This window comes from Trichosurus vulpecula, chromosome 6 (assembly GCF_011100635.1).
Source record: "Trichosurus vulpecula isolate mTriVul1 chromosome 6, mTriVul1.pri, whole genome shotgun sequence".
In the NCBI taxonomy this organism is placed as follows: Eukaryota; Metazoa; Chordata; class Mammalia; order Diprotodontia; family Phalangeridae; genus Trichosurus; species Trichosurus vulpecula.
Genome location: NC_050578.1, coordinates 123,755,359 through 123,827,447, shown reverse-complemented (window position 1 = coordinate 123,827,447; position 72,089 = coordinate 123,755,359). Strand labels below are relative to the sequence as shown.

At 37.3% G+C, this 72,089-nt stretch overlaps 1 protein-coding gene across 1 annotated transcript; it reads left to right on the top strand.

Moving 5' to 3' along the window:
- Nucleotides 1-15,373: 15,373 nt before the first annotated feature.
- LOC118854737 (protocadherin-10-like) lies at nt 15,374-70,884 on the top strand. Its single transcript, XM_036765011.1, is given in 8 exon segments — nt 15,374-15,553; nt 19,029-19,830; nt 19,833-19,901; nt 19,904-21,810; nt 23,492-23,550; nt 24,147-24,253; nt 33,324-33,629; nt 70,261-70,884. Coding segments are annotated over 8 exon segments (3,450 nt in total). The 3' UTR covers nt 70,281-70,884.
- The last annotated feature ends 1,205 nt before the right edge of the window (nt 70,885-72,089 follow it).

Genomic DNA, 72,089 nt, shown 5'->3' with positions numbered 1-72,089 from the left:
GGAAAATATAATGGCCTGCGAGTCAGGAGACTTGGGTTCTACTTCTGATTCTGTCACTAACTTTGATGTGTGACTTTGGGCAAGCCATGTCACTTCTTTGGGTCTTGGTTTCTTTACCACTTGAATAAAATGTTGGACTATATGACCATTCATTTATTCATAATTTTCTGCATATTCCAGGAGAATGTAAACGCTTCAAGGGCAGAAACTTCCTTTTTTTTTTCTTTGTATCTCCATTGGACAGTATTTGGTACCCAATTGCTTAAATCTTTGTTGAATAAGATTGAATAATTCCCCTCACTTATTTTTAGAAGTTAAATATATCCAAAGTGTCTGGGGGGGAAGGCATGAGGAGAGTTACTTGGGTAGATATGTTAATACATATGCATAGATATGATCACACACATTGTATGACCTCCCATATTATAATTTTTCTGTATAATGGATTTTCATAGAACCCTGACTGGGACTGGAATTTTAAAGCTATGTGGATGCTTTTGTAACATTTCTAGATTCCATGATTCAATAAATGTTTGTTGAATTGTGCCTATATAGTGCCTTTATAGTTCCACTATAGGGCTGAACCTCCTTTCATTTCAAGGCCCCAAACTAGTCTTCATTCACAGACTTTCGTTTGTCCTGAGTTTTCTTTCTTTTGCATTTCCTTGCATTATCCTGAAGGCACCAAAGGGGCCTGGCACATGGGACTTACTTAGCAGCCTGGAGTATAATAGTAAACTTTTTAACAACCAGGATCTCTGTGAGGAGAAAGGTTAGATGAGCCCAGGACAAACTTTTATGTTTAATACACACTATTAACAATTTTGCCATCACTTTAATCTAAATAATCAACAAAATAATAAATCATTTTTAGCATTTGCTTATTTCTGAGGTGTAAATAATCACAGTGAAAATTTAACAATTGCCTCTCCAAGCCAGTTCAGACTTATTCCATAACATCACTGTGTATAGCCCTTGGGGATTAACATTGGTCGAGACCTCAAAAAGATGAAGTTATAAAAACAAAGGCAAACAACTTCCTTACTGAGAACCCTAAAACAGAATGTGAAAACACTTGAAAAGCATACCTGGGCTGCAACATGAGCAGGGAGGGTGCAGTGTCCTATGAATGATCATGGAGTGAAAGTTTCAGTGAAAGTACAGGAGTGATGTCTGAGCAGTTACTGAGGTCTCCTAGCGACCATCAGACTCAACATGTTGCCACGTGATTTTCCATGAAGCAAAAACTGACTCTACCAGGAACAGGATGATAAACTAACATGATGAGATTTCTGTTTCCCCCCTCTGTGACTTTGGTACCTGAAGGATGCCTGCCTGTTAGCTGTCTTCTTTAAATGGCCTCTGGCTGTTGCTGCTGGATGGAAGAGAAAAATAGACAGGAATAGGGTCTAAGACATTTTGTTAAATTAATTAAATGTTTTAATACTCTTTGTATTTTCAACCCTAGACTAAATTAAATGACATGATTGGGTGCTATGTGTAATCCAAGCTGATCTGTGCCCACTGTCATAGCCAATACTTGATTTAGACGCCTTGGTGTTTAGAGCACCACTAGGTGGCTTATGCAGAAATTGCACACCAAGTAACTTTTAGCTCCAACAACCTTCTTTTTCACCTCTAGCGCCCATTCAAAGTAGCTGCTCCTGTGTAAGGAAGGATGCCCACAGGGAATTCCTGAACCTCACATTACATTTGTGGAAGTTTGTTAAGAAGAATTCAAAAACTGAAATGGTCCTAATTCCTTAGGCTAGTTAAGTGCTGTGAAAATGAGTTGTTTTGTGAATGTTTTACATGTTATGTCAATGAACTCATGGTCTCATCAATGTGGGGATTCTCAATATCAATGACGATCATAGCTCTTTCATGGTTTCTTATTCTGAAAGACTCTTGTCCATATCTTCTAAAAAGTTCTGCATAGAGGATTACTTAAGACATGGAGAGTCTTCTTCTGGTTTGCATATTCCTGCACAACATTAACGTTAGCCATCTTTTTAATCCCCTTGTTCCTAATATATGAATAATCCCCACTTTATCATGCATGCCCTTGTTTATACCTTTTCCTTATTTTTCTTGTGGACAAATAAGCATCAGAAATAAGTTCTGGCCTACTTGAAATCTACTATGCCTCTTTCCATTACACAAGTCAAAAGCTATTAAATAAGGGGGATTTCTATTTTAACTCAACCATTTACATTTGGGGTTTTATTCCAAGATAACTTTCGAAGGTGCTGGTTAATTCTGATGAAGCTTGTTACATTTTAAAATTATAACAAAGCACACATTATGATTGATATGTGCCAACTAGAAACAAAATGGCAACTGATAGTTTTTCAAGTGTGCCCTTTTTCTGTAACTGAGGTAACTCAGCAAAACAAGAGAGCGATTTATTCATTCAATTGACATTTTTCAAATGCTTATAATTTGCAAAGCTTTGTGCTAGAAACCGGGGTGGGAGTGGAATGAAGAAGTTTAAATCAGGAGCTAACCCATATGTGTCTTCAGTCTAGTTGCATATATGTTGTGATAAAACAATACATTATATAGGCTATCGTATAAAATGCTAGGCTTAGCATCAAGAAGACTTAGGTTCAAATCTGCCACCAATGTTTATGAGTAGGTCAGCCTAGGTTATTCACTTAACCTTTATATGCTTCAGGTACCTCCCAGGGATATATCAACTAATTCATAGACAATTTACAGAGATATAATTTACAGTGGCAGAGGGAATTGGAAGTTACCCCACATTGATGAGGGAGATCTTCCATGTATTTTCATTATCTTAAGTGGCACTGGAAAAACAACTGATTTTTATCGAAAGCCTGACCCCAGAACGGTTGAGAAATTTAGCAACATGTAAAAATGTACCTTTCTAGGCAGAGCTATGATTATAGGGTTCAGTTCAAGGAGGAATCAGATAGCTATGAAACCATTGACAACAACCCATTTTCCCTCTTTTCCTGTAACTTCCCAGTAAGTTTTCAGAGTTAATACTGAGAGTAAAGTTAAGGCACATCACAGAGGGAAACTTACCTTTTGTAAATGATAATAAATATGATGCCATGCTCTGGCCATGGCTAGAGGGACCTTAAAGGTCATCTAGGAAAATTCTAGTTAACCAACTTCTGATGTTCTATCTGACTGACTCAAATGTGTCTATATGTCTATGTGTATGTATGTGTATGTGTGTGTGAATGTATGTATGCATAGAATTTAACAACTGATTACTCTGTTACCATTTGAAACATTTCAGCATAGGGTGTCTATTTCTGATTTGAGCTCTTTAATCTGGCCTACCTTTAAGGTTTCATTTCCATATAAGCAAGAGCCCATCAATCAGAGAATATAATAATGAACATTTCTGGATTATTCTCAGTTGCAACTAGAAGTTTCATGAGATCCCCAAAATACAGATTAGTTTCTGAATGACTATAACATGGCTGGAATTCCAATTGGTTTAAGCTAGAGCTTTGGGATCTAAGTGATTTGAGAATCTGATGTCTATATACCCTAAAATTCTTATTTTAAAATAAAAGAAGGTAAAGTCCTAACTTTACTAAAGACTGCTCATATATAGAGATAGGGAAGCACAGAGCTGGAAGACATACTGGGCCAAATACCACTTGCCCTAATTTTTCCTATTGATTTTTTTGTCTACGGGATCCTCAGATATCCCTTTGCTGATCCTTTGAATATGTTCTCCCAAATTCTGAGATGCAGCAGCCAATTCTCCCAAAGGTTCTTATCATTTCTGTTTCAGCAATCAGTACCTCCTTCTCGGTGAGAATCAGGTCTTGGAGAGCAGTTCTCTTTGCTTCCTCCATCCTTCAAAGGATTAAAACTACCACAAGGCAAGCCAAGAAGTGATTAGCTGTTCTGCTTTTGGCAGAGACAGAGCTTCAGCAGATGTCCAGATAATTGAGGTCCCCCATGACTACTATATCCTGCCTCAGTATTAAGCCTAGGAGCTGTTTTCTGAACTCTTTATCTAGTTCCTCTTTTGGTCTAGGTGAATTTTCAAGTTTTCTGGGTGTCAATCTAACCCTTCTCAAGCTAGCATGCCTCTCCTCAAATGAGAACATTTCTACACAGGGATAAAGACCTGGATTCTAGAAGGTGAAAATGCACTACAAATTAGGTAATTTCTGTTTGCTTACCTAATGTATGCTGTACTATAAGAGCCACCTTTTCTTAACCTTTTCTTGCTTCTTCAGGTATGTGTGTATGCCATGCTTTGCTGATTTATGTTATCCATTAACCTTCTAGAACATTTCTGATGCCACCCAAGGGCTCTGGTAACCCTGAAAAATCCAATTAGAAAGTATGCCATGTTGTTTCTTTTTATAAATTTTTGGTTCCTATAAAGTGTGCTTATATGCATAAGAATATGACTTTCTCTTCCTTATATATAATCTTTAGGCATTAATACCTTCAACGTAATGCTTTCAAATTGGGTATAATGGCGTTAGAGAATTGTGATGCTACTTGTATATTTCTCAGGAAATTAAAATGACATATCATCTTTGATTTAAAATCAGAAATTCCCCATTTTGTACTATTTAGAAATCATGGAATATCTGAAAGAAGATTAATGCTTAAAATGAGAGGAACAAGCATATGAAGGAGAAACTTGCATGAATCCAGGCCATCTTTGAGATTTACAGTGTCTCTACACTATTTTGCATCAGCCATAACCTACCTAAATTAACAGTTCACGAGGGTTTACTAAATATAAACACTAAACAAATCCAATTCCTTAATTCTACTTTACCAAATCTTTTCCTGTCATAAATTCATCCATCCATCCATCCATTCATTCATTTAATGCCCTTCTTTTAAGGGGGAGATCTATTTTAAAATCCTTAATAAAAATGAAAAGGTTAAAAAGGGAATAGAAGTAGTGATGACAGAGAATAAAGTTCTTAAACTAGGTAGCAAACTACCTCCTTCCATCTGCTAATGTATACCACAGCTATAGTTTCAGCCCCCAACTTGTTAAAATATATGGATTCACACACACATTTGTCACAAATGCATGTATGCAAATACATACAAACAGCACATATACCAGACATATATAAGGATCAATTTCACAAATGCCAGCTTAACAAAATAAAATTCCACTGAGGAAATAGTAAGATATGCTGTTCAACACTACTGGTATCAGATTGTTTTGTTAGTCTTTATGTTCTATATTCTTTAGTTATTGTATCTAAGGCTAAGACACCATAGGTAACTGTTACTTTGTCCTCTATGCCAAAGGGCATCAGGGCTAGTTCCAAAATACTGGAGTTAAGAGTTAAGAAAAATTGGGTCCATATCCTTCCTTTCACTCTGACTAGTTGTATGACCATGGACAAGTAATTTAACCTCTCTTGGGTCTCAATTTCCTTTTATGTAAAATGGGGATAATTAATAAAAATATTAAAATTTAACAATAACAACTAACAAAGGTGGTGGTAATGGTGATTATTTTTTTTGTCAGACTCAAATGGGATAATACCTGAAAATCATTTTTTCTACCCTTACAAGCATACTACAAGTCAGTGGTAATTTATACTATATTACACTGGGGGAGAAAGGAGAAAAGATAGAACCAGATAAAAGCATTAACTACTAGGGGATCAGGAAAAAGCTTCTTGTGGGAGGTGGCATATGAGCTTAGTTTTGAATTACAATAGGGATTCCATGAGTCACAGGGAGACGGGAGTGCCTTCTAAGTATGGAATGGCCAAGGTATGCAGGAGGAAAATTATTTATATTTCCATATATCTACAGGCTACATTCATGGATTTGTTTTCACAAGTCACTTTGCTTTTCAAATCAGTTTAGTGAATAACTACCTTAAGCAAAAAATGCTTTAGCTTTGTATTCCTATAACCTAACACAGTACCTAGGATATGGTTGGTGTTTAATAAGTGTTTGTCAATGGATTAATTAAAATAAAGTTTAAAAGGCAGGTTGAATCTGATTGTAGATGTCCTTGAAAATAAAGCTAATAGCCATGTAAAGGTTTCTGAGCAAGCAAATACTATAACAGATCAGTGCTGTAGGAAGATGATTTGGCAGGCATGTGAAGGATGGATTGGAAAAGAGAGAGACTGGAAACAGGGAAATGATGTAGGATGCTGTTATGAAGAAAGAAATGTATGAAAAAAAGGGCAGGAGAGACACTCTGAAAGTATAATCCACAGGTCTTGGGAACTGAGTAGTTAGAGGTTTAAGGAAAAGTCAACAATGACTGAGAAATAGCTTGGATGAGTAGGAGAATGGTTTCGCTATAATAATTCTAATAGATACATAACACTTTGAAGTTTGTGGAATGTCTTATATACTTATATGTCATTTGAACCTTACGTGATTTCCATTTTACGGATGTGACCACACAGAAATTCTAAGAAGTCTAAGGTCAAATAGGTAACTAGTAAGCTTCAGAGAGGGATCTGTACTGAGGCTTTCCTAAATCCAGCTCCTCTACCTACTATGCTATGTTGCCTCTCCAATGGAGATGGGGAAGCCGGGAGGAGAGTGAAGCTTTGGCCACAGCTACAGATTACACTGCTATCCTTAGCTAGTAGGTTGGAAGAGTATCAGCCCCAAGAGGACATATTAAAAGGATTATCAGACTTATGGACTCTCCAGAGACATTGCTAGCCTAGGACAAACATGCGCACTATCCACAGTGACTGAAATAGTGAATTAGAATTCTTAACAATAATCCTAACAAAGGAGGCATGTTATTTTAGAAAGCAGAATAGGTACCTGTATTCCTCTGGGCCAGCTGGCCCTTCCTTAACACAATCATTTCACTTCCCAACTCAGAAAGTAGACCTCTGGTTATTCCTTTTGTTGCTCGTCTGCCTCACAGAATAATGTTCATGAGAAGTTATCTAGAATCCTCACAACTATTCTATCCTGTAACACTCCAGAAGAGAAAAGGAAGGTAGGGTGGAGATAGAGAGACTAAGACAGACAGAAAATTCAGCTCTTCTATAGGAATGCAAGAGCTGACTGAGGGAGCAAATATTTAGAAAACCTACTTTTTTAAAGCTCTGCCTATTATTTTGAATCAAATTATATAGTCTGCACTTAAATATGTTTCTTTTTAGCATCTAGGTTTGCCCAGTTTTTTTCTTCATGAGGACTAGAGGAACACATTACTCTCTAAATTCCAAACTCTACCATCTCTGAGCATCAGTGGAGGTGGCATCTCTTTTCAGAGACGGAATACATTCTAAGTCAAGGGAATCCTGCCTTATCCATAAACAGACAACTGTCCCCTCATCTTACCAACCTGAAACATGGGGAGTTACTCTTTACTGAAACTGAACAGCAGTTCATTCAAAGGGAGAGAAGGAAGGTGGACATAGAGATGTTAAATAAGTATGTCACTCATTTCAAGAATCAAAAGGCAACTGGGTATCAAATGATTATACATGATATCAAGGAATGCTGAACAGGCAAGCTCCCAACACAGGACACTGAGGAATTTGTAGTAATGAGCACATACTTGAAAGGAAGATATTCCTAAACTTCTTGAAATTTGTCTTATTGTTTATTTTAAAATATAGTTAAGCAATATCTAGATATTTTACAAAGATTTAAAATCATGTAAATTACTTTTATGAGAAAATATTTCAAAACTAACTTCTGATCATGAAAAAAACCTTCAAAAACAGGATCCTATCTTCTATATAGATTGATTTACTTAAACTTCAGCAAGCCAAGTTTACAAAGAAATATCCAAATAAACAGGAATGTTGGGTTTATTTAATTCCAATTTAACATTGGCCTTTAGTCCAAACAAAGATAAATGCTCCCAGTTTTCATTCATAAAAACTGAACACAAATCCCAGAAAGAAATGCTCCAATCCTAGGGGGGCAAAGTCCTTTGGGTTAATCATAAAAATGGTAGCCTGTCTGATACCAGGAATTTCAGGAACTAGGTATAAAGAATGCCATCCTTGCTTCTCCCTCCTGGCTTATTTCACGTCTCAGCTAAAATCCCATATTCTGTAAGTAATCTTTCCCAATTCCCCCTTAAAGATACTGCCTTTCCTCTGAGATTATCTCCAATTTATCTTGTATATATCTTGTTTGTACATTGTTTTTGGCCTGGTGTCTATTTCACTAGGTTGTGAGCTTTTTTTTTCTCTGTATACCCAGTGCTTAGCATGGTTCCAGGTACATAGAAAGCACTCAACAAAGGCTTATTGACTTGATTTGACTTGCACTCAAATAAAATTCACTTTTTCCTTTAGTCTTGACAGCAAGTGGCTTACTGCTCTGTGTATGTAATGCTCCATATTTTCCTCTTCTCTATCAATCCATGTGCTTTAAAAAAAATAGAACTAACCAAAAGGAAGATGAACTACCTCCCACACCAAAGTAGTAAGTAGGAGAATAGTCCAGTCCACTCACTGGCCTGGATGAATTGTTGGGTATGATATAAAGAATATTCTTGGACAGGAATGGGTTTCCTCTTACGTCCCTTCCAACTCTTGAGATTCATTGATTCTTTCATTCTCCTTCGAAACTTTTTAATGAAACTTATCTTTTCTAGAATGTTGAGTGTTTTATTTCAGTTTTTGTGGTAGATTGTCTTTAATGTCTTTCATATGTATTTGTTCTGCATTTTCAACTACAGTTAAAGGTTCTTGATGGAAAGATTATTTCTACCTCTTTGGCATCCCCCAGTCATTTCTAGGGCAGGACTTATGCCATAACAATCTCACTGTGGCTGTCCAGACATTGTGTCACTATTTATTTAGGACTCATTGGAAGTCATAATTAGGAGGAGCAGATGCCAGGGAGCTGAGATGCAGAGAGAGAGAGAAAAAGTTGGTTACCTAGAAGAAGGAAAAGTCTCAGGGGCTAGTTGATAAATACCAATTGTTATGTTAACATTTCTACTTTTCCTTGAAAAAAAAATTTGCAGGCTTTTGCATAACTTTGAGAATTTTAAGAAACTTTTCAATCCTTACTGAACCTAGGGTAAATGTTAAAACTAAAAAAAAATCTAATTTTATAGTTGTATGAAATGTAGAGATCAATTAGTTCAAGTCTGAGCTATAGAGAAAAAAGACAATGTGGTAAAATGAGAAAAGTCCTGTACAGAAGCCAAAAGATTTCATATTCAAATCAGCTTTGATACTGACTTACCTGTGCAACCGTAGACAATTCACTTTCCATTTCTGGGCCTGACTTTTGTCACCTGTAAAATGAAGAGATTTAGTTAGGTGATCTTTAAGTTCCCATGCATCTTTAACCTCTGTAAGAATGAGCTCTACCTTGGTTCCATCTTTCCATATTTCTCAATAATTAGGAATTTGTTAATAAAATCATACAAAGCATAGCCTTTTTTAATCATTAAGAAAGATTTATAGATATGGTTCATCCAACTAGCAGAAAGAAACATCACCTGAAAGAAAAACAAAGAATATTTTGATAAATTTATTATCACAACCAGAAACCTGATCTTCTAAAAGGCCCTGGTTAGCTTTTGCAGAATGGAAAGTAGACTAGAGTTAGTTGGGTTAGTATTGTATAATAATTATTATAGATATGTCTTGCTTTCCCAACTAGATTGCATGTTTTGTTTTGTTTGCTTTTTTTCATGCAAAAGATTCTAAAAGATTACAAACTAATCTTTGGGGGGAACATACACATTGGTGAGATTCCATAACCAGTGGAGTATTAAAGTGCTCCATGCTTAATAAATGCTGTTGGTGAATATAGATTGTTCCAACAAAGGAAAGCAAATAACAGGGGAAAAGAATGTCTCAAGGAACTTAGAAAATTTGTTTTTCTGGGCAACCTTTGAAAAGGAATGTTAAACCAGGAAGGAATGAGAAATTCTTACCCGTAAGCTGGAAGTTGGAGGCCAAGGGTCATGTAATTCATACACTGACAGAATGATCAGTATATTGCTTGTTTTATTTAAAACAATATATTGCTATGCTTTTCTTTGCTACAAAGAAGATTTAATTCTGTGGCTGAGGTGGAAGAGTTAATATTCAGAAATGAAGGTCCAGAAAGGAAAAGTATTAATAAAATATATATTTTCAAGCAATGTTAACATTCTCTTGACTGTAAAATGTAAAGAATCATACTCACACTGAACTACCACAAAGCCACAATCAGCTTTCCATGTCCAATCTTTGGTTATTTCTCAATTTTCTCCTGACTTGTGTTTGCCCTTTTTTTCTGCTGACATGAGTGTCATGCAAATTTAATCATTCACTTTTTTGTAAGAATACAAGCCACCAAAAAACACTCAATCTCTCAATCGCAGGCTAAATGGAAGTGAAAACAATAAAAGCCATTATATGAAGAATGATAAAGTGCTACTGTTTCCATTTTAAACGAAGGCTCAATTCAGAAACTTACATGAATAGGGAAAAAAGTATATCTTATTTTTAAAAGTTGTAAGATCGGTTTACTTATTATTTTTTTAAATCCTTTTAACCACTGTTAAATTAATTGGCTAGTTTCAGTAAACCCATTGTTATGATGTCTACCCATCATCAAAGAAGCAGAGATAATTTCCCTTGGGTTCTGTTCTCTCTATTCATTGCCATTTCCACTCATCAAAATCCATTTAGGATAAGTTCCTGCAAGAGGAGAAAACATCCATATATAATTTCACTTGTGCAAAGAACTTGAAATATTTAGTGAAAACCCTCACCAAATTCCCCATGCCCCTGTGATCAACCAATCAATTGTCACTAGGGTAAACTAGTGCTGCCCACTTGTTAGCATAGTATAAAATTAGCCTATAAAGAAAAAGCCTAATTCTCTAATCCTTAATTACATCTGGTTAATCCACCAAATTAAATCCAAGAAGTTCTTAAATAAAACGAGACAAGGATAAATCATTTTAGAAAATACCACTTTTAAAGTCAACATGCTAAGAAAACACATTGAAAAAGAAATGATTCGCTCTATGGAGAGTTAAGCCAACCAGGCAATACAATAGAAAGATCTAAATTCCTTATGAGGCAGCTGGGAAAAGCTGCCTTTGAATTCTTTAATGATGGGGAGTGGAGGGCCCTCCATCAAGCTGTTTTCAAACTATGAGTGATCATGTTTCCTAAAACTAAATGCTGCTGTTTATATTGTCAAAGCACTTTGCATACATTTTCTCATTTTTGTCTCATATGCCTGTGAAATAGATTTTATCTCCATTTTACAGGTGAGGTTAAGAAAAGGTTAAGAAAGGTTAAGTCAAGAAAAGACTTATCATAGCCAATTCAATTCAAAAGACCTATTATCAAGCACCTACTGTATACATGACAGAGAGGCAGCTGAGCATTGTAGAGAGATGGCTGACCTAAATACGGACATCATTGGTTCAAATTCAACCTTCGATACATACTGGCTGTGTGACCCTGGACAAGAAAGGCATATTAACCACTCAGTGTACCAAGCGTATCTCTAAGACTGTCTAGACAAAAAAAAAATTGTTATCCACTGTGCATACAAAAATAGAAGGAAACACACACACACACACACACAGAGTGTTGAAATGTCTACTTAAGGAGCTAGTTAGTGTTGGAGGTAGAATTATGAAACCAGGTCTGCATGACTACAAGTCTAGCATTCTATCCACTACACCAGAAACCTCCAGAGTCTTACCAAGATTACAAATGCCACCATTACTGGCTGACAATATTATTTGGAGACCCTTCTGAGTACATCTCTCTAACTTCTGCTCCGAGCCAGGACTTGCTAACTCTCCTGCTGTATTAGTCAAATCAAGGGGCAGCCCCTTAGAGAAACAAGCAATTTATGCTTTCCAACTCGACTAAACAGGAGGGCTGCCCTCATTTTCTATCACTGGCAAATAAGAAGAAAACCCTTGGGGAAGGAGCAAAGAGACCTATCCGAGAAGCTTCCCTGGCACACAAATAAACTTCATCAGGCCTTGCAATTAATTTCAGAGATTGTTTTATATCGACCTGGATGTTTGAAGCTGGATTTTCCGCCTCAGGGCTCCATCGGTAAAACCCACACATCTACCAGTTAGTAAAGGAGTGGGCTTTCTCCTTTGTAAATGGTGATGTCTTAGACTTCTTCTTTACAATCCTAATCACATCATTGATTTCAGTAATCTTTCAGTAACAATGCTTTTTAATGCTGCCAAAAGCTGGATTGAGAGTTCGTTCTTATGTATATGAGAATGTATGTTGTAAACCCAGATAATTAAAAGTAAGCCAAGTAATGTGACTCTGGAGATCTCAGGATAAGAAGCTTCTAGATTAAGGTTTTCTTTAAATAGTGAAACTGTTAACTCTATTTAAAATGATAAGGACCAAGAAATAACCCTTTAAGCAAGCCTCCGGAAAGGGAAACTAAGGGGACCTATTTCACAGAATTCTGTATGACAAAGCATAGTAGCTTAATCCTCTTACATCAAAGGACCATAGATTTAGAGCGGTTAGAGACCTTAGAAACCATATAGTTAGGTCCCCCTCACACACACACACACACACACACACACACACACACACACACAATTTAACAAATGAGGAAAGTGAGGCCAAGGAAAAGATTAAGTGCTCAAGGTCACACAAGTAGTAAATATCAGAGGCTAGATTTGAACTCAGGTCTCTTGCTCCAGGGCCAATACTTGTTCCAATGTACCTGAAAACCCAAGAATGACATTAAACTTTTTCTGTGATTGATACTTCCACCAACCATTTTCAGAAACTGTGAAAGATCATTCATCATGTGAACCAGTAAGGTTCTGAATGTCTCACTATCTAAGGTGTGGGGATTTGCAACACTTTTAGGAATGTATGTGAGGGAAATAACAAGAATGTTTCTTAAAATAATAAAAGAACAAAGCATTAGATGCTTCTGAGGTCTCTCCCAGTTCTATGTTATGACAGCACCATTAAAAGACAACAGGCAATTTTAGAGAAGTCCGGATTTCTAATTACAGTCAGCATTAGCATGGCCAGCTAGGTAGGATGATGTGCTTTGTTGGTGGGTGAGGGAAGTCCTGATAGATGGAGGTGGGTGGGGGAGAAATAACACATTCTGAATTTAGGCATTTGCATTTCTGAAAGACAGTCTGGAGTAAATGCATATGTTCCTAAAGATTAGTTCTGTTTTATAAAGTAACTGCTACCTCATGATAATCTGTGTGGACAAGGGACCATTTTCACAAGTAGCCTAGTAGGAATACGGAAAAAAGGAAGAGGTAGAGAAAAGAAAGGTAGTGGATAAAAAAACCAAATCCATATCTGAGGCCAGCACCACAAATTAACAAACAAGTGAAAAAAACAGACAAATAAATAAATACTCAATTTAGATAGTCATGGACTTCTATTAATCAATACCTCCTATTGAAGAGTACAGTATACAGCAACCCAGCTGAAACAGTATTATTAGAAAATGATATAGTGAGCATTAGGATGTATAATTCATGGTGCCTTCATTTGCTCAGACCATCGTGAAAAATCTATAAATCATTTTCTTGTGCATGTATCGCCTAAGTGCAATTTGTCATTTTGCATTAGAGGGCCGCTCCAAGTCGTCAGTGCTTTTAATTCACTGTTTAGAGTTTAACAAAATGCTGGCCCTGTCTGATGACTGAAAGGGCAGAAAGATGGGAAGCTGTATCCCTGGCACACAGTTCCCACAAATGGAGATGTGGATTCCTCCTTGCTGCGTTTAGATAATGTAGTTAAACCCTCCTAAAGCAACATCACATATCCTACTAAGAATACCAACTAAACAGTTCTCAAGTGATTTTAATGGGACACAAAACAGCAAAATAGCCATTTGAACCCAGTGAAATTACTCTGCTTTACCTCAGTTCCAGAAACTCCTCTGAAATTTGATGGTACATCTCCGATGCACAAGATCCATATGCATTATTTGTGACAGTGGCCCAGCAGGACAGTGCTATCCCTTAGTTATATTCACTCCTAAAAATAAGCATATTTCATGCTTCCTCACAAGAGATGCCTTAGGTATCCTGTCCTGATGAAATGCAGTTTAAATATCTTCGGGTTGGCTCTTCTCTCTGTGCCTGCCTTTCAAGCCAAATGCCAGGGATAGCCTTTCCCCGTGGCTGGGTGAATTGACGTTTGAAGGACTGTTAATAGTCACATTCAGATTTAATAATCAATTCAGACGATATAAATGCGTACATTCGTATGTGTATGTATATATGTATGTGTATATACATATATATATATATATATACACATATACAAATACACTCACACAAACACACACATACATGAATGCCTTCGATTACAATACCTCCTCAAAGCTCTGGACACAACGCAATAACAAAGGGATTTAGGAGCAAATTGCTTTCAAAGTCGCGTTAAATTACAGCAAATACTATTCATCCGCCCTCTAGCAGGTTAACTAGCTGCTCCCTTCTTCCCCCTCCAGCTCAGAGGGCTGGGAGCACAGAAATCCCACCGTCTGGTAGAGAAGTTGAAACAATATATCTCAAATAAACATTTGTTGCATTCCGGTTGTTCCCCCACCTTTTTTACAGCAATTAGAAAGTCCATGAAAAGTCCAATGCCCTCCCTCAGATCCACAAGGGCTTCCTGGATGAAAAAAAATATTTCGATAAATACTGTATCCTTGCAATGATTAAAAAAAAAAAAAAAACTCGCTGCCCCAGCTCCAAGATTCCTGGTACCCTCAGACTCAGGCGGGGGCATTTTCACCGTTAGAGTCGGATGATCGCTGGGAGCAACACACTCTAGACCCGAGCTCCCCCTTCCCTCCCCAGCTCCTACAGCCCCTCTCCAGCGTATTAGAGCTCCCCAGGAAAGCATGGCTAGGCGAGTTCTTCAGCCACTTCAAAGCGCGCCTCAGCCAATCCCTTAGTGTAGTATCTTACTTCAATCCCTGGAGGTGTTGTGTGGTAGAGTTCGAGGCTGGGGGCGGGAAGGGAATGCAAACAGCTCAGCTGGGAGCCAATAAATCATTTACATTTTGCTAGGCACTGAAAAAATGCACCCCAAAATGCAAAAGCGCCAGGTGTGGTTAGGGAGAAAGGATTTAGGAGTTAGGGCAAGAAGGCAAGAGCAGGTTGCATCAGCAGCACAGCCTTCACATCTGGACAATGGGTCAGTATCAAGGTCGCCAGCCAAAGTAGAAAAGCTGGAGGTTGCCCCGGGAAGACAGGGTTGGAGGAAAGGGTGGCGGGGAGGAAGGGGATTTAGGGACCCTTAAGTAAGCACTGCCGCCTCTTCCTAAAACACCCACCGTGCAGTGGTTCGGCTCCGGCCGAGAAACCCGCGGTGGAGACTTGGAGTCACCAAGAGCGTAGCTTCTTCCGGAAGCGTATCTTCAATTTTCTTTCGCAAACGGCTAGATGATCCTCTTCAGGGATCTTGAAAATCAGGAGAAGAAGCAGAGGCCGGAAAGAAGCGTCGTATCTTTCCCCAGCCAGGACTCCTGCGAGCAGCAACCTGCATGCACTGATTTCCTACGGCCGCTAGGAGACGCTTGCAACCCATGTTTGCAAAGCGGGCTTCCCATTCAGCTACATCTGGTTAAGGCGGGAGTGGGGGGAGGGGGGGAGAGAGCAGAGGAAGGCAGCTTAAGTGGATGCAGTGATTATTTACTGCCAGATCTGCCTATTTCGCCTCGAATTCATCTCCTTTGTATGTTTTGGGGGAGGACTCAGTCCACGGGAACTTCGTTTGCATTTTGGGATAAGAAAACCCTTTTCCCGTCAACCTGCATTGCCATTCAGACGCATCTCTCTGTCTGTCTGTCTCTCTTTCACACACACACACACACACACACACACACGCACACACGCACACATGCGCGCGCGCAACACAGACATAGCCACACAAAACGTAGACACGTTCTCCTCTACGTGGATGTACACACTTTAGGAAAGGACTGTCAGAAGGCGAAAAATACTACCGGATCTGATGATTCAGCTATAGGTTCTAAAAAAAATTTTTTTTTTAAATCGTGTGTGTGTGTGTGTGTGTGTGTGTGTGTGTGTGTGTGTGTGTGTTGGGGAGTGAGAGGGGCGATTGGATAACTATTAATATTCAGATACACCATAATCGCCTTTCATCGATCCACAGGTCCTTTTATAAACTGTAGCTCCTTTCTCAGCCCCAGACGTGACTCTGAAACATTTCAGCTGCTGCGGTTGCTGCTGGGTCCTGGTCCCCTCTTAAATTTACTGCAGCTGGAAAAGGATTAGCATTTTCCCCTCGGCATCCCATCCTTTGTAACTGCTTAAAGGACGAGATCTATTCCCATGAAAGGAGGTAGGAATGACTAGAGGAAATGCAGGAAATGTATACTTCATAAGGGAGTGCAAGTGCATAATCTTTTAAAAAGAAAGTGAGGGAGACATGCAGTGTCCTTATCCCCTAATAGGAAATGCTCTTTAAATGTCTGTCCACAGACGCTTTGCTTTTCTCGGCAAGAGACATGCCCCCTGGACTACACACACACACACACACACACACACACACACACACACACACACACACACACATTTCCGAGATCTTGTTCTATTCTTGAAATCTTGAGAATTTTTTCTTATCTTTTGGAAATGAAGAGGTGCAGGATTTTTAAGTGCATATGGGAACCAAATAATAGTTACAAATGACACCTTTCCTGTGAAGAGCTCCGACAATCCCTTTTCTCTGAACAGTCTTTTCAAGTGTTTCTTTGAGGAATGAAGAGTTCAGGGACTTAGGCGCACTATTTTAACTTTACATCACTCAGGTACAGATTACTATAGTGGTACAGAATGGACTACAGGCGTGTGTACTGGGCTGTCCAGAGGCACTTTAAAGTGTCCCCACTTTCCAAACCCTCTAGATTGACCGAATATTTTACACACACACACACACACACGCACGCACACACACTCCGTTTACCAATATTGCATACAAATATATATGTATATGTGTGTGTATATGTGTATATATATGTATATATGTATGTATATATATACAAACTATGTGGATGGTGTGTATGTTTCTATAACCAGACCTCCCAGCTCATGCCGCATTGGCTGTAGTCTTTTGCTAGTGCAAAGTGGGATTTTCAATGCATGGTTTACTGCACGGTGCTAAAAGCCTCCGCGTCCCAGTTCAGCTCACCTTGGTTGCGGGGGTAGGGTGGGAGCATGTGTGTGTGTGTGGGGGGGGCTCTCTCCCTTCTAAAGCAGGGGGGGAAATAGCTAGCCTTCTCCTCTCTGCTCTTCTCTGCTCTTTCCTTTCCCTCCGCCTTTCGAGTTGCTGTACTACGCCGCGTGCGGCGTAGGGATATCTTAGGTGATTCTCTGAGCCTTGATGTACTAGGCACAGGAAGCTAAAAAAGAGCATTTCAGCAAAGGATGGAGAGGTGTAGAGATACGGTGGTGAAACTACTCAGTGATTTATCAGAGGGCTCACTTTCATAAACCAGGTGCGGAAGAAGGTTAATCCATTCTGGCAGCATCATTGTATGCAAGTAGCGATTATCTTTAAAAGAGCGGAGAGATAAGAGGCTGTCAGCCCAAATGGTTTGGCGGGAGCCTTCCCCAATACCTTGCTCCCCAACCCTTCGGTCTTGACCACTGCTCCCCGTTCGACCTCTTGCGCAACCCACCTGCTTCATCTGAGAGCAGGAGCACCCCTGGCAGCAAAATTATTTGCATTTTTATTATTTCCCCTGGTTGTCCTCAATCACGAGACTATTCACTGAATTCACTGAAAACTTTTTTTTCTTCTTTTGCCCTGAGCTGAAAACAACTATTTCTATGTCACGGAAGAAGATACAAAATAGGGAGGGGGGAGGCGCGGTTAGCATCCTAGGAAACACCTCTCCAAGGAAGAACACTGCTGTTTTTGTTATGATGCGTTAGTGTTGCTGATGCAAATAGGGGAACCTCTATTCCTATCCACCCTCTGCAGCAAGGGAATATTAAGTTTCCGAAGCAGAGATTCCCCTAGCAAGCGCTTCGGGATCTGCAGGGTTATTCTCGCTCTCACACTCACACACACATTCCCAGACCTGCTCTGGAACCGAGCTCTCCTCCTCCTCCCCGCCTGTTTGCCTTGTGACGCGCCGTGCTTGACGTCCGGTCTATCCAATCAGTTCCCTCCCCAGTGGGTGTTGCTGCTCAGCAATTGGTTGGCAGATGGAGGGCGCTGCGCAAAAACAGAGAAGCCGAGCGCTCGGAGCCCAGAAACTGCCAGCAGAGATCCCAGAAGCTGCATCTAAGGCTGAAGGAGGGAAGCAGAGAGGAGAGAGATAGGTTCGAGGGACAGAGAGAGAGAGAGAGAAAGAGAAGAGAGGGAGAGGGAAAGAGATTAGGAAAAAACGGCAGGCAAGAAACTGCTCACTACATTTTTAAAGAGCAAGGTTGAAGACAGTGAGAGCAGAAGAGATTGGAAATGCCCCTAAATGAAAACAAGGGGAGAGAAATATCTAAGAAGAGAGATTCAACCAGAAAACCGAAGGGAATGAAAGTTTGATGCTGCAAAGCATTGGTGCTTTTTTCTACATAAATCTCGCTGGTTACAAACATTTTTTTTGGCTTGTGCTTTTTACCAGTGGTTTATTATTATTATTATTATTTTTAATTAAGAGGCATGTTCAACGGCTCCAGCGGCATCTCTCCCTTCTCCTGCTCCTTCTCTTCTTCCTCCTCGTTCTGCTTTTCCTCCTCCTCCTCCTCCTCCTTCTCTTCTTATTCCTCCTCCTCCTCCTTCTCCTCCTCCTCCTCCTCCCATCAGCAGGAAGACAAACCGAGGACAGTCTTGAAATATCGAAATTTCCTCCTTGGGATTTGCCTGCACTGCCCTGCGCCAAGACTATCGGAATAAATAAAAGAAGCTGAAATACTGTATTATCATTATCTTATTAATTGGCCAGTGGTAAGATTACAGATGAGGAGCGGGGACGTCTGCCTTCCTTCGTGTGCCAAGCGCGAAAAAGGAGAGGCTGTATGGTGGGGGGTAGAACCCTAAAATGAAGCAAAAGGAATACTAAATCTTTACAAGACACCCCAGCCCCGGCAGTCCTGCCACGTAGTGCACTTTATTCGTATTTTCTGGAGGATTTTGCTGGGGGGTGGGGTGCTTGGGGGGCTGTTGGCTGCAGAGGAACCTTTCTTTCTTTCCCACCCCCCCGTTGGAGATGATTGTGCTATTATCTTTGCCTTGCTCTGGATGGTGGAGGGAGTCCTTGGCCAGCTGCACTACACGGTGCAGGAAGAGCAGGAGCATGGCACGTTCGTGGGCAATATCGCCGAAGATCTGGGCTTGGACATTACAAAACTTTCGGCTCGCCGTTTTCAGACGGTCCCCAATTCGAGGACCCCTTATTTGGACCTTAACCTGGAGACTGGGGTGCTGTACGTGAACGAGAAGATCGACCGCGAACAGATCTGTAAACAGAGCCCTTCATGCGTCCTGCACCTGGAGGTCTTCCTGGAGAACCCGCTGGAGCTGTTCCGGGTGGAGATCGAGGTGTTGGACATAAATGACAACCCACCAGCCTTCCCAGAGCCCGACCTGACAGTGGAGATCTCAGAGAGCGCCACACCAGGCACCCGCTTCCCACTGGAAAGCGCCTTCGACCCAGACGTGGGCACTAACTCGCTGCGTGACTACGAGATCACCCCCAACAGCTACTTTTCTCTTGACGTCCAGACCCAGGGAGATGGCAACCGCTTCGCCGAGCTAGTACTGGAGAAACCGCTGGACCGGGAGCAGCAGGCGGTGCACCGCTACGTGCTGACCGCGGTGGACGGGGGAGGTGGAGGAGAAGGAGGAGGGGCAGGAGGCGCCGGAGGAGGGGGCTCACCCCTCAGCAACAGCGCACGGGCACGGCCCTGCTCACTATCCGAGTACTGGACTCCAACGACAACGTGCCTCCTTTGACCAACCCGTTTACACTGTGTCCCTGCCTGAAAACTCACCCCCAGGTACTCTGGTCATTCAGCTGAACGCCACGGACCCAGATGAGGGCCCGAACGGTGAGGTGGTGTACTCATTTAGCAGTCACATCTCACCGAGGGCGCGGGAGCTCTTTGGTCTGTCCCCGCGTACTGGCCGCTTGGAGGTGAGCGGGGAGCTGGACTATGAGGAGAGTCCAGTCTATCAGGTGTATGTGCAAGCTAAGGACTTGGGGCCCAACGCCGTGCCGGCACATTGCAAGGTACTTGTGCGGGTGCTGGACGCCAATGACAACGCACCCGAAATAAGCTTCAGCACAGTCAAGGAGGCTGTGAGTGAGGGCGCGGCGCCGGGCACTGTGGTCGCCCTGTTTAGTGTGACTGACCGCGACTCCGAGGAGAACGGGCAGGTGCAGTGTGAGCTGCTCGGTGACGTGCCGTTCCGTCTCAAGTCCTCTTTCAAGAACTACTACACTATTGTGACCGAGACCCCACTGGACCGGGAGGCAGGAGACTCGTACACTCTGACAGTGGTGGCCCGGGATCGCGGCGAGCCCGCACTGGCCACCAGCAAGTCCATACAGGTGCAGGTGTCGGACGTGAACGATAACGCTCCGCGCTTCAGCCAACCTGTCTACGACGTGTATGTGACCGAGAATAACGTGCCAGGCGCCTACATCTACGCCGTGAGCGCCACCGACCGAGACGAGGGAGCCAACGCCCAGCTTGCCTATTCCATCCTGGACTGTCAGATCCAGGGCATGAGCGTCTTCACTTACGTGTCCATCAACTCAGAGAATGGTTACTTGTACGCGCTGCGCTCCTTCGATTACGAGCAGCTCAAAGACTTCAGCTTCCAAGTGGAAGCCCGGGACGCAGGCAGCCCTCTAGCCCTGGCCGGCAACGCTACCGTCAATATTCTCATTGTAGACCAGAACGACAACGCTCCCGCCATCGTGGCGCCCCTACCCGGGCGCAACGGAACTCCAGCGCGCGAGGTGCTGCCTCGCTCAGCAGAACCTGGCTACCTTCTCACGCGGGTGGCGGCAGTGGACGCAGACGACGGAGAGAATGCCCGCCTCACTTACAGCATCGTGCGGGGCAATGAGATGAGTCTATTCCGCATGGACTGGCGCACGGGGGAGCTCCGCACCGCACGCAGGGTGCCGGCCAAGCGCGACCCCCAGCGGCCTTACGAGCTGGTGATAGAGGTGAGGGACCACGGGCAGCCTCCGCTGTCGTCCACCGCAACGCTGCAGGTGCAGCTGGTCGACGGGGCAGTGGAACCCTTGGGCGGCGGTGGTGGGGGCGGAGCAGGAGGAGGTCCTGGTGGAGAACACCAGCGTCCCAGCCGCTCTGGCAGCGGGGAGACCTCACTGGACCTCACCCTCATTCTTATCATTGCCCTGGGCTCAGTGTCTTTTATCTTCCTACTGGCCATGATAGTACTGGCAGTACGCTGCCAGAAGGAGAAAAAGCTTAACATATACACGTGCCTGGCCAGTGACTGCTGTCTTTGCTGTTGCTGCTGCTGTGGGGGTGCAGGCGGCGGGGGCTCCTCCTGCTGCAGCCGCCAAGCTCGGGCGCGCAAGAAGAAGCTCAGCAAGTCGGACATTATGTTGGTTCAGAGCTCCAATGTACCCAGCAATCCGGCGCAGGTACCAGTGGAGGAGTCCGGAGGGTTCGGCTCCCATCACCACAACCAGAACTACTGCTATCAGGTCTGTCTGACTCCGGAGTCTGCCAAGACCGACCTGATGTTCCTCAAACCCTGCAGCCCTTCCCGGAGTACTGACACTGAGCACAACCCCTGCGGGGCCATCGTCACTGGCTACACTGACCAGCAGCCCGATATCATCTCCAACGGCAGCATACTGTCCAACGAGGTAAGGCTCAAGCGAAAGGACCACCATCTATCATCTCCTCCATCAGAAAGCCTCCTCTAGCCCGGCACATCCATCACTGGTGCACCGTACTCTCTCTCGCCTCGGCTGCCCTGTGTATTTATTTATTATTTAATTTATTTATTTTTAGGATCTTAACTTCCTTGTAATGTTGGGGAAGGAGGCTGGCACTCTCCTTCCTCCTTGTATAATCAGATATTCCCAATCCTCTGTGCACTCTCCTCTCCACAATTATTTTAATTCCCCCCTCCCCTGTACCTTTTTCTCCACTTCTGCTTCCCCCACCTCCCTTCCCTCTATCTTCTTTCCAACTCCCTTTCTATCTACTAAGTTTCCACAAAGCCGGTCTGGGGAGGAGGAAAAGGGAGGGATGGAGGAGGGGGAGTGAGCTCCAACACATATTCAAACATCTTTCTTGCTCTCTGCGTCTGTCTGTCCCAGTGTTTAATAAAGTGGATTCTCATTTGCTTTGTTTATCAATGCTTTCAATCGCCTGTAAACAGAAGCTAAAGTGTGTTTTAACTCTACACAGTTCTCCAAACCCGAGTGTACCTTTGATCGAATGAGTTATCAGCTCCCTTTCTCCTGAACTCCCATTGCAAAAAGAGCCAGCCAGCAGTTCTCTACTCTGGACAGCAACACAGACACTGTTGCAGCCACATGCCCACACCGGCTGAATTTGAATGAAGCTGGCCTGGCACTGCCCGTTGCTAGATTAGACTAAAGGAATGGTTTCACAATCATCAGTCCAGCTATATTTCTCTTAGTTAATGACCACCCTCTTGCTTTTCTTGCCACTGTTCCTTGATCTTTCAGTGCTGTTTGCATTCTTCTTAAAAGCATTCGGCCAAGCAATCCAGAAACAGTAAAAAAAAAAAAAAAAAGATGGAGAAAGGGCAAAGAGCAAAAATGGGGGAGGGTTGGAGTGGGGCAGAGAGTGGCCAGTAAGTTGGTTTATGTACAAGAATGTGTGTGCCCCTGGAAGAGTGTATGCTGTGTGGGAAAGAGTGCCGTGGTTGATTGAAAGGCAAAAGGACCTCTGGGGTTTTATGAACTCTTCTCTTGGCAGGTGCTTTACTCACTTTGAGAATTAGAGCTTATTAATTGACTTTTCATGACTATTTGTATTGCTCATTTGTATGGAAGCACATTTTGAAAATAAAGTGACAAAAAAAAGATTTCCTTGAAAATATTCAAACTTTTTTCTTATTAAAAGTGTGCTGTTTATTTTTATTGCATTAAAAGATGCACTCCAACACATATATTGGGCCAATGAAGAGAGATTATACATTTTTTAAAGGGTTACCATTAGCAGCTATGGGTAGGGTGGTATATGCCTCATTTAAAATTAAAATCACCTTAAATTTGAGGTCATTTAAAAATAGCTTTTTTTCCTTGCTGAGTCTAGCTTTGGTCCCTTTTCATCTGCTAGGCTCCTCACTTTGAACAGAACCAAAAAATAAACCAGTTTATAACGTCTGCATGTTTGCAAATTTTGTACCTCCCTTTCACCTTTCCCCCAGGCATTAGTTTGAGGTCTCAAGACAGCCTCACTAAGTGTTCAGATATGTAACAATGGGTACATGTCTGCTTGTGAGGCTATTGTTTTCTTTCTTTTTTTTTAACATTTGGAGTTCAAATGCTTTTGATTTATTTTTTCTAGACTAAACATCAGCGAGCAGAGCTCAGTTATCTAGTTGACAGACCTCGTCGGGTAAACAGGTATGGAATCTTTGCTCCTAGAAGGGTGTGTGGAGACTTTGTGACCTTCTTTGTAACAATACAAAGTAGGAAGGGCAAAAAAAAAAAAAAAAGAATTTTAAAAGCATAGACTTAAGCCAAGATGGAATCACAAATACACTGATGATTAGGAATCCATATAATAACACAAATTGTATGTCTTTGCTTCAGTTACACATAGATGAATACATTGGTTTAGTTTTGTATAAATCCACACACTGGCACCTTCTAATATTAAATACTAGCTGATCTGGGTGTAATTGTATGTAAGGGACAAGAGCAAATAATTTTAAAATATAGGTATTATGGATGGCAATAAGAATAGAAGTGTGGTTCAATGAGATCAGCAAATGGACTATTAGTCATTACTGTTATTCATTATTATTATTATGATTATTAGTGCTGATTGCTTTTCAAGCTTAATTAAGAGTAAGAAAATCAGCATCCTGCAAAACTGCATGCTACCAAAAGATCTGTGTACATGCAGCACCATCAGTGGCCATGTGATGGCAGAAGAATATTTTCCGAGTTTCCTCTTTATGATGTTTATTCTAATACTAACATTTTTGCACTTCTAGTTCTGCATTCCAGGAAGCTGACATAGTAAGCTCTAAGGACAGTGGACATGGAGACAGTGAACAAGGAGACAGCGACCATGACGCCACCAACCGGGGTCAGTCTTCTGGTGAGTGTGACCTTAGGTGACTCAAAATATTTGTATTTTAGAAAAAGACCCAGAGAGTATGATCTTTTAGGTAATTCCATGAATGTTACTGATACATGTATATATATACACATATATGTGTATATACATTCACATATATATGTGTTATCATGTAAAAAGGGATATGTCAAGAAATAACATGGTGCTCATTTGACAATCTTTGCATAAGATTTGTAGATCTTGACATACTTTCTTTGTAAAGCTTTGTGGCTTTTGTTGAAGAAGATTTGATTTAAATATAATTTGGGTGGGGGTAGTCCAGACTGGATTGACTGACCTGGAAGGGAACTGAAGCAGTCATCTTTTTTCCAAGGCAAAAAGGCATTAATTTTTCATTTTGTAGATCAAGCTACTAAAGCTTAGAGATGCTAAAGCCAAGAGACTTATCCAAGGTCACACAATCTATAAATGGTGGACGAGGGGTAGAATCTACTTCTCTTTCTTTGTGAAGCAATGAAATTGCCACTTTATCAAGTACTGGATAGGATGTAAGGGAAAAAAAATTGTAGCTAAGAACTGAATGCATATTTGGAACATTTCTGGTGTTAATAGATTTTGGTCATCAGTTTTGGGAAATGTGATGTAATAATGTGTTTATGTTTATATTTTCTACCACACGTTGTATTAATGTTGTTTATCTCATAGGTTTCTAATCAGTGTTTTTTCTAGAGGTATAGATAGAGATATTTCTACTTTAATGTGTTAGGGGAATCACTGAAAGGCCTGGATTTCTTTCCAGCTCTATCATTATTTTAGATTTGTAACTTTTGAGGGGTATACTTTTGTATTTTCATAGAAAGAGAAAAAAGGGAGACAACACCATTCTTGTGACTACTAAAAATATATGCCACTTGGTCACCCATATTCAACAAACTTCGAGATGACTTCTTTGACCTGTTTCATTTGGGACCATAGAATTGTGGAGCAGTCCTAGTTGCTGTGTAAACTGTCATACAGACCCTCCCCCTCCCCATTCCCTGATACCAAGCCGTGTTCAGAATCACTAAGCAGTACTGGGACAGTGTAGCAAAGGGTATTATACTCCCCCAGTTCTCTTGGCCGTGGTAGTTGCCACAGGCCTCCTACTTGGCTAATATGTAGTGTGTCTGCTGCTGCCCTTTGCCTTGGGAAACCCAGGCTGGAGGAAGGAAAAAAAAAAAAAGGAGGGGCTGCTCAAGGGTCCTTTATGTTGCTGCAAGTCATTAATATGCAGACCTAATGAGACTTGAGAAGTGCCAAGAGTCCCTGGAGGTCCCTGCCCCTTGCAAGCCTTCACGCTAAGTGAACAGAGCATCTATTTAGTGTCTGGGAACCTGACAACAAACCAGATCTTGCCAGAAGTTTATATCTGAGGACAAAGTCCCTTTCATTTTTGCCCTATGTATGGGATATGATTTATTGTTTTCTTTTAAAAAGCTATGTATTTCAATTCTTTCTATTCCTTTATCAAATTTGGGTTTCTGATGCAGCAGTCAGCACCGTGGTTCTTTTTTATTATTTTTTTAAAAATTAAAAGCAGTGTCATCTGCAAGTCTATTTAGATATATTTCATTTTTTTGTCACAATTTACCACAGAACTCCCGTGTCAATGAACATTCCTAACAGTTTAGTCCATCAGACATAATGAGCCATAATAACTTAACAGGAAAGGAAGGAATAAATAGCTACAAAAGGGCTGAATTTGAAAGATGGATGGGAATATAAACTGATTGTTGTATCTTCCCAGTAGCTATTTTATTTTAGAGGCACCAAGGATTGCCACTATGGTTATGTTTCTAACAAATTCTCCCTGAGGCCTCAAAGCATTTGAAAAAAAGACTAAAATGCTCCAATATGGACTTCTGAGACATATGACAAACTGAAGCTATTTATTCACTCTTTCTTTTTTTTCTCTTTTCCTTCTTTTTTATCAAAATAAAAACTTTTCTATTTTAAAATGATTCAAGACTCAAAATTACTATTCTAAGAGTATGTTTATTCATTTTGTGGAAATTCCTTGAATATCCACAAAACACCTGATGCTATATTAAAAATTGTTCAACAGAAGCAAAAACTTATAAGTATCTTAAGATATAATCCATCCAGTGATAGTTTTTAACTTTAAAAACAAACAAACAGCTGCTTCTATATATTGAGAGGCATTGAGATTAGTAGAAAGAAAGCTAGGACCACCTGGATTCAGGTCCCACTTCTGATGCATAGTGGTGGTGTCACTCCTGGCAAGTCACTTAACTTTTCAGTGCTCAAGGAAATTTTTCAGTACTATTAGTATAATAGGAGATTTAGGCTGTGGCTTCATATGTTGAGAAAGTTTTGTCAACAAATTTTCCAATACGAATGAAATCACACACCAACTCTACCTCCTCCATATAGAATATTACAATTATTTTCTTTTAAAAGCTTATGCTAAGCTATAATCATAGAACATATATATTGCAAACTACCATGGTTGCTAAACTGTCTCCCAAAAATAAGACAAAAGTGTATTGATGATTTCTTTAAAAAATTCTGTTCCTTCCTTTTAATTTAAGGATAAATGCTGATGATAATTCAGAGGTTATAACATTAGGAAATACATGTTCTCTAGGCAATCTACACATTTTCAGAGTAAGAAAAGCAAGCATTTAATGAAATTTAGTCGTTTTCCTTAATCCACATTTGATGCAGTTAACAGTCAGATTATCAGGCGAAGAAATATTGGATGAATATATTTGTACTTTAGTACTCACATACATAATTTCTTATATACCCACCATTACCTGACTTTTATGTGGTGTCCTTGACTTCTTTGCTTTTGAGTTTCCCCATTTCTATATTGATATTGGTATGGCTATATATGAGGAAACTCACATAAAGCATTAATCGCTATCTATCTATGTATCTATCTGTCTATCTATCTATCTATGTTCTTCATTGAGTGTTTGCTCTGTTTCCTTCTCTTCTCCTGAGGGAGGCCCCTCATAGCCACAGATTATCACCAATCTTTTGCACAGAGGAGCTTCACACATTCTGGCAGCTGCAGAGAGAATCACATGAGCTTTGTCAGTTTCCCTCTGCACCTGGCCCCATGTGGGGAAACTCTTCTGCCTGATCCCTGCTCTGTGGCACTTTCTGTCTATAGCCTTGTCAAGGTGCTTCCCGAGGTTTTCAGTGTGCTATTGATGTATCGCTTAGATATGGCAGGGAGCCAGGGAAACGTGGTAGGTTCATGCATAAGCAGCACTGGGGAAAATCCGAATTAACTGTCCTTAAAATCACTAAGCTATTCAATGCATTAAAAAAAAATACTCTGAAATGATTTGCCATTTGAGAAAATGTGCCAAATGACTTGAAGAAAGGAGTCTTTTGTTGATTTACAAAGCTAATAAAGCATCCTGGGGTAGTGAGGCCCCAATATTGTTGGTTTATCTGAGATGTATCTAATATCAATCACGTGTTACACCAGCTGTATATAGCAGTGGGCTAAGTGATGAATGACATTGTATTTCTTAATACCTTGTGGGAAAGGTTGAAATGGCAATCCCAAGTAAGGAAGTATATTGGCATAAGTAGTTTTCAGTGTCATCATGTAGGTACTGAAGCATGAGCCACTGGGCTCAGACCAACTTATTTTATGTGGGATCCTAGCAAGTGATCAGTTATCAAAAGGCTTGCTTCACTCATTAACTTCAGAGCCTGTCTTTCAGAAAACTGGGAGAATATTGATAGATATCCCTGGAAGTATGTCTGTTACATGAAATAATGAGGGTTTTTTTGACTTTTGGTATTACTCAACAATAGTAAAATGAACATGCCCTTCGCATTGAAATCGGTCAATTTAAATGAAAGTAATTACTAAGAAAGTTTAGTTTTTTGTCTTGACATCTAATGTTGTTTCAAATAAAACATTTAATTTTAAAATCTCCCTCTCCTGAATTGCAAATAAAGCATGCTTTATTTCAATTTGAATATTGGTAATATAAGATTTAAAAACAAAAACAACAATAAGGGTTCAGATTAAGATCCAGAGACATCTTCCCTTTTCCTACTCCCTTCAAAATCAGGATTCAGGCAAATCATCTTCCTTGTTATGGGGAAAAGACATGTTGCATCTTGTCCACTATATGGAAAGGCTGCATTCTGGTTTCTGGTGAAGTGTTATGCTACAGATTAGTAGGAGGAAGAGATTTGTAAATGAAAAAAAAAATGATGTTTTGTGAGAGAAGTCAGGGGAAAAAATTCTCCTTCTAGATTGTGTAATTTATGATAAATCTAGAGAGAGGACAAGTCCATTTTCCTTAAAGACTTTTAAATATTTTCATGTTGATGTCTATAAAAGTAGTGCGGAAGAGATTTTTCACCTTCAACTTGATTTTTTTTTTTTGCTTTCCAATTATTATCTGGCTTAAAAAGTTAAAACGCCTAAATGTAGAACTGGAGATGGCCAAGAAAAGTGAAAAATGTCAATATTCTTGATACTTATTTGAACAATTCAAAGGCTATATATTATATGTATGTGTGAAAGCTCTTTGAATGATAAAAATGATATGCATAATTTTGTGAAATTAGATTCAATAGAAAAGAGCATAAATTTCAGGGAAATCATCACATTTTATAAATTATAATTTGTTTTCAGTTGTGATTTTCTATTTTCCCTAATCATAAGAGTTACTCTGTAGTTGAAAAATAGGTATTTTAAAATTTGACTTAATATGTCTTTGCATAACAGGCAGCATCAGCTGTTATGCATCTTGGTAGAAATTATTTCTGAATGGTGAAAAAATAAATATCTAGGAAAACAGATTTAAGGGAAGAGATATATTCTGAGATCTTTTTCAAAGTGACCAAAATTTTAAAAGATCAATATATTTCTGATATGTCACCTCACCTGGTTTTGACATACTGAAGATATGGATAAGAACTAAGTAACAAATATCAAATTAAGTTTTCTTTTCCTCCTGGGTTTTTTATTTGGGCTCAAATTTAAGAAAAAAAATAGATTCTTGAGTGTCAGGGTATTTATTATCTGTTTGTAGAGCACTCTATACTAGTACCTAGTAAACCTGTGAGTAATTAATGTGTATTCAGAATACACAGGCAGAAAATAACATGATACTATGTGTTTGTTAATTAAGATAGTTAATGTCAGCATATCTGTAGATTGGTAATTTTTGGTGGACTGTTTAGATTTTTATACTTTGATTTTTTTTTTGTATCTGAAATGCTTACAATGTGTTTAGATAGTTTTCTCTTAAAAATCAGGGCCTTTGCTTACACAGTCATTCTAATTGTTTGCTTTCCCTTGCTGTGCTCTAAAGACAGTTACTTCCCCGAAGAAAAATAAACAGAGGGTTTTTCTCTGCTTATTGAAATATCTAATGTAGTCTATTTATAGTTACTTGAACTACTCTTATAGCAGAATTTCAGAGTTTCCAAAAGAAAGGTTATTTTAGAAGGTCAAAGGAAATTTGTATCCATACACTAGAGTGGTTATATGAACATATTGAAGAATACTACAAAATCTAAAAAAGAAAGAAAAAGAAAGGGCCAAGGAGTTTTGTAGACATTACTTTCTCTGACCAAATACTCTCTTTATCACAGAAGGAAAGGATTTTGACTATATATGGTAGAATCACAGATTCATTCCATGATATTATGAACATTCACTTTTTATAACAAATGTGAATTCTTGCATAGATTCACTTTGAAATGTAATTGGGAAATCCATCCAGAAAGAAATAGCTGTTTTTAACAACAAGAAAATAGTTGTGGTAGTAATAGATAATACTCATATTACTACATATTACATATGCAAAGCTTTGCATATTTTTTTCTCATTTGATCTTCACAATACCCTTTTAAGAAGGTTCTTATATTATCATTTTACAGATAAAGAAACTGAGGCAGAGCTTAAGTAATTTTCCTAGGTTCACATGGCTATTGCCTGAGGCGGCATTCAAGCCATCCTGTCTCCAAGTCCGCCTCCATCCACAAATAAACAAATCCACACATAACACATTTTCTATTCCTTTATATTTTTAAGTGCATAGATAACATTTTCTTCAACTAATACTGACTGATAATTAACTAATTTTGTTAATCTAGACCTACATACTAGGAGATTTTCAGTTGCATATGAAGGGCAAAGGATGAAAAATGGCATAACCTCAAAAGAAAATATTAAATACAAGAATACAGATGTGTAGAAAATAATGGGCAGGCAAAACTAGTACACAGAGAAAGAAAAGTTGTTAATTAAAAACCTATACAGCTACCATAGCAAATAATACTTCATTTTATTATTAGAATTATTATTTAATGTGGTGGAGGCTACATTCATTTTCCTTGAAAAAGGAAATTCAACAAAGATTTAAAAGCATCTCAGGAAAAAAAAGCAGAGATTAGCAGTTAATATCAAATATTAAAATATTTTAAAATATTAATTGTCATTGAGAAAAAATCATTAAGATTAAAAGCCTATTGATTTCAAGTATTTTAAAAATTATTTTGCTTTGAGGAAAAAACATCGAAAGTCTTGAGGTGTGTGTGTTGTGTTGTATTGTGTTTCCACATGCAAAACTTCAATAATTCTGCAACCTGAAGAACAAAAGAGATGCCTGGGCCATTGCAAGGGTAAGTGCCTAGCCCATGGTAACCCAGGTAATACAAATCAGAGGATGAATTTAAATGTTGGTCTTTCAGACTCTGTGACTGGCCCTCTTTCCGTTATGTCACATGGCTAAATATTAGGAATATCCTCAGCTTGACATGAAGTTGGTCACATATAAGGTATCTTTTTCTTAGAGATCAACTTAATTACAATAATTTCCTTAGTACAGATTAAAAATACAATTTATGTGACCTTGTGAATGGAAACTACCAGTTTTATCTAATGCTTTCCTTTTACTTTTGATCCTTATGGATCATATATTAAAATAGCTGTTTCTTGCCCTGCCCAGATGGCTAGAAGTTATATTAGGAGGACTGGTATTTTCATGAGTACTATGTATACAAAAAGTGACACGATCTTATTAGGTTCCATAGGAATTTCAGTCAAAGACTGTAAAGGTACACCAAGGAGATTCAATTCCTCTTAATTTTCTTAATTAAAATTATTTCTTCCTTCCCCCCCCCTTTGTTTTCCTTTCCTCCTGGTAGAAATAGTATAAAAGACTTAGTTTGTCAAGGGTCTTCTATAACATTTTGAGTTTCTTTATGCTATTTCTAGTTTGCTTCTATAATCCAAGCTTCAGTTCACATTTGCATTCCTCAACAGCTGACTGCTCACTAATTTATTTCCAGACTTCTGCATACCAATTATCAATGGAATGTTAGAATCGGAGGCAGACTTGGTATCGTACATAGCTTAATTTAAAATAAAAAAGCCATTATAAAGTGAGATTAATATGTGATAAGAACCCTGGATTTTCTTCCTTTTGAAAAACCATTTACCTAAATAACTGCTCTTATCTCCTGAGTACTTGTGGATAATACAGAAGAATTTTATATTTCTGGGAGGAGAAAAAAAGTGTTTTTCTATAGTACAAGATAATACCTATTTCCTGTGTAAAACAATTTATAATGCAAGATAGGCTAGAATTTTAAATAATAATAATAATAATGGCTCAAGAGCTTAGGTTAGTCAGGACCTGATTAATTAAAAACAATCATGTGGTCATTTAAACTAAACCTTTATTTTGCTTTCTTATAGTTTTCTTGTTGTTTTCACTAAAAACAGGGTATATTCCACTATTCCCTGTGTGGGAATTATGATATTCTAATAACTAAGATTGAGTTCTGAAACATATTTTATGAATACTTGTCCACACTTAACAGAAACATAAAATGGATTTTTCTTTGTCATTCCAAATTAGGAGTTAAATGATAAACAACATCCTGTACTGTCAGAGACACAGATAGGAATTTTTCCTGGTGAGGCAAATACCATAAACCATACCTGGACACAGAACATGAAACTGTGTTCAGGGGGAAGTGGGGATAGGTAGTTCAAGACTGGAGAGGAGCTTACCACAACTGGTCTGGGAGATGGCCTGTTTTATCCCTGTTGATGTACCCTGGGCAAAATCTTCATTCCCCCCAACCCCCAACTTACACCTCCCATTAATTAATCTCATGTGTTTACTTCCCCCTCAAATAGAATTTCATTTGAAACCTTAATAGAGTTAAAGTATTTGTAAATAAATAGCATTGTGTTGGCTAGAACAAATGGTTGCTGGTATAGAACAAGTGATAAGCTATTTGTCAATAGGATCTACAACTAGGTCACTCTGTGCTTTGACTACTGAGGGTCACTAATTACAATAATTTGCTATAGGATTCTTTCCAGGTAGTGAATTGTAATTAGTTGGTGATAATGTGGACTACTACAGTGTCATCAAGAGCAACCTCTTAAAGAGTTATTAAGTAGATGTAAAAATGGATTTTTCCCCTGTTAAGAAAATTAATTTCATGTAGGCATTTCAGTTGAGCAAGGTATGTTAATTTTCTGATCTATCTATGGGATTCTCATTTTGTTCCATGTCAGTATTTCAGAATATACTTTAAAAAACCCATAGATCTCCCTTTTAAACTCCTCTCCCCATCCATTAAAAATACCGTAGAAAATAATGTTCAGTAATCATCATTTAAAAGTTAGAAAGGTCTTTTACCTGAGTTACTTCAGTGTGACATTTCACAGAGGATTGTGGGTGTTCTATTCCTCACCTCACCTCCCAAAGCTTGTTCTGAATAGTGTCAATCCCATTACTCTTCTCAAGGACCATAAGGAAATGACCCCTGCTTTCTCAGTGGTCTGCCTACCAGAAGTTGTGTTAATATGCTTCCTTTTCCCCTTTGTGTATAGATTTCTGTGTAGACTTTAGTGATGATCACCTAATTCTGTGATTCAAGCAGTGTTACATTCATCTCATTCGAGAGTTCATGATGACTCTCTACCAGTCCCTCTCTATACTTCTTTTGTTCTAGCGCCTCTCAGGGCTATTGGGGACACTGAAACTCCTCTCTACAGTTTGTGTCTTTTTCGTACTTGTAGGCATGGATCTCTTCTCCAATTGTACTGAGGAGTGTAAAGCTTTGGGCCACTCGGATCGATGCTGGATGCCTTCCTTTGTCCCCTCAGATGGACGCCAGGCAGCAGATTACCGCAGCAATCTGCATGTTCCTGGGATGGACTCTGTGCCAGACACTGAAGTGTTTGAAACACCAGAAGCCCAGCCTGGGGCAGAGAGGTCTTTCTCCACCTTTGGTAAAGAGAAGGCCCTTCACAGCACTCTGGAGAGGAAGGAGCTGGATGGACTGCTGTCTAATACACGAGCGCCTTACAAACCACCATATTTGAGTAAGTACTAAGCCAAAGGCCATGTGAAAGTGTTCGCTTTGCAGAAATAAAGCTTGATTTTCCTTTCCCTTCAGTAAATTAGTCTAGATTTTTCAGCGACTGGAGAAAAGTGACTCATATTCAGGTACCAGTGAAGAGGAAAATCATCAGAAAAAAGGGTTTCAGATATTAGGGTACAATAGAAGCATACTTGTTAGAAGCATACTTTGTAGTTTTGTCAAAGAAGAGGTTTCCAAATGCCTTTCACACTCTTTTTGGAAATTACTTTCATGCTTGTTTATGCACATGCTTTTGAAGGAATAAATTAAAGTAGAGGAATGTTTTTTGTTAACATTTTAATTCCTTGGTGGCTCTTATTTCCCTTCTTAAAATTGAGCTATTTTCATCCTTTCATAATGATATTAGTCACCTTGGGTCATTTTGGGTAGGTGGAGGAAGAATAATTCATCCTCTAGGTCCTAGCATTTTTGGCTATTCCAAAGATATATTTTTATTTCTTCTGTCTAAGTAACTCCTTAGCATTGGTGTGAAGTCAAGCCTCTGATTATAGTCAGTACTTAGACAGTAATGTGATTGGGAGTGAGTGGGTATAGGCTATCATCCATGTATTCCTTAGGGTTCTCCTGTCTTTGAAATGTTTTGAAAATCATATTCAGTCCTGTGATTCTAAGGACCATTCTCTAGGTGTAGTATTTTGTAGTTGGACCATGAAAAGTAAAAATGCCCTGTGCTTAAATGTCAGCTTTCATCTGAGGATTTCAAATCACTTTGCCATAGAATCCATTTGGTCTCAAAAGCATCCATTGTCAGGGAAGGAAGAAAACAGGTTATATCATTACTTCCTTTTAGCTAATGGATAAATGTCAGAGGAAAGTCAAGTGTCTTGGTCAAGTGTACATGAAATACTATTTGAGGAAGATAAAACATTTAACTTCTTGATGAAAAGGTGATGACGTTTTTTTCCATATAGAGCAAATACTTTCCATGAAAATTTTCTTACTTGGAAGAATCACTGACTATCTTCCATTAGAAGGAGGTCCCAGAATCAGAAACCAGAAATATAAGGGCTGACTTCTTAAAGAAAGAAACTCTTTTAAGAAATCTCAAATGAGATGAAAGAAGAAAAAAAAAAATCTTAGAATTTGGGGAAAGGAAAAGAAAACCATGTCCTCCTAACCTATTATGAAATTAGACAACAAAGAGTTATTAGATTTCATGCTTCAAGTCTGCCACCACCTAGAATAAACAAATGTCAAGGGGGTGTCTCTTGTTGCTTTTTTATTCAAAGTCACTGACGCCAGTCTTTATCAGGTAGTCAACTATTAGAATCACATGTTTGGAAAGTTTAACAAAATCCATGGCATATTTGGACCAAATGACCACTGCTAATTCAAGCCAGGTTTAACCTTTATGTCATCTCTTAATACGTAGTAATATAGTAACTATTTATTTGTAAAATGAAATTTGAGTAATAGTTAAGTTGATGCAATCCAGTTCTCTACCCTACATAAATTTCTGTTACTCATTTCCTGGGCTCCAGCAGAACGTTTGAAATTTCAACAATTAGAAGCAGCTTAGCATGATGGATAGATGGCCGCAATAGAGTCTGAATGATCTCTGACACCTATTGGCTAGATGACCCTTCTCAAATCACTTAACCTTGTTTAATTTATAAGTTTCCTTATAATTAGTTCCATACACCAATAAAATTACAAGTCGAGTTCAAAATAAAAGCAAATTTCAACCAATGTTATTTTGTACCTTTTGAATTTTTAGTAGCTTATATGTTGGCTTAGTAATGAAATGTATCATTTGACCAGCAAGATAATGATTCATTTTGGCGATGATTTGCATATAAAACCGATTTATAGGAAGGATGATGATGACATTAATAAATAGTTATTTGAGACACAAAGAAACTCAAGACATTGAGTCAAGTGGTTTTTTATTTCTAATTTCATATTAGATTAAAAAGACAGTCTTTCTTTTTGCTGATTATTTATCTTTTTTATTATTGGATATTAAGATATCTTCAATTTAAACATAGACTTTCTTATTTTTTATTATGAGGAGTAGTATAATATAAGCATATAATTTCCTGTTATTTAATCTTTCAGTAAACTACAATAAGTACAGATGTGGGGTTCTTAACATTGGTTTTGTGTCATGGACCCCTTTAAACATCTGCTGAATTTTATGAATCTCTTCTCAGAATTAACATTTTTAAACAAAATAAGTACATAGAATTATAAAGAAAGCCAATTATATGGAAATACAGTTAACAAAATATTAAAAACAAACAAACAATATTATGTATTCCAGATTAAGAACTCCTGATAAAGCCATGGCAGTTCAAACAATACAAAAGGGAAATGCTATAATATTAATTCAATCACAGGATGTAGCTTGTGGTGGACAAAATGAAATCTGGTCTTTGTACATTATTTGACATAAAAAAACCCTAAACCTCTACATGGTGTAAAATTGTATTTCCTTTATGTTCCAGTGCTTACACTAAAGGTATGAATTAAAGAATTTGATTAGAATTTTTTTAGAGTTTTTGGAGGGGAACTCACATGACATATGATGGAAAATTATAAAACATCTTTCCAAATAAGTACACATAGCTTTTGACCATCCTTTGAAATATTTTTGACTAGCAAATTGTCCTTGCCAAGCGTTTCAAAGGTAATCACAGAGGCAAAAAGACTTTCTAGCCCTGGTTGAGTTGGAATTTAAAATTCATAGTGCAAATGATACCAGTTATTTTTTCTTAATCTTATGACTAAATTCCATGTGTGCTTTTTAGATGATGAAGGAGACCTTAAAATTTTAGAAATTCTTTAAGTCATTATCTGACTTAGTGCTGGTTTCTCTTTAATTAATAAGCATTTGAAGCATGGAAGGCAATTTTGTCTTTGAAGCCTTAATTTTAGTAATTGTGAAAGGTGCTAAGGGTTTTGGAAGCCAAAATACATCCATCACTTTGCTAGGGAGAAGTAAATTAAATATAACGACAGTTTCTTTTTGTTCACCACAAAAGAACATCAGGTCCATCTCTTAGCTAGACTCTGGCACCTCAGATTGTCTGGGCTTCACAATATAGGTTGAAATGAGGATGCAGCAGACAACGAGAGAGCCCTACCATCCATCTTTCTCTTTTCCCACCTCACATGATCCACCCTTAGTCTTGGTTACCCATTTACCCACAGTTCTTTCTGTTCTACTGTCCAGTACCATCTAAGAACTCAAATGCACCTCTTAAGTGGTGCTGCTACTCAGATTTAATATGAAGAGTGAATATGAAAAATAATTTGACCTTTATCTAAAATAATTCTTGAGCACAATTATCATTGGGGCTATGTTTTAAATACATAGTTTTATTCCCTCTGACACCTACATGCTGTGTGACTGTGGGAAGGCTCTTTAACCTCTAAATACCCTCGAGCAACCCTCTAAGACAATAAATTGCTGAAAAGGTTCCAATCTATATTGATAGAGTGATATTCCCCAACTGCAGAAATGAAATGCCAGGTTCAGAATTTTTAAAAAAAAAGTGCATAGTCTTAAAACAAGCAAGTGAAACATTATAATTAAAGCTATTATTCAATTCATTTTCATCAAAAATTTCTTAAGTACTCACCAGCCTTGTGTTAGGAGTTAACACACTAATAAATATCTCTATTTCTATATCTCTTATCTTTATCTGTATTTCACAACAGCCCCTGGTCTGGAGAAGGTGTGTGTGTGCGTGTGTGTGTGCGCGCGCACGCGCATACGTGCTTAAGCACTCACAATAGGGCAGATGAGGAAAAACCTTAGGTAAAAGATAACACTTGAGCTGTCTTTAAGGAAGTAAAGGATTCCAGAAGGTTGGTGTGAGGAGAGGGAAAAGTCACAGAGGTAGACGATGGAAACCTATTTATAGGAAACTGCGAGATTCTCAGGAACATACTGTGTGATACAGACCAATGTGAAATAAGTCCAGGCTTCAAACAGGTTGGAGCCAACTTATGAATAGGCTTTAAATACATGACAGAGGAGTTTACTACACAAGAAGACTTTTTTTCCCTTATTTAAAAAATAACTTGAAAACGGACACTCATGACGTGTAATTAATTTGAATGATAAAGTTTTGAGTATGGTAGTAAGAATTTTTCTTGGGTTAGAAAATTAGTTTCTAAAGTAGGAGATAACTAACATGTTGAGAATTTAGTCCTTTTTATGAAGCGCTACCCAAAACTTACACTGAGGTCTCTCTATGGACCTGTTTCCTCATCTATAAAACAAAAGGGCAAGCCTAGATCATATCTGACACCACCTCTAAATGTGATCCAGATCACAGATCATTTCTGAGATACTAACAGGGAATCATCATATGAATTCTGCTCAGTCATAGGAACAGGATCATTGACTACAGGGAACTGATCTTTCTTTGTACAGCACTAAAATGTAAATCCAAATTATCATTTAAATTTGCTTGGATACAGAGCTCACTTCTATATAAAAAAAGCTAGATATTTAGGCACATGATTTTCTTTGTAAGAAAGTGATATTTTAAAATTTTGTCAGGTACTTTAAAGCCATTGGGAAACATATATATGAGGTACATGACAAAAGATTTAGAATGCATACTCTATGGTGTGATGTTTTGTCTTCTGGTGACCAGTTAGTGGGTGTTTTTGAATTCATTAATCATCATTTTCCAGCTACTCATAGAAACTCATGAAAAGGTTTTTGGTCCCAAATTCAATATAGTTTTCCAATTGTCATAAAATAAGGACACAGAGATTAATATCTAGGTACAGTGAAAATTGATTCCCCAAATAGAAAAGGAAGCAAAAAGTATTCAGATGGTAGGTTTATAATCAAATGACCATTGGTTACATTCACTGTAAAAGTATAGTAAATTTGAATTATATTTTTCCCATGGACTATTTTTTTCAGGAAAAAAGAAAAATAAATCTTTACCTTTGTTCTTTTAAAAATAAATATTTAATTTCAATGTAAAAACATAGAATATAAAATATGACTCTAAATATACCATATGGCAAACCTGAATCAAGGAGCAGGATAAGAAAAATCTGATTTAAAAATGACTTTGATTTCACCCAGAGAATTTGAAAGATATAGATTATGTATAGACAGTATGCAGATTAAAATGTTTTACTACTCAAAATGATGTGGTGGTGGCTTGGGAGTTGAAATGTTTTCACAATATCCCACTATTAATTTAAGTACAGGGATGAAATTATCAAAAGATGTAATTTGGAAAGAATACTTTGGATAAAATACCCTTCATTAATGAGATTTCCTGTAATCCTATAGAATCGAAATTTTTCTTTTGTAACTACATAGCCTTTAAAGTGCAATTTTTCTTTTTAAGAAGCAAGCAATCAGGCATGATAGGGTTTAGTGCTGGAGGGGACAGCAGATATGATTTGGTCCAACTTATAGATGAGGAAACTTTTATAGATGAGGACCAGAAGGACGAAGTAGCTTACCCAAAATTGTACCAATACCAAGTAGCAGAGTTGGGATTTAAACCTGAAGTCTTTGATTCCAAAGCCACTGTTCTTTCCACTACACCACAGGGGTCGATTCAACTCCTATAGAGCCTGGACATGAAAGAACTGAAGAAAGCGAAGAAATTATTTGGAACAGGGTTAATTGTATGTAAACCTCTCACTGAAGATGAGGAGAGTGAGATGTCAAAGATTTAGGAAATGACTGTAAAGAATATTTTATTTGAGGCAGTACTAAAGAGAATCTGGAAAGGGAAGTAGACTAGGAACCAGAAGACTTGAAATTAGACCTGATTCTGCCATTAAATTGTCTTGGCTTGTTTTTTTGTTTGTTTGTTAGTTGTTTGCTTTTTGAAGGAGGGTTGGATGGAGAATAGTTGAATGTGGAAAATAGAGGGATCAAAATTACATCTAAATTCTAAAAGATTATAATTATGGTAAATATAATAACAATTATGATGAGGATGATAATAATAACTGAGAGGCTTGCAATAAGCCTATAGAAAATGAGCTCACATTCTAATGCTCTCATCTGACTACAAAAGCAGTCATTCCCACCACCATCACCACCACCACCACAAGTTCCATAGTCTACAGAACATTAAATATAAAATAATAGCAACTTCTCCCTGCACTGTTTCTATCTGAAGTCCATTGAAAAGATGAGAATTTTTAATGATGACAACAACAGCAGCAATGCTAGATGATCACAGTGGGGATATTGTAGAGGAGATTTTGGTCTAATTGTGGGTGGGACTCCATATCCTCAGAGGCGCTCAAATTTCAGATCCTGTAAAAAGATACTCTTTAGTAGGGATTTGTATTAAGTTCTGAATTTTGGTTTAAAAAAATCAGTTGTAGAATTACAGGATGAAGAAGATCCAGTTTTGTAATGTGAAAAAGGTCTGAGGGTTTTTAGCAGATCACAGACTTGTTATATGTTAACAGTGAGATCATGCTACCCAAAACAAACAAGCAAACAAACAGATAGATAAAACAATGTTGATGACAAAATCTAATACAGTCTAGGTTCAGTTACCATGTCCAAAGCTCAAGAAACAAGAATCACCCTACTTTATATTTTTGTCAGAGCATGTCTCTGAAATGAAGGGTATTGAACTAGATGATCTCTAATGTTTCCTTTAGCTTTAAACATTCCATAGGTCTTTGAGCGGCACGAATTTATACAACTCACTTTATTTCTCTAAATTTTGTGGAATTTATACGTAAAATAAGTGAGTTGAATTAAATGTAATTCTTGGCCCCGTTCTCTCCAAAATTTCGCAACTTGAAATAGCTGAATTTTGCAGATTTTAACATTTGAAAATTTCCTAGGCAAAACCATAAATTCTCCTAAGCTATATGTCTTATAAGTTAGAAGTTGGGATGAGAATAACTGTGAAAGTGTATGTGTGTGTATATGTGTTTGTGTGTGTGTGTGTGTGTGTGTGTGTGTGTGTGTGTGTGTGAAAGAGAGAGATTCTAAGTCTATTGCTTTTTTCATGAACTCATAAGACTAGAAGGGACAATCTAGGGGGAACCTGCTGCCACTCTTAATGTTTATCAAAAGCTTGAGAAAACTTTAAGTTCATGTGCACGTAATGAGCAGAGTTAGAATAGAGAGAAATCTACACACCATGTCCCCTCTCCCTGTCGCTGTTCCCTTACTCAAGTACACAGCTTACTGGAAGCAAACATATTAGACCCTTGAAAAAGTTGATAATTATTATAGTTAGTTTAATGAATCTTATTTTCCAAGTTTCTAGTCAAGTTCTGTGTGTCTCTTCTGAGTACCTTCTTTCGCGTTCTTAGTTCTTAGAACATAGTAAGATAAGAGTCTGATATTAATAGTGTACCCAATATAATAGGAAATTACATCGTCTAATACCATTTATTCATCATGCTATGATTTTGTTTTATGATGGTCATCCTCTTATCATATCCAAAATAGAATACTGTTCTTCGTGCTCATATATCCTTTTATCATACGTTTCACTTAAAAAAAAAAAACTCCTTAATTTCATTGGGTTTTTGGATATTTCAATTCAACTAAATTTATAAGATGCTTATTTATTAAGAGCCTATTATGTGCTAGGCACTGTTTCTTGTTTTCTGGATATGTGTTATGTTTCATTAAATGAGTGTCTGTTTCCTGTGTGTTTTTTTTTTTTTAGGCAATTGCTCCAGTTTTTTTAAAATTTTTTTTGGTTCAATTCTCTCTCTTTTTTTCTCATAGTTTCTCCATGTTTCTAAATTTTTAGTTCTGTTTCTATTCTTTGTGAGAATGTATCCTAATTTATAATAATAGCAATCTTCCTCCTTGACAAAGTTTATCAGAACCAAATTATATTTGACCTTAACAGTATAATTGCCGTGCTGTCTACAGTCAATTCCCTTAACCCAAAATTTAAACCACAAAAAGTCAGATAATAAAAATTATTCATGCATTCTACTTTTATAGAAGACAAATACCAATAGAAGAATTAGTATAATTTCCAGTCAATCTCCTCTACCTTCTCTTATCTTTAGAATTATGTAATGATTATTAATGCTGCTAATAGCAATCTTAGGGAAGGAAGGTTGTCAGAGAAAGGTGAAGTTATATTAACTAGTGGGTTTTTTTTTCCTGTTTTAACCAATGCAAAATTACCTCTCCTTATTTCTGTAGATAATATTTTGAAGTTAGCTAAATAATACAATTAATCCCCTTCTCTTTGATGGAAAAAAGTATCAATTTTTCTTTTCACCAGCATTTTCTACTTTTATAGTTTCCTAAACTATTTCAAGCACTATTTAAGATGACAGAATGATATTAACTTCCCTTTTATTTGTCAACCTATTTGGCCTAATTTAGAGGAGAGATCCTAAACATTTTTTTAAGTTATTAGTATGGATACTTTCGGAAATCTGGTGATTCACTACAGATCCCTTCTCAGAATAATGTTTTTAAATGCATAGTGTTGCAAAGGAAACTCATTATATTACAATAGTTAGCAACATATTAAATGTACACACATACATACACACTCATGCTAGTAACTTCTTTTTTTACATTTTGTTTTTATTCTGAAATTAATACCCAATAAAATGGGCATTGTCGTGTGTGTGTGTGTGTGTGTGTGTGTGTGTGTGTGTGTGTGTGTGTGGAGGAGGAGGAGGAGGAGGAGGAGTGCTAGTAGTAGTAGAGAGAACAAAAGGATTGTGCATGAAAAAACAGATCTCTGTTATATACAGCTGGCTTTTCAAATACACATATTTAACCTATAGTTATCTTGCTTAACCATGCTTCTTTCTTGCCTTTATTCTATTATCCTTTCTTCATTAAAAAAGGTACCTCAATTATCCCCTTCCTTCCTTCTTTCCTTCCCTCCTTCCCTACCCCATCCTTTTCCTCTGCATCTTCTCACCCCTAGCCCATTTATTAAAAAAAAAAATAACTAAGCTGTTGTAAAAAATATGTGTATTCATACAAAACAAATTCCCACATTGGCTGTGTCCAAAATATGTTGTATTTTGCATTTTGAATTCATCACCTCTCTGTCAAAGGGTGAGTAACTTCCTTCATTCTTTATCTTCTCAAATCATAGTCGGTCATCACATTGATCAGTGTTTACTAGTCACTCAAACTTGTCTTCACAGTGTTGCTGTTGTTGTATAAATTGTTCTCCTGGTTCTCCTCAATTCTTTTTAGATCAATTAACACATCTTTCTAAGTTTCTCTGAAACCATCCATTGCAGCATTTTGTACAGCACAAATTCCAGTAATTTAATTGTGAACATTTTCTCACACATTATGCAACTATCAGCTCCCATTTCTCCTCGTTTATTTTGGATTCCTAAAAGGAGACTCATCACTCAACCCATATTATATGCTGATGGAGTGGTACATTCATTTCTGAGGCTTTACTTTCCCTCTCATTATATACAATCCCTGACTGGTAGAAATTTCCTTTTTTTAGTTTTTATTTATGTCTGTTTCTGAATTCATTTTCTCATATCAAGATTTTGCATAACAGAAATAGAAAATGGTGAAAGTATTTTCTTCAAATATATTTAAAATAAGTTTTAACCATAGTGCTTTAGATTATTCTGTTGACTTTGTTAGGACTTGGGTATTATTTTCCTTACTATTTAATAAAATTCAACTCAATAAACATACATTTTCTTTGGGGAACCTATTTGACATTCTACAAAAAAATTGATTTACTTTTTTTTGTTCTCTATTCTTCAACTCTTTCAAAGTTTTTATGTCATATTCCATTCTTTTTTACCTCGTTGTACTATAAATCTGTTGTTATGTAGGTTGTTTTATGGAGCAGAGGACATGAATTCTAATATTGGCTTTGATAGTTACAAGTTCTGTCACCCTATCACCCTGGGCAAGCAACTTGACCTCTGTGTGCCTCAAGGCACTCCCTAGGACGGAACTTCTGAGTCATAGAAAAGTAATCTCATAGACAGGTAATCTAATAGACACCTAATTTAATAGACAGCATCTGTCTTAGTTGATGGAATTTCCACACCAAAAGTTCCTCACGCTGATGAAATCACAGAAATCAAAGATCTTTCACATTCCCTAGTTTTCGTTGTTCTTTCTCATTTCCTTTGTTTGTTTGTTTGTTTTCAGATCGCTCTTTCTAAATAAGAGATTTCTATAGTTTTGTCTTGTGTATTCATTAGCTTTCTTTTTCTATTCCAAAGAGTTAATGTGAGCAGCCATTTCATTTCACATTTTTACTCATACTCATACCATAAAGGATTGGTACAAACTCATGATGAGCATGGTGTCGCATGGTCACAGACTAAAGAGAGAAGATTTAACTGATGAACATTGTTTGTATATCTGATCATTTTTCTGTTTCCACCTCCTTCTTTTATAGGCATCTCTAGATTCAATATCCTGGGTATTATTTCTCATACCCTGCATTTTAATATACTAGACGTTATCACACAATAATATTTGTATATTCCTCATTTTATGTTGCAGATCATTTCCATCCTCTTTCTTGTTTTGTATATTGGAAATAAACACACATTGACATTCTGACCCTCAAATGACTCTTACCAAAGAAGATTCTCAATTAAAGTGGGAATAAAAGGATAATTCAAAGAAAACAGTAACACCAGGTGATTATGTCCTTGATGCATCTTACAGAAGAATTCTGGGTCCACAAATGAACTAATTCAAGGAGATATTGTATAGCAGGCTGGAGCAAAACTTTTGGGTCTCATGACAATATTATTAAATATGACAATTCTTTTTTGTGCAAGACTATTTTTGGATGGATGAAGTGTATGTATGGAAGGATGTTTCCAGATTTGTAATGGGATTTGTGTGGCATCATCTTAGGTAATATATACTGGTAAGAAGAGGCAGCATGGCATTGTGAGTAGGGTGGATTTAAAGTCAGGAAGACCTAGGTTCAAATCCTATCCTGAGTATTTCATAGCTTTGTGATTCTAGGCAAGTCATTTCAACTCCCTGAGTCTCAGACTCTGAGACTTCTTCATTAAGTTAAAGACAGGTTGGGATCTGCTTTAGTGAAGGAGTTCTCACTGCCAAAGAATCATAGGTCCTTCACATATTGACATCTCTGTTATATAAATCTTGTGTGAGAGGTGCATGGGCCAAGAAAAAAAAAAGCTTTTTGGGTTGAAGGACAGTGAATGAATTGGATGATGAATGGAATGGAAGGAAAAAACAGAAAACAGTGTGGCAGATGAATTAACTTTTCCCGAAGTTTGTTTATTTGTTTTTCAGTCATTCATACATTTTGGGGTTTTCTGGGCATACTGGAGTGGTTTGCCATTTCCTTCTCCAGTTCATTTTTACAGATGAGGAAACTGAGGTGAACAGGCTTAAATGACTTACCCAGGATTACAAAGCTAGTAAATGTCTGAGACTGGATTTGACCTTGGGAAAAAGAGTCTTCCTGACTCAAAGTCCAACTCTCTCTATCCACCACACAACTTTGTTGCCGCAGAGCACAATTCCTATTTGAGCCCTCTGTAGTTTATGTAGGAGGGTTACTAAAGGGCTCCTTCTGACAACCAAAGTTGCCTTTCTGAAGTCTAGTGACAAGTTATAAGCATTAAAGACAACAGAGTAGCATATACATACCTGTAAAGGTGATGCTTATCATTTAGTTAGATATCCGAGGTGGCAAGGTAGAAAAAAATTTGAGAACAACCAGTTTTTTCTGTTGCTCTGTTGGAAGATTTTGTCACATGGGTTTTATTTGTTTTCACTCACCAACTTTTGCTGTTTCCCAGGACTCTTTTGGCTTCCAAAGATGTGTAAATTAAAAATCTATGTGTGGTGTTTAGATTATAAAAGACATGCATATTAAAGAGAGAAAATTTATATAATTCTTTAAAAATTTATACAGAAATTTATGTCAGGGTATGTAATTTGAATGAATATTCACTATTTTCAAAGCTTTGGCTTCAATAAGGGACTAAAACATGATTTTGTTATTTAATTAGTGATATATATGTATATACATATATACATTCCTGATATCTGTGTATTTTTAAAGTATATATTTACATATATATCAACACATATGTTTATCTAGCTACATATATCTAGCTAGATCCACATTATATATATGTGTGTGTATGTGTATGTGTATGTATATATGTGTGTGTATCAAAAGCAGCCAATATCTTGAATTAGCTAACATCAATGAAAAAAATGTAGACTATGTTTGTATTGACACATATTCTTAACATAATGGTTTCTTAATTTATAGCTGCTTTATAAAAAGGAACTGATAACACATCAAAATGATATGTGGTAAGCTTAGCCAAATCGTGCATTAAGCTTCTGTTTAGTCATTTATTCCTAAGGTTAATTATCATTGTTTTACTTGTCATTTTTAAATCATGATACCCCATGCTTAGGTAATGACATTAATAGGTAGGTTCCCATTTCCCAAGAAAATAGGAGTTTGACCTCAGTGTTTGGTTGTACATCTGAGATTCCAACACTGGCACTGATTGCAGAGGTATAACGACAGCAATTTATTAATTGCCTACTATGTCATCATTTTTGTTTCATTCTTTACTTTGATATAACACAAGTTGGAATCTTCCAGCTGGATCCAGTTTTGTATAGTATTTGTCTTTCATAATTCATAGAGAATAAGCATAGGAACCGGACCTGTGATTTCAGAGGTATAGGAAACTAAGTGCAAATTGGCGACTTGTCTACACCTTATATTCTTAGAGAGTTGTCTAAAGCACTAAGTGGTTAAGCTATTCGCTCAGAATCACATTTCAGATGTGGGACTTGAATCCAAGTTTTCCTGTCTGGCTTTCTGTCCACTACTCTTCACTCCCATCCATTATGTTATATATGGTGACACTCATATGAAATTGGGATTTTCTTTATCATTAGATATTTTTAAGTGTAATATTATATTGGATACAAAAAGCTCAGACAATATTATTGCTTATAAATTTTTGGCAAAGACTTATGATTTCATCAGTACAGAAACTTCCTTGACCCATACAGATCAGAATCTCCTGGAAAACTTTTGTTCTTAAAAAATTTCTTGGGATGTTGAGAAGATAAATGATTTGCTGAGGGCCCCTGAGCCAAGACGCATCAGGGGTGGCAACTGGACCCAAGTCGTCCTGACTCAGTGGCCAGGCTGCTACTCATTATACAGTGTTATCTCTGGAATATTATATCAAACTATTAAATAAAACCTCTGCAGTATTTTCTCAACCATTTCCTTATGTTAGTATAGTAAATTGAATGTCACCTTTATTCATCTACCCTTTAGTCTGGGGCATACAAGCTGTAAATAAATCAAATCCTCCTTCTCTTCTTCCCTGATATTAGTCATAAATCATCCTAAAATATAGTGTAACATTTTTATAAAGTGGATGTCAAAACCAAAATCCACATTACTGACAGATATTATCAGGGCTTTAATGTAAATAAGTAAGTAATGATTGATTCCTTAGCATATAGTTTTGGAGAACACAGGTTGAATGCAAACGTTTGGAAAAGTAAGACAGTTTATGTGGAATATATGCTATGGGAAGACAGATACACTGTCCCTAGGGGGAACAGAGAGAGAGAGAGAGAGAGAGAGAGAGAGAGAGAAATACACAGAGTCACAGAGTCTGAATGTAGTAGGCATTTAATGCATGTTTGATTGAACCTAATTGATACAGCACTTTATATTTATATGGGATAATTGGAAAGACTTGGATAAGAATAGCACAGGCTGAAATTGTGTTGGAAGCATTGTAATTCAAACCATTGGCCCTGGAAAGAGAACCTTATACCAAGAGATCATAAAACTATGGAGCCATAACTTCATATAAACTAAAACTCTGTTATTCTAGGGATTGGCCTCAGAAGAGACTGATGCTATGTTTGCATATAAAGAAAAAAAAATAGCATTTGATCAATGGTTTCTTTCCAAAGGTTATGTCATCTATAGAGTGAGGGAATTGCACTACTTATCTCTCATGTACCTTTCAACTCTAAAACTCCATGATATATTCACTTGTTTTCTCTCTCTCTCTCTCATATATATATATATATATATATCATCTTTCTGTCACTGTCTTTGTCTCTTTCACTGGGGCTTTTTATGTGTATAGCTTCTCAGTGATGACATATAGCCTTTCAGAGATGTCATAGGAAGGATCATGAATTTAGAACTTGAAGAGTCCTTGGAGGCTGTCTACTCCAATCTCTTCATTTTGCAGTTTAGGAAACTGAGTCTCAGGGAGGTTAAGTGATTATTCATGATCTGACAGAGAGCAAGCTATAGAGACAAGATTTGAACCAATGTCCTCTGATTCATTCAGTGCTTTTTCAATTATATTACACTGCTCCTCAGTGTGCCTGTGATCTATCTTTATTATAGCCTTCCTGAAGGTTATCTAGTAATGTAACAATGTTGTTATAGAAACAAATATTCAAATGTATAAACATGTGTACAGTCCATAATCAGAGAGAGGAAAAATATGAGATTTGCATATATATATTTCCTGGGTTGCCATGGTCAAAGAATTCATTACCTTTTACTAATGGTGATCAACCTTATCTGCACTTAGTTTGAATTGTGGTTTGAAAACTATGACCAATTTTGTACTCATTTTTAAACTCCATATAGGAAAAATGAGAAGTTAGGAGAATAAAAGTTAACACATAAGTATGTTAAGATATAGTATAAAGTAGTTACTAAATGATGGTATGAAAATAGCCCGAGTCTAGGTAGGGAGACAAATAGATGTGTTACCAAGTGAAATGAAAACTTCCTCCCTCAAAAGCTTTTAGAGTAACAAGGAGACTCATGATGGTTTGGGTAGAATTTCATTTTATGGTGAAAAGATAGACTAGAGAGTCTCTTCTTATCCCTTCCAGCACTAGGTTTCTGCTTCTTTATCTTCTAAGTGTACTTCTCTTTTAGCTCTATTACTCTGAGGAGGGAAATGGAGGAACCCATTTGATTTCCCCTTAAAAAAAAGAAAAGAAAACAGAGTAGGGGAAAGGATAAAAGTAAGCCTTCTGCCTCATCTCCCTTTGTTCCATGTTTATGTCTCTCTCTAAAGACTTTCTCTGTGTTTTCCTCCCTCATTTTCACTGTCTCTTACTGATGTTGAATCAGAATGAGTGCTTACTAGGATCAGACATTGCCACTGACCTTTGCTGTGAAAATTGCATAATTTTTCTGAGCCTCAATTTCTTCATCTGTAAAATGGAGATACTAATGTCTGTAGTAACTACTTCACTTGTCTGTTGTGAGGTCCAGTGAGATGTGTGTGTATATCTTTATGAAGTGTGTTGCAGTTTATAAATATTGAATATTATAATAACAATTGTTATATCATGCATGGTCAGTAGGGCAAGATGTTGGTTTCCTGAATACTTACTTTTGTTTTCTTCAATTGCGTTAGATTAGAAATGTCACCGAGAGGAAACCAAGGAATCAGAAATTTGAAAGGACTTCTAGTTGATATATGCTGAGATGTCTGCAACAGCAAGTGAAACTGTATTTTAATCCAATTCAAATCAATTTAACAAACATTGATTTCCCAGTTATTATTTGCAGGTATTGTGTTGGGTATTGAGGTTATAAAGACAAAAATGAAACTATCCCTGCCCTTGTGGAACTTACATCTTATTGGTTGGAGAAATAGAATATTTACCAAATAAATACTGTGAAAGGAATAATTGATGGAGGGAAAGAGAATGATAACAGCTGGTGGATCAGGGAAAGATGTGGTATCTGATTTGAGCCTTAGAAGTCAAGTACTCTGAGATGTGGAGATGAAGAGGAAATGAGTTCCAGAAATGGGACATTGCTTGTATGAATGCACAGGTAGCAAAAGGAATGTGCAGCTGTAGGAAAAGTTAGTTAAATCTAGTTTGGCTTGAATGCAGAGATTCCGGGAAAGGGAAGGTGAGTGGCACCCAGATTATAGAGATTACAATGGAAGTATTTTACCTTATAGGCAGTGGCGATTATTTTGGGAGTGGTGTGGAGGGCCAGTTTCAGTCTTTTGGTAAAAAAAAAATGCTTTTTAGGTTCTATTTTTCAGATGAATACAGCAAAAGAGTATGCACTGTGTTTTTAATATGGGTGATAAATTTTTGGTGTGAAGGCTTAAATATTTTCTTTATAAAATAAACTCACAATAAGAATAATAATGATGACTAATAATATATTCTCATAGGTAAGCCAGATAATTATAGATTAAGTGCCTCGTACTATGTTTCCCCAGCACTGCAGCCTTCCTGGCAGTGAGCAGACCTGTTTCTCTTCTGGTGAGATTTCTACTTCTGGGATCATAATGTTTTCCTCTGTGTAACTTTTAGAAACCTCATTGGTGCCAGCTGCTAACGGAATGGCTGCTCAATTGACTAAAAATGCGCCAGAGCAACTATTAATGATACAAGGTCAAGTTGGGAAGGGCATAGCAAGTGCTATTCTGAAACCTATTACTAGCTCATACTTTCATGCTCATTTTGGAAGATGTAGTGGAGAATATGATAATTACATTTTGGGATAACAGCTACTTTTGAGAATAAATTAAAATGTAGCCAGGCCTTGACCATTTGGAGGCTTGGGTTAAGCGTAGACTCAATAAAAGGAAAATGATAAAGATGTATTTCATCTAGGAAAGAATAATCTAATATGTAAACACAGATTTGGAAGTGCTAGCTAAACAGTAATAACAGAAAGAACCATTCCCAGGATCCTAGGAATGGAGAGGTAGAATGTAAATAGTGCGACACTGTCCGCAAAGATACAGCTTATTAATAAATGTTTCTTTTTAACATGTAAAACAAGGAAAAAGGTATAGGAGATGTTTCTTCTCCTTGTCTCAAGGCACTCACTGGTATATTGTATTAATATTTGTAGATGCCTTTAAAAAATAAAAAGGTGTAGGAATATTGTGGAGGGACAAAAAAAACACTATGGAAAGAAGCAAGGAAAAAAAGAGTAAAACATGCCCATCTTAGAGGAAGTAAGAGAGAGGAAAGATACCATTTTTATAAAACTCTGTAGGCTTGCTGTCACAAAGAGTCCATCATCCTTATATGAAAAGAAACACAGAATGAGCCTGAAGAATCTCAGGATCTACCCAAGGATATTATTATGAGTCATTGGAGAAAAAAATAAATTAAATAGGCAGCGAAAAAAATCTACCTGTAGATACCATAGGATCATAGATTTGAAACAGAAGAAAACAGTGGTCATTTATTTCAAACTCCTAATTATGCAGATAAAGCAGCTGACACTTAGAGAGACTGAGTGATTTGGCCAAGGTCATGCAGGTAGCAAGGATCAGAACTAGGATTGGAAAGAACCAAGTCTTTACACTGCAAATCCAGTAATCATTCCACCATTCTGTAGGACTACAGGAGTTGGAAGGAACTTTCCAATCATCTAGGCCACCCCCCCATTTTTTTCACATGAGAAAAGTGTAGCTTCAGTTACAATTCATTACAATGGATTCCAATCCCTTAAGAATAATCTATGAATAAAAATTGGGCCAGCTCTTCTTACCACGTTACTCCATGGTATTAAGATTATTCCCTAGGCAAATAAAACCTAAAAGATAGAATCCTACTGCGATGGCTGGGGCAGATAATCATTTCAAAGATTCCATCTTTAATGAAATTGATTTTAAGGAACATATTTCACATTGAATTATTCCATTTTAATTTCTTTCACATTAAACATAAACTAGAGAATACATTAAAAATTAGGGACTGAACATTTGTCTTTTAAAAATTCATGTAATGTAGGTAAACTGCTATTAAGAGATAGCTACCTGATCCAGCCTACTAAAATGCCAGCTGAAATAATGAAGGAAGAGAACAAATTCTACCTCTTCAAATGAAAGTAATCTGTTCAATAATCACTAATTTGTGAAATGGACAGTATGGTTTTGGAGATAATTTTAAGTACATACCCATTTACCTTTTTAAGTGAGTCCAGTTTCATCTCCAGTCCCAAAAGTGACCATCACATGCTACTTTTTTTTTAAGCAATGAATGTGTGTCTGGCTTTTATCTCAAATTCTGGATAAATTAATGTAAGGATTCCCAGGGCAACCTCATATGCCTTTTTCTTTGAATATTAATTTAAATCGGGTTCCTCCTCAGAAAGAGGAAAATCAGATTCAGTTTTGGGTCAGGATCTACTAATTTGGGTAAGATTCTGTTTTATATGTCTTAAGATAATAGGCTCATAGATTTAGAATAATAAGAGACCAGAGAGAACTAGTAGGATGTAAACTTGAGGGCAGAGATTTCTTTTTGTCTGTTTTCCCAGTACCTGGCACAGTGCCTGGTGTGTAGTAGGTAGTAATGTAACGATATCCTAGGGTTATTATGAGGCTGAAATGAAATTTTGTGTAATGTGTTTGCAAAACTTTAAAGTACTATGAAAATGTGAATTATTATATATAAATATTTTCAGGAGAGGATTGTCTGAGATCACACAGATATTAACTGGCAGAGCTAGGATTCAAATGTTGGTGCTCTGACTATATCCCTAGCTCTTTCCAATCAAACTTCTATCACTATTTCCCAGCTTTCCATTTTTGAGATCTGGGAACTGCTATACATAAACATGCTGATACTTGTTTTAAAAAGCACAAGATTTCTCTTTTATTTTGTTTTTGATTGGTTGATTGGAATGTTTTGCAGTCTTTTGCCTCAGTTGAACTCCTCAGACAAGGGAAATACCAAAGGTAATTAATCATTGAGACATTTTGAGACATTTTCTCTCTCTGTGTGTGTGTGTGTGTGTGTGTGTGTGAAAGAGAGAGAGAGAGAGAGAGAGAGAGACACTTTTAGAATACCCTGTATGTATTTGCACACATAGGCTGTTATCTGCTTACCAAACGCCCTAGAACCATTTACAAAATGGGGAAAGATTCAGAGATTTTTCTCTTGGTATCAGGTAATGAACATATGATTGGCAATCTACAACTCCTGGCTTCCCTTCCTTTATTCTGTGGATTCCTCAGTTTTTCTTTTTTAATTGACAATAGTGGAAATAATTTTGTGATCCCTCAACTAACCGAGGATATTCACTCCTCTTAGTAGCTAATGCTACCTGAAGACTATTAACTGAATTTTTGTAATTTAGTGAAGAGAATAGCAAATAACTGTGGCAACAGGAGGAGAAGAAATTGTTCTTCTCTTTCTATATAAATAACTGGAAAGTAAATATCCAAAAGTTACCTGTTAATTCTTAGGTCTTCACCGAGGTACAGAGCTGTCTCTCCATGCTGCCCAACCTGGATTCTTGTCACTGGGTCAGTCAGATTAGCCTCAGTTTATACAGAAATTTTGAAATTTAGGGTTTAAGCAGGCTGGTCCTAAAGTGTGGTTGTGCTATGTTCTTAGTATATTCTAGAAAAACAGTTAAAACTTCTTTCATGATTTGTTTTTGTGTTTCATTTTTTTTTGGTGGGGAGCGAGGGGGAATCCCTTCAAAAGTCCTACCCCAGGCTCTGCAGATTGAATCTAAGAATTCAGCATCCTTCCATTTATCACAACTCTCTTACATGACCATGCCTATCTCTTCTGATTCAGTTCCCAGAGATTAATTCAAAGAGGTCTTCTGGTAAAGAAAATAATCAGTGAGATCTTCCCCTAAAATATTCCAAGAGTATCACCCTAATGAATGTCACGGAAGAAGGATATTCAGGTGCAAAAGGACTGTAAACAGGGAATCTTTTTCTTCCTTTTTGTTTCCTTCCTAAAACCTCTAATCTTATAATCCCAATTCAGTTAGACATCAGATTTGCATTTTTATCTTTGCCCTTTAAGAAACTGACAGAAATCATAAATGCTTCCAAGGTCCCTGAAAAAATAGCTCAAACTTAATTTTCTTCTGAAGGTTTAATTTTTCCAATTGCCATGTCATTTCCAAGTTTAGAGTCTTTCCTTGTGCTTTGTACCTTCTCTGCTAAAGAAATTCTCTTTTGTATAATCTATGTAGATAATTTAAAATATGCTTGTCTATGACTACACTCTCAGGATGTCTGATGGCCCTAACAATTTCTTCTCAATGGCTCCACTCCACTTTAGAATCACCTGAAATCATAGCCTCTGGCTTTCTTCTTAGATTTCTGTTCAGGTTTTTTCTTTTGAAAGAACTGTCATTTTAAATGAAATCCTGAATCTTGTTGTTTCCTATCTTCTATCCCCACCCCTCACTAAGTACAAAAATTGAAGTTTCAGAGACAGACTTGATTTTTTTCCCCTCTAGGTTCATCAGAATATAAAAAGCTATTATATATTTGAATTTCCTGTGGTTCTCTTTCAAAATATGTAACTTTTTAATGATACAATATTGTGCTTAGTTCCTTAATTATTGATAGCAACTTGAATAAGTGGATTAAAAAAATAATCATCATCAATTGTTTTTCCGTGCTAAAAACAATCTTGCATTTATATTATATTGCTCAAAGCTACCACTATGATGAGGTGATGGGGACTTTTTCCCAATGGAATCAATTTCTGAGTGGGAGGTGGTACTTGCTTCCTCTCTGTGGTGGACCTACATCCTCACGTGATATGGTCTTTTACTGGTTTTGTGTTGTTCAGTCATTCTGCCGTGTCTGACTCTTTGTGATCCTGTGTACCATAGGACACCAATGCTGTCCATGGGATTTTCTTGACAAAGATACTGGAGTTGTTTGCTATTTCCTTCTCTGGTGGAGTAAGACAATCAGAGGTTAAGTGACTTGCCTAGGGTCATATGGTTAGTACGTATCTGAGGCCCCATTTGAACTCAGGTCTTCCTGACTTCAGGCCCAGGGCTCTATCCACTGAGCCATCTAACTGTTTCTAGGCTTCATACTGTATAGTGGTGCTATTTGGGTCCTGTCTCGTCTAGCACCGTCTTTCCACCCCACTTGTGCCCTGTCTACCACTTCCTCCTTCTGCCTCCTCCCTTCTCAGAGATGTGCCTCTTAGCCATTTAGTGGGGACTTCGTCTTGACTTTCTAGGGTATAGGCCATCCCCTCTTCCAGAACAATTTCACCAAACTAGGGTTGACTGGTCTGGGACATTCCTCTACTTGCAAACAAATTTGCCCCAGTCACCAGAATACCTAGTATTATTATTACTATTAGTACTAGATATGGTAGTTCCTGTGGAAGATAAATTTGACTACAGTGTATAAGGTGGATTAAAGGTTCAAAGCTGAGGCAGGGATATCATTTAGAAGGGTTTTGAAAAAGAATAGAGCTTTTAGATAGTAATTGTTGGGTCTGTCAGATTTAGCAACTTCTAACAGGCAGACAATTTGATATTGCCCAAGATTGTGAAAAGGAGAGTTTCTGTTAGTGAAGTCCAAAAATAAACAAAAAAACACAGATAACTTAAAGCGATGATCATATAGCTAATTGAAAAATTAAACCATTAGCAGAAAATTATATTTGAGGTTCTGTTGTCCCCAGATAGTTGTGAAGTGGCGACAGTGATAGAGAGGAAGATACACATAAGACAGCGAAAGCCATTTTGAAGTAAGATGCTATAGGACTTGGAAGTGGGGGATGGTGTAAGGAATAAAGGGTAAGGAATCAAGAATTACTTCCAAGATTTCAAGTTTCATGACTGGGCAAATATTGACAGTAATAGTAATCAAATATGACAATGACAGTGACAAATAGTGATCAGAACATTGTTGTAGGCAGGGAGAATTGAGTGAGGGTGTTTAGCCATTATCTATGTGACCACATTTGGGGTTTTCTTGGCTTGCTTTTGTCTTCTTCAGCTTATTTTACAGATGAAGAAACTGAGGCAAACAGAGTAAAGTAACTTACCCAGGGTCAAACAGCTAGTAAGTGCCTGAGGACAGATTTGAACTCAGGAAGATGAGTTTTTCTGACTCTAGGTCTGCCACTTCGTCCATTATTCCACCTAGCTGCCCTAGGGAGAGTTGGGAGAAAGCACTATATTGGGTTGGGAGATTAATGAAACCACTGGATTTTGTCATTAACCATCTTTGGGAAGGATGTTTCAGTTGATTAATGAATACAAGCTAAATATTAAATGGTTAAGGAGAGAGTCAGTTTTGAAGTAGGGTAGTAATGCTGATGTAGACTAGTCCTTACAGAACTTTATGGAAGGCGATAGTAGACAAGCCTGAACAGAGGGAAACAAATATCATAGAAGACTTTTTTTTAAATATAGAGATGTGTGTGTATGTGTGTGTGTGTGTGTGTGTGTGTGTATGTGTGTGGACACAGAGACAAAGTGTCAAAAATAAAATAAACAAAATGAAATTTCAAGATTTATTTGAGCTTCAGAGCCACAGGGCCCTTGAGCATTCAGAATCTGTCCTAATAACAGAAATTAAAGGTGTTTTTTAAAAATTTCCTAAATTCTTGGTACTTCTGTGAGTCCGTTTCTAAATAGGCAGGCCATGGGCACCTTTGGAGAAAAATTTATGTAACACACTAGGGGAGGAGGAGAGTAACTTTTTCTTCTTTATTTAGGACAGAAAAAAAACCAGCACAAATGTTTAAGTTGCCTCATTTTAATTGAGTATCAGTAGGAAGAGTTTCCAATGTGAGTGAAATCTGAGAAAAGAAACAGTCACATAGCCCCATTAAGGACATGATTATTAATTTGTAGTCATTGCCTTTTCATTATCTGCATGTTAAAATACACAAAGCATTGGAACTCCTGTTGTATGTATTCTTTCTACCAATGCAGATAATGGTTAGTCAATGATTTCTTAAGTAAGTCCTAGGGGTTTACATAGGGCACAGAGTGGTTACAACTTGCTCTGAGTCACAAAGACATTAAATGTCAAAGGTGAGGCTTGAACCCAGATCTTCCTGGTTTAGTTTCACTTATATATGTTAGGAATTGTGATTAAATTTTAGGAGACTCTAATCAGGCTCCTGAACCCTTTTACTCCCATTATAGGAAATTCTTTGGGGTGACAGTAATTTTCTATTATTTCCTAGTTCCTTATGTATTGCTCTGTATGGAATAGGTACTAAGTAAATGTATACTTTTTTTATTTGATCAGACACATATTCAGCCTGTATTGGAGAATATAAACAACTGCTTTAGATAGTCCCTAGAGTGGAGATTAGCTTGTCATTGGAGATCTTTAGAAAAAATAATTTCTTCTGAGCTAAAGGGTTAGAAGCCAGATGGCATAAAAGAGGGATCTAATTTTCAAGGTATCCACTATACATAGGTAGTTAAGTGACAAATACATATACATGTTGATGTTAACATATACACATAGTTAAAATTCACTCTTGGTTAACTCATTCCCCGAGCTCAGGCCTTCCTAGTCTTGATAATTCTAAAGCTTTGCTTCTCCAAATAACTAGATTGTCATTCTATTGCTGTACATAATATGTATTTTTTTTCTTTTACATAGCTATATATCTCAAAGCTTTCAGAACACTTATAGAAGCAGGGTACCTTGTTCAGCGTCTGATTTTCCAGTCTTCCTTCCTGCTTGGTGCACTAGCTTAGTTTCTTGTCCTACCAAACATCTCTGAACTCCCCCCACACACTTTTTTATCTAGTTTCTCCCTGGTCCCTATCATCTTATGCTGACTTTTGCCAGGTCAATCTTCTTGTGTTTTGTTTTGTTTTGTTTTGCTTCCTAATTGATTCCTCGCTCCAGCACACACCTTTCAGTTTTGCTTTTTACCCTCTGCTTCTCTAACATCTCATGTTCAGAAAAAGAAATGACCCTTGGTTACATGATATCTCTATGCTTCGAGTCTCCTCATCTGCAAATTCAGTAGGTTGGACTGATGGTCCTTAAGGTCCGGCCAGCTCTAAAATTCTCAATCCTATGATCTTAGGAAGCCCTATCTATAATAAACAATATACATCTGTTTGCAGGTAGTTATAATCCAAGAGTTAAATGAGGTAAATAGTTTTTAATAATTATGATACAATATAACAAGTAAAATAACTCATTTTTGTCTAGTGCTTTAGAATTACAAGAGAGAGAGTTTAGCTTAGTGGGTAATGTGTTGGGGGTTAGGAAAAGCTAGATTCTTGCATCTGACAGTAAAGAGCTGTGTGACCAAGGGAAAGTCACTTAACCACTCTCATTTTCAGGTAACTCTCTAAGACTTACCTAACAAATCATAATAGAGTTGAGATCTATATTAGGGAAAGGGATTCCCCACACCAATGAAATAACAGATTCTTGATCTATTGAGTTATTAGAGTTACAGATTATTTCATGTATAGCATATGTGCCAGAATGAGATTTGGGGACCTGGGGAATGGGATTTAAATTGCGACATCACAATTTAATATCTTTGTTACCTTGGGTGGTTCACTTCTCATTTCTAAGATTTACTTCTCCTATCTGTAAAATGGGTATGTGTGTGTGTATGGGGTGGGGCGGGACTAGGTGTTCTCTAAATACCCTTTGTGTTTTCAATACTATCATCTACCTCCCTTACATTCTTGTTATGTAAGTAGGGCACATATTATAACATTCCCATTTTATAAATGAGAAAACTGATGTCTGGAAGGACAAGTGATTTGCCCAAGATCACATCTCAATAACCTATCTTGGGTTTTGTTGTTGTTTGTTTTTGCTGTTGTTGTTTTGTTTTCCTTCTTGAGGTTGGTGAGGGAGATAACCAGAAGGACAAATCATGATCCAGATTTACATTTGAATGAGAGGAAGCATGGTGTGGTGGGGAAAATGCTAGATTTAAAATTAGAGAGCCTGGGTTAAAATTCTGGCTCTGCTAATTACTACCTGCATGATGTTGAATAAAATCACTTAACCTCAATGGACTTCAGCCTCCTTATTTGTGAAGAGAGTGGGTTAGACTAAGTGTTCTAATAAGGTCCTGCAAATCTAAAGCTAAGATTATACTGAAACAGAAACTGGAAAATTAAATTTAATCTTTAACACAAATGAAACACTGCTTTTGAAGCATCTTAGTGTTGCTCTGATTCAAATAAACAATAAATCTAAGATTATTTGTTGATCAGAATCACATTTCTAATTACTTGGAACAGTTTAAACAAAATAGTTTGAGAGCAGACCCTCAAAGTTTCAAGGACATGGATCAGGCAGAACAGCTTATCCTTGGTACAACCTATTCAATATTCAGTTTTATAGCCAGAAAGGAATGGATCATTTGGCTTTGTGTGGCATATCCTATAGGAATATGGTTTTTTTTTGTTTGCTTTGTTTTGTTTTTGCCTTTATGTAGAAGTCTAAGCCCAATCGATGAAGTGGTACAATGGGTAATGATAATATTCAGAGTTCTAGTCATAGTAACACATTGGAAAGGCTATGTGGTCAATGGAAAGATCACTGTTTTCAAGAGAGAGGACCCAGTTTCAAATCCTGCCTTTGTTTCTTGATAGCATTCTGTAACTTTGGGTAAATCATTTCCCTCAGGTTCTTCCTCTGTAACAGGGCAGAGGTAGGTGGGTGGGGGATGAATACTAAATCATCTCTAAGGTCCTTTCCAACTCTAAATCTGAAATGTGTATTTCATTTAAATGAATTCTTCCAACTGAGCTTTTGCTTTAATTGCTCATGCTTTGAAAATGTTGATGAAACATATGTTCTTAAATTGTATCACCCACTTCAACAATTTTTTTTCAATAGCTACTGGAAGGCAATTTAATATTTTCTTGGTTATTCAGTTCATTATGATGGACATCAATTATTCACTTATCTATTCATTCATTCTTTCATTCAACAAATCAATCAACAATAATTTATTAAGCATTTATTATGTGCTAGTCTCTTAGGATAGAAAAACAGCAACGTCTTTAAGGTACTTTCCTTCCACTAACATTTTTTTTAAAGTGTGTAGTATATGCAAGGACATTTGTTAGGTGCTGAGGAAGACACTAAAATAAATAAGACATAGATTGTATATATGAAAGGTATTGTAATTCCTATATTCTCCCTCCACCCCAGCTCATATGTAGCCACAGGATTGGGTTACAAACATGAGGTTTAGATGTAGCCATAAGGTATATTAAGCTAATTGTAAAATTGCATCCACACTTATATGAGTCAAGTTCAAGTCCTTTGCATGAAACAAAAGGCACAGCCAGGGATTGGTTTGAACAGAAAACCCATGTTTAATGCCTCTGTGTGCCATGAAAACACTTTGTTACTAATTGTATAGGTGGTTCCAAGCCAGGCTCCAGAAGTGGAAGTAGAACTGGGTACCTGAGATGCATTGCTCTTAGTAGGGAGGAAATATTTTTTTTTCTCTCTCTTTTCTTCCTTTCCCCCCAGCCAGGTTGATTTGAAGCAGAGATGTTTAAGCAGTAGGAAACATTACATTCAGGAGGGAGCAGAAATGCATACTCCAGATAGATACGTATATACAGTGACAAACACCCAAGGAAGTAAGCAGCTTCATGGACCATGCTCTCTGGAAACATAAAAGAGAGTGATCTATGGACTAATGGGGAGATAACTTTGGAAAACAAGGACTAGGCTATGGAGAGTAATTCCAGAGGAGAGAAATTGCTTTCAGATTTTGCAGTACCAGAATTATGAGTTGCTTTGACATGAGTGTTCCTTACCTGTGTGTCTCAAAACCTTTGTAATTAAAATATGTGCCTCTTCCTACAGATGTTGTGTGCATTTGTGGAGAGACTGTGCCACATGTTTAGAAATAGAAGGTTTGGTAGCTACTTTTTACTATGCCATCTTAATGCCTTTTTACAGAATGAAATTGTGTCTAGTGGCCAACTGTTAATGGCAAACACACCAGTGGCAGGTTATTGGTATAGTTTTAAGAGTAGGTATTTGTAGGGTACCCCTTGAACCTGGGAGTAATGGTTACCTGCTGGGGGAATCCCATCTACCAGGGAGAGTAGAATGATGCTACTGAGGTGGATAGTAGAGCTATCGCTTTTATTTTTGGCCTTTTGCTGTCTCCTGCATAACTTGTCAACCATCGCTTCTCAGTTGTTTCCTTTGTTCCTAACCTATTTGATATAAAAAGAAAGAGATTTTTCAGAGGAAATCAAATAACCCAAATATTTAAAAATCTTGATTTTTAGTCCTAATTGTAAATCAGAAGACTTCAGCTTGAGGAAACAGTGGCCAAGAGATTGAATCATCCATCTAAAGTCACAAAGATCACGGTAGAGACAGAATAAAGAGCTAATGCCACTACTGCTAATAGGAAGTAGACCAAACCTATGATTTAGTATAGGGAAAGCCCTAATGAGGAAAGTTCTCCTACCAATGTGAGTCATCACCTTCTTGGAACTCTTTAGTTTTAGAGAGTTGCTGAAGGCATTAAGAGATTCCATGTCTGTCATAGTGTTAAATAACTGACCTCTGTTGCACTGTTGGTGTTTGTATTTGTGTGTTGGCAATCAAATATCCCTTTCAATTATTTCCAGGTTCTTGGTTGTACTTTAGGTAATTAGAAGTGCCATTCATATATCATTATGAACCTCATTTGAACCTCAAAACAACTTTGTAGGTGTAATCATTGTTTATAAATGAGGAAATTAAACTATATAGACAGTGAGTGACATAGAACTGGTCATACATCTAATTTCAGAGGCTGGATTTCATCATCGCTTTACTGATCCCAAACTTAGTGCATCTACTAGACAACACTTAGCTTCCTTGAGGTTTCCAGAAGACTGACTACTTATACTCATCATGTGCCCCTTTTTAGGGGTTTTAGCTCTTCAGAGACCATGGCATTCCGTGATTCGTGACCATATAAATGTCACCAGAAGAGTATTGAGGGTAAAACAATGGACTTTTGTTTCACAGAGAAATTTGGAGTCATTAAAAGTCCTGCAGAATTTTCCAAAGGCAACAGGAATCGTTCTCTTCCTCCTATTGGATTCTGGGCTTGACTTACTGTACATGGGCAGTACGTCCAAGATTCATGTATCAATGAACCAGTTCTGTGGGTTGTTGATCCAGTTATATTTTGTAGGCTGGACAGTTAGGATGCTTCATCCAATTATTATCTGCTCCTTGACCCCCTCCCTGCTCCCCACTGATCTCTCCAGTATAGATAATTAGTTTGAACACTTTCGACTGATTATGGATGTCATTTAGGAGGCTCTGAGACATCTTAGGACTTGATGTAATCATCTGAAATGGTTCACAAATAAGAACACCTGAAGAATCTCCCCATTTTTAAGGACTCTCTGTCCCATGTGGACTTTATACTAGTCTGTTGGATAAGTGGACTTTTTTTTTTGGTGTTGTTGTTCAGTTGTTTCAGTCATAGGTGAGTCCTTGCGACCCCCATTTGGGATTTTGGTGAAGATATTGCAGGAGTTTGCCATTTCCTTCTCATTTTACAGATGAGGAAACTGAGGCAAATAGGGTTAAATGACTTGCCCAGAACACACAGCTAAGTAAATATCTGAGTTCAAATTTGAACTCAGATCCTCTTGACTCCAGGGTTGGCACTCTATCCACTGCTCCACCTAAGCTGCCCTAAGTGGGCATTTATTGCACCATAAATTACATACATGTTTACATATTTAAGAGTCCAGCAACTAATCCCTTTATTTTTTTGCTCTTTGTTCATATTCTACTTTCCTGTGACTCAGTCTTAACTTTCCAATAGTTGTTCAAATCCGTATGTTGTAATTAGAGTTGAAATTTGGACACAATAAAATTATGATAATAATTTTGATAATATCTGGAATCTCAATCAAAGTAAGTATTCAGTAGTGATGCAGGTCGTATGATGCAATAGTCATGCTGACTGATTCTCCTCCATATCCTCCCGTAAGTTCAACACAGGAGGTCCACTCAATGTGTTCATCACCATTGGGCTGGCTACTTACAGATAAAATTTTTAACCATAGCAACCTAGGAAATTTAAAAAAAAATAGAAAGATGCTAGAGAAATTTTCTTTACATAGACCCAAAGAGATTCCCATATTTATTTTCCAAGGACAAATGAGTTCTTGTATGACTTTTTTCAGTGTCGGGTGATTTGCGGTCTAATGGTAATTCCCTCTGGGAATGGTCTAGAAGGCTTTCATCGATAATAAGCACACTCTCCTTACCACTTCAGAATCCAGGAGTGAAAAGATTTGACTAAACTACAGTAGGCAAATTCTTAGCAACTCCTAATAAGGCATGAGGATATATTTTCAGGCACTCACATCCTCACACCATTTAAGTTATTTTCCTTCTGCAGACTTCAGCTTTTTCCAGACTGCTTTTATTAGGATTTACATATGGCATAGTTTGGAAACAATTTTAAACAACAACAGGAAACCAAGGCTGTTTGTGCCCTGGCAATGTAATACATCTGTTTTACAGACTGGCCAGAGAAGTCATGATCTATGTGTTTCAATGACTAATTGGCAAAAATATCTGAGAACCAATCAGTGATATTTGATAAAAACAAAACAAAATAAAATGTCCTTTCTGTAGAAAATACTCTTAATCCTAGAGGTCCTTTCTACCCCCAGAATACTTAGATTATCTTGTCAGTGTAAAATCCAGGGATTTAAAATCATTTTGCATCCAGCAAACATATATTTCTATATTTAGAACACTACTAAAACAGATGATTTGGTACATTTAAGAGCTTTTGTTCTTAGAAACTAGCACTAGTGTATACAGTCAAGACATGGAGTCAAGAAGATCTGAGTTCAAGTTCTGTCTTTAGACACCTAGTACCTGTGTGACTAGGCAAGTTATGTAGCCTATCTCATAGGGGTATTAATGAGGATCAAATGAGATCATGTATGTAATGTGCTTTGCAAAATTTAAAGTACAATACAAATGATAGGCATTATTACTTCTGTGAGATTCAGGGTGAATTAGTCAGTAGGAAGCTGGATTCAGAGCCAGAAAGACCTAGGCCTTTTAATGTTTTTGGCAACTCTCTAAAACTGTAGCTTGCCAAGAGGGTGGCAGCCTGCTTTGGTAGAGGGATTTTCCTCACTAGAGCTTTCCACAGGTCCAGTCCCTATCCTAGTAGTAGTATTAGTACTTTTTTCTAGCTCCACCATGATCTTTGTGACTTTAGAAAAATGATTCAATCTCTTGGCCACTGTTTCCTCATTTGTAAAACTAAATGAGATGACCTATAGGATCTCTGCCAGTTCTACAATTCTATGATACAAATTGTCTCAGAAGTATTTTTAATTCATAAGATTTCATAATTGGAAAAGGTCCAATTCATAGCTGAATATCAGTCCTCTCCATAATATACCTGACCAATTGGGGAGGATCCAGCCTTTGCTTAAAGACTTGAAGTTTTCAATGAGCTGGTCCACTTTTTGACAGTTTTGATTCTTACAGCAAGCCTCAATTTGTCCCTTTATAACTTTAATCCCTTTCTACTAGTTCTGACCCCTGGATCAGAGCAGAACAAGTCCTATCCTTCTTCAGCCTTGAAGACTGCTGTCCTGTTCCCTCTCAGTCTTCTCTAGTGATTTCACCATAAAAACAATTAACATATTTTGGAATCTTCTAACATTTCACTTTGATGCTTATGATCTGTCTTTGTGCGTTAAGGGTACTAAGTAATTATTAATTTTAACGTACTATCTTGCTTTAGTCTGCTTCAGGTAAATTCATAGTTGATTACTATGTCATTTTAAAAAGTTGATAAATATTAACTTTCTATTAGATATCACTTAAGGTTGAGTTCAACTCAATATTTTTTGTCAGAAAGAATACACTATAACCCAACCATGAGTAAACTATGTAGGGCTGCGCTTAAATATTGGGAATGCAGATAAACATCTATGATACTAAACCAATTATGATATAGCTTCGTAAAGGTACTATGGTTTTGTAGTGGCAAGACAATTTGTCTTCTAGTTAGGAAAGCTGAATTTAAGTCCCAGCAGCCCTCTCACTCACACTTATTAGCTGTGTGAATATGGGTAATTTCAGCCTTTCTGAGCTTCAGTGACCCCATCTATAAAATACACATTATAGTTCTTACACTATGTAAATTAGAGTTGATGTGAATAAAGTGATTTGCAAACTTCGAGGCACTTTCTAAACTTCCTCTCCTATCATTGATCAGACCCTTTCTAGAAAACGGTGTCTGGACAGTTCCTACCTCTATAAATAAAGCATTCTCCTGAAGAGAATTCAGAAGAGAGATACAAACATAATTAGAAGTTCAGAAAGTGAAAGGTTAAAGGAAATGGGGTTATTGAACCTGAAGAATAGATACTGAGGGACAATTTAAAAAGCATCTTTGAGTTTATTTAGAGTTATTGCACCAATGATGATGAGCAGCTGTTCCCCACCTCCACTGAGAACTAAAGAAATGAGGAAATGGGCTTGAATTACTGCATGCTAAATTGAGTTTATACAGAAAGAAGCTTCCTGACCATCAGGATCATTAAACATGTGAATGGGTTCCTTGAGGAGGTTAGAAGACCTTACTCTTTGGAAGTTTTAAAAAATTGGACCAAGAGACAGTTGAAGGATGGACATTCTTAGAGGAATGGAAGAAGCCAAGGTACCTTTTCAAGATTAACCTCTCTGATGTGATAAGGCATAAAACCATATAGCAAAGGCAGTTTGGCCTGGGAGTTAGAGTGCTGCAGTTAAAAGTTAACAAGGCCTTGATCTGAATCCTGCTTCTGACATTTCTTAGCTGTGTGATCATGGGGAGGTCATTTCAACTCTCTTGTGCCTCAGTTTCTTTGTTAATCAAAAGAGACTAATAAGTGTAGTACCAACCTGAAAAGGGTTATTATGTTGCTCTAACAGGATAATATGTGTATGTGTGTATATATATGTACATATATATATATATGTGTGTGTGTGTGTGTGTGTGTGTGTGTGTGTGTGTATGTGTGTGTATTATATATATCTTTGCAAACCTTAAAGTGCTATGTATAATGTGAGCTTTCCACCATGAATATAAGCTAATGGGAACATTCAGGCATCTCAAGTACTTTCCATTTTAGCTGAGTATTTAAACTTCCTTCCCCCAGGCACTTAATGTATGGTTGTACTCCTTGGGATAATGTTATTTCAGCTAATTATGTTACCAATATGCATAATCCAAAGTCATTTTTTATCACATGGGTAATTAATCAGTATTTCTTTTCCATAGGTTAATTTCACAGTTTGTAAATTATTAAAGGTGATTAAAGGATTTCACAACTTATGAAAAGTTCAATGTGAATGATGGAACTCTTGTAAAATTATCTCTAGGCTAAATTATGAAAAGCTAGATATTCATGCCTTTCTTTCATTTTGTTTGATCTTTTAGACCGTTTTCTGGCATTGAGGGAAGTGACTTGTCTGCCATTTATACTGATTATCTTAGTGTAGAATAATAATAGTGATTATTCCTTTCCCTGCTACCAGAGTTTTCTTTTTCTTTAATTTCACAGAGATATATTATTCATGCGAGTGACCTTACATAAGTTAATTAGAGTTGTAACTAGCAATTATTATTTTTTTTGACCTAGGGCAGCACAAACTGGGCCTAGGAAAGTATCATGTAACATGTCCTCAAATTACCTTTCTAAAGGTGAGATACCAGCTCCTCACCCCCAACCCCACCTCTTGTTTGGAGACCCTAGGACACCTGAGGCTGCCGTTGGATGTAATTAGTTAGGCCTGATCTGGTAGTTTCTTATTTTAACTCATTTTTTCCTGAATTGGATAGTTGCTGCTAAACTCTCTTGTTTTTAAGCTGATGGAGGATCGCAAGTGCCCCCTAAAATTCTGTGTTCTACGATAAAGCCCTTATTGTCAAGCCCTAGTAATGTTGTTGCAGCTGACTTATGGCTGAATGCATGACAGTGAAGATGTAGAGAGTTAGGAATTTGGCCAAAGTCCTTTAATAATAACCAAACACCCATTTTACCTGACCTTGAATTAGGTAATGTATAGCTACAATTTAAATGATAGAAATTTATGAAATAATTATGCACACAAATGCTTCTAAAATGTAATTACATGTATTCTCCATTTGCATGATAATATGTGTGAGTCATTATTAACCCAGGTAGTCAGAGAATGGTTGACTAGAATGATAAAATCATGCATTTTCATCTGGAAGGGACCTTAGAGGCTATCTATTCTAGCCCCTCATTTTATAGATGAAGAAACTGAGGCTCAGGTCATATCAGATGCAGTATTTGGAAACAGGTCTTCTCACTCCAGTCAATGGTTTTCCTTTGGACTATTTAGAGTTCAAACATATCTTCGCAAAGCCCTGAAATACAAAGTGCTCTTAATTTTTGTCATGCCATACTCCCGCTCAAGCTTACTTAGCAGGGGTGTTACAGCAGCTCTTTCATACCATATGATCTTAAAATACTCAATTTAGAGATGTAAGCAACCTTAATCCAACTCCCCCATTTTACAGGTGGGGAAACTGAGTTCCAGAGAGGTTAAGTGCCTAGGACACTCTCCAGTATCCTGCACTCCAGTATTTTTTGCTTAGCCCTTCCATCCCTAGCTCACATATCAACTTTATATTTAATGTCTGGATTCACAAATAGAAGATAGCTATCAGGTTAAAAAAGAAAGGTAACTTTGCTATCTCTAGAGTGATCAAAATATGAAGATAATAAGGGCACAGTAGATGGACCCCTGAAAGTCAAATAAAATATGCCTTTTTGGGGCTTTAGTTTACATTTAATATAAGTTTGTCATAATGTGTGCTGAACTTCTGGGTTTTTATAATTATGAACCATTTGAGTACTACAATTAGGCAGTGCAGCCAGATGAAATTAAATGAACACATCATATCTATGCTAATAGCTTCTCCCAAAGGTAATCTTCTAACTTAATTGTGAATGATATTCTACTAATTTAAAACATGTGCTAGATTGACTAATCTCTGTATTTAGACTGGGATGTGGGCTTCCAGGATGCTCTTTTTTTTTGAGTTTGTAGTTCAAATTGTTAACTTATGAGTTTCTTTCACATTTGACCCAGATCAGCTTTTATTTCAATAAATCTAAAATGTACAATTTGTAAAAGAATTGAAATGAAATTCATGAGAAAATATATCTTTAGCTCCAACACAGATTTTCCTCTGGAAAAAAAAATGTAATATTACTTCTCTTTTATTTATTTTCAAAATGAGTAGTGTGTCCTTTAACACTGACTAAGTATGTAGTCTATTTTTTCATATTGTTTTTTGATGCTGTTTTTAAAAACATCGTTCATTTCCGAATTCCACCTGGTAACATGACATCCTGGTAAAAATGACGTTTATCTAGTACTTTAAAGTTTTCAAAACCCTTTATACATATTATTTCATTTGAGCCTAACAACAGTCCTGTGAGTATTATTGTTGCCATCTTAAAGATGGAGAGACAGTTCAGAGAGGCTAAGTGTTTTGCTTAAGGTCACACAGGTAATGAGGGTCTAAGGCGTCAGTGTTTATGTGCTCACTCACATTGCAGTATTCATTTCCATTGTACTTCCCCTTCTACACAGGGATGTATGGTGCTTCGATGATACTATAGAGCACCACTTTGCTATCGAACAGCCAGTATACATATCTAGACAATCCTGAAGTCATAGGCAGGATTTAAACTCAGGTCTTCCTGAAAATGCTCTATCTACTATGCTCTGTGGCCTTAAGCAAAACAAACCTACATTGATGGAATATTATATGTGTTTTCCAGACCTTTAGCCCACTTCTCTACTGAGAGGAGGTAGATGCATTTCATTATCAGTCCTTTAGAGTCCAGGTTGATTCCTTTGTTTTTCAGTAATCTAAGTTCTAATGTCATTTACTTTTTTCCTTTATATTATTTTAATTATCAGGTAAATTAATATCTAGTTTCTTCTTACTTCTTTCTGCATTAGTTCTTATACATCTTTCTATTTCTCTGAATGCTTGTGCCTCGATATTCTTGTTTGCTAAAAGATTTTTATATCCATCACTATATCTCACTGTAGTTTCCGGAACACTGAAGTGAAGGGAAGTAGATTTAGAGTCAGTTTGAGTTTATATTTATTACAACAAAGGAAGAGTATATAAGCAAATAGAATAATAAAAGCTCCTAGAATGCATGTAAGAATAAAAATTTGCTTCTTGGGGAATATTTCCAATTTCCATGTTCTCTGGCTCCCCATCCAGTGTTTCTGCCATATTTTAAGACCAAAGCCATAATTTTTAATGTTTTTCTTTCTCTACCATACTGAAATATAGTATATGGGAGAATACTTATAGCATTGGTTTTCAAATCATGCAGCAAACTAGATTAGATAAGCTTAGATAAAGAAGAAAAGAAAACATTGAACCCAAAGGTATCTCTGCAAGGCTGTTATGCTATGACATACATGCCTGCCTCATTATCCATTAAATTAGCATGAAGAATTTTGGAATGAATTAATAAAGCAGATGAAAAAGTCTTCATAGATTGCTCAAAAGGTTGTGATTATGGAATTTAAATCCCCCCTTTGCTAATAGTGCCATTTTTTTTTGGTCCGATTGTCCCAGGACTTTAGGGAGATGACAGAAAGAGTTGCTGTCAAAGCCACTTGATACTTTATGTTAGTCCAGGCCATGGCTCGGTTGCCAGAAATAGGATGGAGTTACACCTGTTGGTGTTGCCAGAATCCACCTGTGTGATTGGGTTGGGATTCAACTGGAGGACCTGAACCCACATTTTGTATTCATTTGTGGATACAAATAGGTGGCACTTGTGATAACTCGATTTATGGAATTTCATATTCTGTGCTCCTGAACAATTTAAAAATACGGATTTAGTCAGAAGATGTGAGTGTGAATCTTAGTTCTGTTGATGATCAGTTTGTGACCCTGGGCATGTCATTTAACCTTGCTTGGCCTCCCCAGTTTGTTCTTGTTGTTCAGTCATGTCTGACTCTTCATAAACCATTTGGGATTTTTCTTGGCAAAGATCCATTTCCTTCTCCAGTTCACTTTACAGATGAGGAAACTGAGGCAAATAGGGTTAAGTGACTAGCCCAGGGTCACACAACTAGTAAGTGTCTGAGGCCAGATTTAAACTCATGAAGATGAATCTTCCTGACTCCAGCCCCAGCACTCTATCCGCTGAGCTACCTAGCTACCCAGTTTCCTCCTCTCTGAAATAAAGGAGTTTGTATTATGTGGCCTCTGACATTCTTTCCAGCTCAAAAGGTGAGATCTGTCAATAATTTTTGAGCCCAACTTCCTCAAGAAATCTTTTCTTCCCATATATTGAAGAATATGAACATGAAAATTGTCATATAAGTTGATAAAAAGGTTTGAAAATTAATGTCGAAGAATATTGTAAATTTTAAAGAACTACATAAATATATGATTATGTGTTATTGCAAGTTACAGAAGGATTATGTTTCCTGGAGATGACATTAATATTAATTAACATGTTTATAATGCTTCACAGTTTGCAAAAGTGCATTCGATTGCAATGACTCTCAGATTAATAGACTGCAAGCATTATCACACTATCTGCATTCTCCTGATGAAGAAGCAAAGGTCTAGGAAGTAGTATTAAGGCATTTTTATAAAATAGGGAAGTCAAAAGAGCCTTTGTGCTACTCAGGCTTTGTTTGTTTGTCCACTAAATAAACAAGGCTAAAATAAAGGACAAGAGCCATTTTTTTTTTCCTGAGTATTTTCTTTCTGTCTCTTTTTCCTGCAGCACGGAAACGGATATGCTAGTCAATTCTACAGGACTTACCTGACGCAGCATGATTTGCACAAAAAGTCAACCAACAAAAGCATCAACTTTTCAACTTCATTATCTTGGCCATCCAGTTCTGTGTAACTGAGGATTCGATTGCTGTTGGAGTCACCAGGGCCCACAATCAGACCGTATTGCTCTCAGCAGGCCTGAGAAATGAGTTGAAATGTGCAGAACTGTAGAACCTTCAGAGGCAACTGACCTTGCTTCTCTGATCAGTGTGTGCCTGTTTACAGCACTATATATCTTTCTCTCTCCAAAATGTCACTGAGCCCTCTAGATGTTTATATTCACCACAAGAAGCCAATCGTACAAGATAAAGGAAATTTGTGCATTATAAATGCAATATCACTGTTTTAAACTTGACTGTTTTATATTATTTTTGTGTGATCAAGTGTTCCCCCCAAACTATTCCAACTTTACAAGAGAGATTGTGATCATGTTCACCTGTGGGTCATCGAAATGTTGTTCCTCCGAAGACCCACAAAATATCAAAGACATTCTCTGTAGTTTATACACCGTGTTGCAAAGTGTTTACTGTAATATTTCAAAGCTTCTAAATAAATATAAAATATATATATATTATATTATATTATATATAATTTTCCTGAAAACGTGGTACAATTTAGTTGGTTTTTAAATGGATTCATAGAGTTCACAGCATACACTCAAGCAAAAAGGTAATTCAGGGTCCCAAAGCTAACCTTACTAAGACAAAAACCATCTTTAATGGCATTTCCCCAGTTTTCATAATCTCGATCAATCATGTTTTTTCTTGTTTTTTTTTAAACTCTAAGCAACAAAATTTTGTCTAAAACTTGTACTGAATTTTCAATGCCAAAGACACAGCTGTCAACGTTACCAGGCTGAACACTGACTATGTTGTCAAAGGATTGAACATTTACATTCTTTTGCTCCTATTTCTATGGTGTTTAATTTAGGATCATGTAGAATTTTGTAAAAGGGAATCTATAAATTCACCTGTATATGTTGTTAAAAATGGAAACTAAAACTAAAAAAAAAAAATTGGGTGTCTGTACATTTTGCGATGTAAAATATGTAGCTGAAAAATACTATTTTAAGAAACTCTTCCCAAATCATATAAGTCACACAGACCTTTATTTTACAAAGCTTTGTGGAAACCTAACTATATAGAAAGTAAACTTTTTATAAATCTCTTTATGTGACATATAGAGAGATATATAAATATTATTTTGTCCTGATAAAACAGCAAATAAGTTAGGAAGACTTCCATTAAAACTAATACGTATGGAATTACGGACATAGTTCATTAAAAATTCACTTGTAGTTTAAATGTATTTGGAATGTTTTATTAATGAGATTAATGAGAAAGTCTTCATGAAACCAAGCCTTGCAAAGTAAAGCTTGCCTTACTTTTATGTCATCAGAGTTAATGATTAAATTTAGTGAGATTCATTTCCCTCTGTTTTACATATTTTATTGTTGTTTTCCTATGGCTGTTCATTATGTGTTAAAACACATTATAAAAAGTGTCTGTGTTATCAGCAGATATGTTTAGAAAAGCAATTAATTGAGAGAGAAATTAGTCTTATTAGCCTGTGAAATAATCTTCAAGGAAAGATGGAAGCCTCATTCCTCACCTCTAGCCTTTAACTTCCTGTGCCCATGCAGAATTCTAGAAATGCTTTGAAAATATTTATCTTTAAATTTAACTGGCCCTGTTTCTGGTATTTTGGTTAATAGTCCTACTTAAATGGGGAGTTGATAAACAACTAAAACAACTAACTACTCTTTCCCACATTGAT